Genomic DNA, 72089 nt, shown 5'->3' with positions numbered 1-72089 from the left:
ACCCAGCACGAGAAAAAGGCAGTAATTTTACTTTCGACCCGTAACCAACTTACAATTGCTCTTTTGTATTACTCAGAGGGAAGGTCACTTTTATCTTTGTAATTTCTGTTTCATTAATCGTCACTGTCCTCCAAAAGTTACTGTATTATCTATACTTCATATTGTTGACCAAGTTGCTTTATATTCAGAATATGAGTTTTGAAATAAAATTTTCATTAAGACATAACATTCATGTTACTAATAAAGTCGACAGAACAATACATTCTCGTTATTCTAGTAATGTTTTGTGTATATATGATCTCACTATGCACGTGTCGAATGAGATTTAATTCTAACTATCAAAGTATGCATTGTGTATTTTGGTTTTGTTACACGGTCTTTAAATTTGGCCTCAGTGACACAGTATACTTGAATTTTTTAACTTTTCGTGTGTGTTCATACGTTTATTGTTGTTTTTGAGGGGAGGGGGAAGGTTTCCTACTAGCTCTCTGTCACAAAGTGGTGATTTTAGTAAAGTTTATTGGCCGCGGTCAGCGACTTTAGGTTGACCGGTCACACTTGTTTACTAGTTATGGAAATTAGAGATAGTTACTCGCATATAATTTCAGTTAAGTTGTAAATTAGCATAATGTGTTAGGACAGATGGCTGACTAGTTTGTAAATCTGCATATACTATGAAGTACACCTGGTGGCAATTAGGATAATCCAATCGTGTATGGCAATAGAGTTGTTTTGGTACTTGTAAAAAAGGGATAAATATTTGACAGTTCCGGGAGCTGAGCTCCAAAATTCCTGTATGAGGAAGTTCTGAACTCTGTTACTGCTTGGAAACTCAATGTTTTACCGGGACTGTGAATACTGCATTGTGTGGAACAATGCTTTGCATTCGTCAACAATTGACAGTCTTATCCACGAGTTGTGTGTGCTGTGCATGCGCCAACAGTGTGTCCCAAGTCAAGTCTGCGTTTCGATACAAGACAAAAGAGACATTGCATCGAACATTGTGAGTAATTTTATTTTGCCACAACCAGCCATCAGTCATTTTGAGTTTTTTTGTACAAGCGATTTCGCTGTACAAGTGTTGTATTGTTATTTAGAGAAAAAATAGAGAAAGTTAAACATGTGACATGTGTGTGTGTGTGTGTGTGTGTGTGTGTGTGTGTGTTTGTGAGTTCGTTCTTATTTCTCCAGTAAGTGTGTCCCTCCCCCCATTCTGTACTTTAGAAAAACTCGGCTTTCGTGACACCCTGTTATACGAGAATGTCACGAATCCGAGTTCTGATATCTTCAGTCTGCTATAACACGATGGAGACGACATTATCTTTCTTGCCTTCTCCAGCCGTTTGCTCCCTCTAGACAACTTTACTCCTCCTTAGATACCCGTATGCTGATAATACTGTATGTCACTAAGACGTTTGGTCAGTGGACCTTCTTACAAAACTCCTTCAATCAATCTTGAACAATCTTCCCTACAGTCTTTGTCATCTGCATTCCAAGTCATCTTTCCGCTGTGCTTCAAACTCCCCTCTTTCATTTACAGAGCGTATTGTGTTCCACAAATAATTTTCTGTGTTGTTGCCATTCTCACCCTATGCCCTTAATACAGTTTGTAATTTGTCCTTTGTTAGCGCCTGAAGCTCTCCGAAAAACAGACGCATGTAAAAACTCTTTTAATTATATTATTTTTTCGTGGGGTGGGGGTGGGGGTCCTTTATCTTTGCAAATTCTTTGAGAATAGCTGTCATCCACAAAATATTAATAAGCCTTGTTTTACATCAAACTATGTGTTGATAAAATTCTAATTTCAACGAAAGTTTATAATAAGTGGTCACAAATCAAGCATCTCAGAGTATTCAATTGTTTGTCAACGCTACAGGAAAACCTATAAGTTGATGCCACGCATCTATAATGACATGACAAAAGGCATGCTTCGGTAACCATGGAGAGCTCAGAATGGATGGCATAATGCGAATTGTGAAACAGGAACTTGCATTTCTATGTCCATACCGAGAATCAAACAATTAGCGAGGTTCAAACAGAGACGAACAGAAAACGTCCCTTTGTCGATCATGATATTCACAATTCATCTTTGTTTTGTTATCTAGTTGCTAAGGTAACAGCATCATTAGACGTATAGGTGGGGTTGTACAGATGATAAGGCCACTGTACACCATGCATTGGTAAAACTCAAAACCTATCATTATCTCAGTGTCTTTGCACATACGAACATTTACTTCTACTTCTTGGTATAATTTTATCCTAGCTCTCCATGCCAACGAGGAAAATAGTGATCCGTTTCCACAACTGAAAAATCAACCGAAATACACATAAAACGTGTCATTTTATTTGTTGTGAAATAAAACAAAAATATATTGGTCAAATACAAGGAGTCTTCCTATTTGTCGGATTAAGCATTTGTAATAGCCATGAACCAATGCCAAGCTATGTCTTGTATGGATATAGATATAGATTTGAACGAACTACAAGTACTTCATATTGACGTAACTTAGTTCACCTGAATGTGATACGTATTCCATGGTATTTTAAGTCTCCGATTCATCCCTTCTTCCGATATCATCTCTGCAGCTAAAATCTACTCAACCTAGTACGATCTTCAACATCAACAACTTTCACCTAAAGGTCAGTTTCTTTCAATAATCACTTCTTTTTAAAAAATTTATTTTTGACATATATACAGACCTATTATATGTATAATCCCAAAGTTTGGTTATCTAGAACATTTCCTGTTTGAAACACTTTCTCTTTATTCGATATGCTGAATTCAAAAAAAAATTATATTTAAAATTTTAAATACTATAATTCAAAAATTATTTCAAAAATCATAATTGAATTCTTAAAAAATTATAAAATACTTTTGTTTGTTTTAATTAAGCGATAGTAAAATAAAAAGTGACTGTCTCAAATTCTGCCAAGCTGCGACCAATTTAGTCACAGCGAACGAAGAATATCGAACACAGAACACTTTGTTCTACGAAGGTATCTGTAGTACTAGACAAACTAATCACTCACTATAGGTAGAACTCAAACCTGGCATAGTTAACCAGTATTCACTATAGGTAGAACTCAAGCCCTGCATAGAAGCCATGTCTACAAACCATTGTATTAGAAGAGTTAATCTATGTTTTATGCAAGAAATTTTCACCGGGGTAAAAACAAAAGTATAAACCCAGCCTCTCTGCCAATTTCAGATCCAATGGTATTAAAATGCATCATATATATATAATAATAGATTAAATGAAATCAACGTATTAAACTCAATATAATGAAAGCTGCATTGTTATGTGTGTACAACTCTTTGGCATATCTATTTGCTAAGTATGGAGAATTTTCGTGTTGATTTTATTTGATAATAACTCGTCCCTATTACAAGTAGACTTTGTAGGGTAGAATGGACTTGGTCGTTTGGCCTCAAAATATTATACATATATGGATTCTACCATTATATATATATTGCTGTATTATATGCAGTACTTACATACATACCGTACACACACACACACACATACATACATACATACATACATACATACATACATACATACATACATACATACATACATACATACATACATACATACATGCATGCATGCATGCATGCATGCATGCATACATACATACATACATACATACATACATACATACATACATACATACATACATACATACATGCATACATATATACATACATACATACATACATACATGCATGCCTGCCTGCCTGCCTGCCTGCCTGCCTGCCTGCCTGCATGCATACATACATACATACATACATACATACATACATACATACATACATACATACATACATACATACATACATACATACATACATGTATGCATACACTTTAGTAGTTACTAACATGAGATATTATATCATTTGTCAATAGGAGGCGATATGGCATTGGCAAAAATTACCAAACGAAATGACCAGATACAGATACCAGTCACACCGGGTTGTGAAACAGGAAGTAAATCAAGTATGAGTTCCATGGCTAAAGTCGACACTGCTCTTAAGGAACTTCTACTCTCCGATGAGAAAGGATGCCGGGCCTTATTTGGTGGAAGTCCACTCACACGTGCCGGTAAGATCAAACAAATGGTTCGTATGTTAATATTAACAATGATACCCATTGTCGCACTTATTGGTCTGGCTATTAATGACTTAACAACGACACTTCGAGAAAACGAAGATGCTCTTCAGATTCGTAGAACGATTGAATTCAGTCAAGACATTGGTAACTTACTTCATCGACTTCAGAATGAACGTGACATGACGACGCTTCACATCAGTACACTTGGACCAATAACTAAAACGTTCTTGAGTGAAACATACCCAGATACTGACCAGGCCATTGGGAATATGAATTCGTGGCCTGTTGTCGCCACCAATACTATGGAACAATATTCATCCAAGTTGTCTTTTCAACGGTATTTAGACGATCGGCGTGTTTATTTAGATGGGTCAAATTCTACAATTTACAACGAAATCGACTTTTATACAGACACTATCAAAGTATTTATCGAATGGTTGTACACAAGTATATCAGACTCATCGGGTCGAGATGGGATTTGGCGCCAACTTGTTGCCTATCAACTGATAACCGTAGCGAAGGAAGACATTGGTTAGTATCAAAACTCGTTACTTATATGGAAAGCAAGCTATCAGCAAATTGCGATTGACACAAATACTATTGCTATTGGATGTGGTAGATTACACCACAGGGGCGTGTAATATTTCATAGATTGTTGTTTTCTAGGTCTACAGACTAAATATAACAGCCTTTTGACTATATATTCCTACCTGTAAGGTGAAAATATTTCTACTAGTATAGCGATTGAAACATTTGTAGCAGCAGGATTCGTACGATATTTTCCTAAGAAAACGGCAATCTAAGCAATAATACGTACCCCTGTGGATTACACAATGTGTGATAGGTTACACAAGTGGGGAATACTTGGTTATGCACTCCACCTTGTTTCAAGATAGTTGAGTAAGCTTGAAGTGTGTCCACCTGAGAAAAATATTCTGTCAGAGACGCCAGCCTTTCATGGGTGTACACCCTTACATCAGCGTCTAGTCAAAGCTTATATCAACATGCCTCAACAACGGTTTATAATTTGTGTCCATCGTACTTCGTTTGACGACAGCTTGATTTCCATTGTAGTAATCTAAACGTTTTACAAAGATGATTTACCCTCCAAAAACATTAGGAGCATGACATGGGGCATAAATACATCGGTATCAAGAGAATTTGGCCAGTTCCGAACTCGGCCAGGCTATAAGTCATCAGGAGATCTCAAACAGTAAGTTACGAAAGCATATCGTTATGCAGTCAGTACAGAGTTGATTTTCAGCCGGAAGAGAAGGCTAGAATAGCCAGAGAAAGAAAGAAAACAACAGAACTTGTGCTCGTTACCTTAGACAAAACTACACACAAATCGTGTTATGTGTACACATCATGCACACGTCTTTCTCTTTTCAGGGGTAGAAAGGACACTCGGTGGAGTTTTCTACGCAACGGGTGGTTTTCGTAGGTATGCTGATTACCTTTGGTACATGAGTAAGTGGGCTAAAGGCAATGGTAACTTTGATGCCTCCATCAAATATGAACCCAATATACAAACCATGTATGATGCAGCCATTAATGAGATTGACCTCTCAGTCACCCGGAACGTACAAGATATGAGATACCAAATACGATTGAATTCACCGAACAATGTCAAGTCCTGGCGAATTGGTACCGAGTGGTTTAATAACATGACAGTATACATGGATGTCATGTTAAACATACAAGATGAACTCTCTGAGAAAATAACTAATGAATTGGAGTCCCAAACGAATGACGATCTATCTCAGGTCGGACTAAGTGTCGGTATATTAGTATTTGTACTATTTATGTGTCCGATTATCATAAACTCTGTTTATAACTTGACGGACAATATTCAGAAGTATGCCATCACACTAATTGATCAAACAGAAATGTTGCAAAAAGAGCGCAAGCGGAATGATTCACTGCTGTATCAAATGTTACCAGAGGCCGTTGCTGACTCTCTCAAGAAGACCAAAGATATCCTGGCAGAGTCTTTTGAAGATACTACGATCTTCTTCTCCGATGTTGTCGGCTTCTCGAAGATATGTGCAGAAAGTACCCCACTGCAGGTTGTTCGCATGCTCAATTCGCTGTACACGATGTTCGACTTACGAATTGAGTTGTACGATGTCTATAAAGTGGAGACAATCGGCGACTCCTACATGGTTGCGTCTGGTGAGTTTGTTTTCTGAATATTTACTCTTGTTTATTTAAGCGTGTCATCTATTGATAGACTGATGGCAATGGGCACCGTCTTGCCCAATAGGATATGTCCACATTGAAGATTAGAAGCCACGTTTTCTCAAATAAAGTTTTGAAAGTAGCTTTCTGATTGGCCAATAAGTTGAAAGATAGTGATAATTTCTAGTGGGGCGTACTTCATGGATTCTTCCTGGACGGACAAACAGTGAGTTCTATCAAGGTTTATATGACTAAAACCTTGATCACTAATATAAAGACAAGGGCCAGGTTTCTTTATTTTCTTTTTTTTTTACATTATTTTGAAATTTAGAGCGCTAAGAACTTTTATTGTGGGTTGGTGGTAGTACTAGTAGTAGTGGATGATGGGGTCATATAAGTACATGTAGTAGTAGTGGTGGTGGTGGTGGTGGTGGTGGTGATAATAGTAGTAGTTGTGATGATTGTGGTGGTGGTGGTGGTGGTTGTAGCGTTGGTGGTAGTAGTCGTGATGATGATGATGATGATGATGATGATGATGATGGTGATGATGGTGGTGGTGGTGGTGGTGGTGGTGGTGGTGGTGGTGGTGGTGGTGATGATGGTGGTGATGGTGATGGTGATGGTGATGGTGATGGTGATGGTGATGATGATGATGATGATGATGATGATGATGATGATGATGATGATGATGATGATGATGATATCTATAGTGGTAGCAATATCCATGACAGTATTTGAAATCTAACAGGTGTTTACTTTGTTACAGGGATTCCTAGACGCAATGGAAAACGTCATGCCGGTGAAATTGCTACAATGGCCCTTGATCTATTATACCACATCAGTAGGATGGAAATAGCACATCTTCCAGGAGCACGAATGAAATTACGTACTGGCATGCATACTGGTAAGACACATATTCACTCTTCCACTTGAAAACCCCTCATTAACATTACATAGTTCATCATTTTCCTATGTGTTCCTGAAAACCGATTTTGACACAATATTTGAACAAACTATCCTTCGTACGTGAGAGTACTTTTTGACTAGATGGGCGCAATACGACATTGTCTGGACCACTGTCAATATCATCGCTCGCCCACATTCTCCCCAATCTTACCACACTGTCCTTCACTCCTTGAGACCAACTCCCGTCCTCTCCTCACACCACAACTAACAATTGATTCACTGCATGGTTGTCAGCAGCGATTTGACTGATATGTTCTGATAGTATGGTATAACGGTGGTTTTGTGACACCGGTCACGTGACAGCGGTGGTAGCCAAAGTCACAGTATAATGCAAACTTTGCTAATACAATGAGTCAACAAGTAAAATGTGACCCTCCCCAAATTCCATTTTCTAAAATATGGTCCTCTCCCGAGAACCAATTTGTAAAATGTGCCCCCCCCCCCACCTTCATATAAATACTGAAGACTACCTAACACTACAGTAATGTAAGTAAAAACTATACTGCCATGTATTTTGGTGAAAGAGTTTTACAACCATTGTAATTTCCAGGTCCCGTCGTTGCTGGCGTCGTCGGCTCTAAATGTCCTCGCTACTGTTTGTTTGGTGATACAGTTAATATTGCATCGCGTATGGAATCGAACGGAGGTGGTATGTAACCTTTAGTTTTTGCTTTCATTAAACATCAATTGTATGTGTATGTAAGATCTCAAATGGATGATGTCAACATGTAATCACTTGATAAATCAGTCAGTTAATCAATCAATCAATCAATCAATCAATCAATCAATCAATAAATCAATCAATCAATCAATCAACCAATCAACCAATCAATCGATCTACCGATCGACCATTCATTCATTCATTCATTCATTCAACCATACCCAAAGAGGATTTTCTTCTCAACCGAAATTCAGTGTGTAAAATGTGTTAGCCTTTAGAGAGATTTTCATAGAAGTATTTAGAATTTTTAAAGCCTAGAAAATATACTCTTGCCTCTTTGTAAGAATTACACTTATTATTTTATATATATACAAATGAAGTTCACTACTCTCTACGGGAAAAGTGGTAACATTGACGTTGCACTGAGAGAAGTCCCATCAAACAGCAAGGAAATGTAGTCGCCATTGCGAACGTATTGATATCAAATCAAGCATTATACGTATATTCTGAAGTTCTCAAAATTACCGGTCAATGATTTGTGTCTTACTATCCTATTTAAATTTGGGTTTCTGATTTAATATTTGTAGAAAATCGTGTCCATTTGACCCAGTCCAGTTTATATGCCTTGAACTATCTAGGAGGATACGCCTTGGAGAAAAGAGGTGACATCACTATTAAGGTATGTATTATAATAATGACATTTTCTCAGATGTATTATCTGATACAGCTGATTTCTGGTGTTGTTTTGTGTTGTTTTGTTTTGTTTTGTTTTGTTTTGTTTCGTTTAGTTTCGTTTCGTTGCGTTTCGTTTCGTTTCGTTTCGTTTCGTTTTGGTTTGGTTTGTTTTTGGCTTGTTTTGCTGATATCAGCTTCTCACCGAAATTGAAATATCTATTGTTGTAGAAATATTTATGTAACTTTAAACTTATCACTTTCTGGAAGTATTAGCACGATGGTTTAGCGGTCACTTTGGTAACAGTGACTTAGCGGTCGCGGTGCCCACGAAACATTGCAGCTTACTAGTATTTCTACTCTTGTACAGGGCAAAGGTAAAATGACGACATATTGGTTGCTAGGAAAAGATGGGTTGGAATATGAAGCTCCAGGAGCCATGCGCAGTGACCCGGCACTTGACCCTGATGATCAACCCTTTGCTATTCGGCAGACAGACAGGACTACACCAAATGGGACCCAAACCCGTCATTCATCCATGGACGTCAACGGAAAAGATGACGCCACAGACAAATCTTGCCACGCACCTCAACGTAAGTCACGTGACAGCTACCCGCGAATCAATAAAATAACACCAACTTTGTGAAGAAACCCCAAATTTTGCCAAAATGCAGCGTGTTTCTCTATTCGGATGATAATTCCAGTATCAAATATAGTTACTTCAATACCTGAAATGAAAGGAAACCCTTGGCTATTCATGTAATACGGTGACATCACAGCTATGTAATACGATGACATCACAGCTATGTAATATACGATGACATCACAGCTATGTAATACAGTGACATCACAACTATGTAATACGGTGACATCACAGCTATGTAATACGATGACATCATAGCTATGTAATATACGATGACATCACATCCATACATATAATAGGATGACACCACAGGCCCGACATTTATTCTTGGTGACGTAAATATCTTACTTATTAAAGATCTTATAGGTCGCATTACTTTTTTGGAATGCCAGGGTATTTTTGACCAAACTCTTTCTTGTATGTTACCAGGACAACCGGAGTATTAACGATCTAGCACGAATACAGCAACAACTACTCTAGAAGATAAAGTTATAAGTTCGTCATTTCGAAGCTCCATGTGACGCCCCGGATGTGACGTCATTTTCGATGATAACTAGACCTGTATATGTACTACTACTACTACTACTACTACTACTACTACTACTACTACTACTACTACTACTACTACTACTATGCAGGTCTTCTGATGCATGATGGGAAATTGAAACCGAGTTGTAACCTTTATAAGATATGGAAAGGGAAAGTTCAAATTTGTCGTGGTTGATAGGTTTTGAAGGCGTTGATAAAATCGTATTTTAGGTAAAAAATGTGTTTAGATAACATTACACAGTACATAGAAATGTTCTCCGTGTGTACGTTTTTGTAACACATAGCCTGTTGACGTGGCAAAAAGTGTCGTTTTTGTGCACGAGATTTAGATATTGTTTAAGAATATTCCTCAGGGATATTATCATGATTATGATACATTTGTGGACTATTTTAAAGGGTAACGATCGTCAGTTGCGCATGTGTAAATGTAATATTTTTTCAGGAGGTAAAATTTATTGAAAATTAATAGTGAAATGTTACCGATAATGGGACTTATATTATTCTTAGTGACGTCAGAATTATTTTGTTTTGAGTGAATATTTTACTAGTAAGGAGTAATTTCTTTTATCATTATCATCTATGATATAAAACTATTTCGTCATTGTACAGATATGATATATGGATAACTATAGGGCAAAATATCGATTGGGTATTTTTTATTTTACCCATACGACATTTTGTGTTGCTTCAAATACTATTATGTGTACAACTCTGTATCACATGGATTTGATGTTCCGTCATGCATTGCAACAACATAGCGTGTGATATGTTGTTCGAGATTTTGTCCTGCAACGTCGTAATAAACTACATACCCCTTTGCGGCTCCTTCAGACCTCTTTGCGGCACCTTCCGAAACGTACCCGGAAGAAATATGTGCTCGAGTCCTGAAGCATGATTACAACAAAATTGTGTTATTTATTTTCTAGTATTCTTAGCTCTTATTTTTGTTCAACTTGTATTTTGCTATGAATGGAAAATAAAGTTGATGTGTGTATATGTAATTTAAATCAACTCTGATGTGTGTATCAGAAACAAGATATTTTGTTTATGTCATTCAGAGCAAGTTGCGGAGGGATATTTATCGCAGCCAATTTTGAGAGTTCATTTACACACGATATCGATCGCTTGCGGAGATTGGGTTTAATATGGCCTCAAATAGATACTGTCGGCTTACTAAAATCATGGACGTTGAATTGTGTCCAAAGCAAATTTAGGCCCATGCCTGCCCAATTAGGGAACTCAAACGCCCAACACACAGAACCACTTACTTTACCCACACCAGCTTTACTGGTTGAATTTTGTATTTTGGTGAGATTTCTTTACAAAGGCATAGACAAGGTTTGTCACAAAGTATGCAAAAAGATACATGGGGGACAGCTTGTTCTCACGTCCTGCAAGCTGAGAGCCAGTGTGCGATCGATTTGATCTCACGCTCTGTATCAATGCGCGAGTTAAATTTTGTTTTGTAAACTTACTTACTTTACTCATCTCAGCTCATTGGGGTGTGGGATTATATTAAGGTACTGGAGAGGTCTAGGCCGGGGGTTCGAACTTTTGAACAATAAGTCAGAACGAATGTACGTGAAGGTCTTGATAATTGCGCTCAAAAGATGTGAATCACGTCAATCGCGGAACGTTCCATACATTTAAGCGAAAAACTGGCATGCAGTGTGCCCATTTCTTTTGTTTTATCATGCAAATAGTCATAATTGTGTTCGTATCGAAATACTCATTCCTCCATTTTGACCCCTACCATTCCTGATGACATGACGTCACACGCACGCACACACACACACACACACACACACACACACACACACTCACTCACACACAATGATCAACGCACAACGACGTCATAGATATTAGGTTTTCACATTGTCTTTCTTTAATTCATCGACTGTTAAAGAAATTTGACAATGCAATACTTGTTCTCGGCCTTCATTTACACGCTTATAGTATAAGATTTTAAAAGGCTATAGATTTTATACATTTCAAAAAAACTTTCGAATCAGGACAGCTGGTCATTTTCAGACCAAAAGGTCATTCACATGATATTTACAAACTAAAAATTTTCGGAGGGCAACTATTTAAAATCGTTCATCACTGGGATCCTAGCAATAGTTACAAAAATGAAATACAGCTGTAAAAAAAGACTATTCCAAATCGACCTCAGTAAAGTTACAATCAATTCTTCGATTTTTGTATAAACATGATTTGATACTTCGTTTTGTATCTATGATTATTTGAAGACTTCTCGGGATTAAAAATTAAAATCAACAGACAAATATGATTAACTTAACCATGACAACCACACCAAATATCCATACAGCAATGTGTGTCATTTCTAGGCGTGTTAGTGGCTGGCTTTTAGATAAAACAGCTCACCATTTTTTTTAATTTTGAGACTCAAACGATACATTTTATAAAGTAAAAAACAAAGTGGAGCCTGTCGACTACCGGTATACTCTCAAACCAAGGCAACAGCCGCCACATTGAGATTTTTATAGCAAGGAATAAAACTTCGAACATATATATAGAATATACAGAATTGAATGTGAAGCTGTTGTACGCATGACTGTGATTTTGGAACCAGAGTTTGGACCATGCAACTGTACACATCCTAAACTCATTACTCAAATAGGTTTACATTTATGTGGTGAACTGCTTGTAAAGCACCTTTAATTATTTGTACACGTCTCGTTATCTGCTGATTATTGGCTTCAAAGATACAAGGTATTAGTTTCGGAAGATTAGACATTATATGAACAGTGGTCTATAGTATAGATAGATATAAAACATGGCAGTCTCTACTATAGACACATATAACTACAAGATAATGTACACTATAGAACATATACTACATGGTTATCATACATTACAGACACTATATATAGTGTCCTATACCCTGCAACATGTACAACAAAAGTATATCTACATTTCTACAACTATGCTACACTATTTACTGCATATACACATAGAGGAATGTACACTATAGGTCTAACTACAAAGAAAATAAAATAAAATGGCACCTATCGACTTCCGGTGTAAACTCAAACCGAGGCAACGTCCGCCATTTTGATTTTTACAGATGTGAGCTTGCAGAATTCAACATTAAGATAGGAAGGAGAGAGGTGGGTTGGTCGTTAAGGCTCACGGTCGATTTCTTGTAAGTGTCCCTCAATTTTAAACTGGTCTTTCCCCAGACATGTCTTTATTTAATAATATACATAATGTTCTACTAGTATTTAAATAATGAGATTTCTTTATACAATGGCTTACTGCCTAAAATTTACAATGTAATAAAATATACACACAAAATTAAGTTAATTACACATTGCTACAGATCAAACGCTGATAGTAAAAAGTATAGGGAAAGACTTGATGATAGCCAGTTCATTTTGGGGACACTGTCTTGTTACTGGAGATCACGCCCCATCTCAGATAGCACACACTATTTTCAGTATCTTCTAAGTCAATGCTTTGCATAAATAATAATCATAAGTATTAAGTCTTTGGAATTTTACTTCAGGTTTACGTCAGTGGCATTATCTTTCACTTTATGTTGTCCCGGCCAAGCTCTCGGTGACGTCATAGACCACGTCATCTATAAAATGAAATAAAGGAGAACTTGACGGTTAAAACAATTTTCATTTGTATAGGTTGGTCGTACCACAGTCCCTCTCTATCAGTTAGAAAGGATGGTGATAATACCATGCAGACCAGACTAGTTCAGTGTTCGGTGTATGAAACGATGGACCAGCCACAAGGAGGCCTACATAAACCAAGTACTATTTCTTTATTCACCAAGTAAACATCATTTGCAATTCTAATCATTTGTCATTAGGGAAAATAATTTGCATATTTGATATACATAACATATAATATGGTGTAGAGTTGAATTGATTCAACTTGCACTGAATGTTATCAACACTAGAGCTCCTTAGCATTTTGATTGTATTGCTCCACACATGAACCTTGACTACGACTACCAGTATTGGTGCTTGTAATAGTCATTACAGATACAGAAGGTACTTAGGTCTCCCAAATAAACACATCAATATATGGACACGGGTATAAAAAAGATTGGAACATGTCTAATTAGGGTAAACATCAATCAAACGCATCATCAGAGTTATCAATAAATTTCTGTCATTTATCAAACATATCGTTCTGTACTCAAAATAATCAAGCCTAGCCTGTATGATTTGAGCTATCTCTAATTTGGGAAAACATTTATTTATACTAGATCAATTTCTGAAATTATTATAAATAAGTCATTTTTGGAGGGAAATCTTACCTGCACACATAGGACAACATTCGCCAGGGACTTCCACTGTTTTCTTGCAAGATAATTCATGACATGTCTCCCGCTGGCACTCAGCAAAACCATCCTGTAGAGAGTAGCAATACATTGATTATTGTTTGTGTTTTCAATGAAGTTATTCAAGGCAGAATGGTCCTAACCTGTCCACATCATACCGCAATCAAATGCGTTAGCGCCCTCAGCGCTTGAAATGGTGAGAATAGCAAACAAAAGAAAGACACTTTGCAGTATTCAGTTGCCGATAACAGAGACTAGATTTACCTCGCATTTACAAGTCAAACATTTCATAGTTTCTTCAGCAGCGCCTTCCACTTCCGGTTTCCACACTTCACCATGTTCATACCAAAAACCATTAATATAGCAATCCTCTGTAATAATCAAAATACAAATGTAACATTAAGAGGACATTCAAAAGAAATTTTTTAAAAAATATTGAAAAAACAAACAAAAAACCAGGATATTCGAACAATGGAAGAATTCATCATGGCTCTCATGTACAATCAGAAGTAAAATTGTTTAATTTAGTAGTGTTATTAGTTATACGTCTGTACGTACAAGGAAGTTCTGTGGGTATTCACATTTTAATGATCTGTGACGTCAGTAAAATTACATTTTGATGACCTTTGACATCGGTAAAATTATTACATTTTAACGATCTCTGACATTGGTAAAAATATACATTTTGACGATCTCTGACATCCGTAGAATTGTCACATTTGACGATCTCTGACATTGACAAAAATTGTTACATTTTGACAATCTCTGACATCGGCAAATTGTCAAATTTTGACGACCTCTGACAACGCGAAATAAGGAAATAAAAACATGAACATTTGTGGAGTTGAATTTAACCTCGACTTACCATCACTTTTGTCGTCTGCCTGTATATCTGATATTATTGTCTCTGTAACAACTTCCTCGACTGTTTCTGAAAAGTAAATGTACTAAACGTAAATAACAATGTTACCATGTTATGAAGATATCAATGTTGATATACAACAACACTCTGTTGCGACCCAGTGTCGTAAAACTTACTGTTTTACGGTAAAATTTGAGAATGATAACATCCGTGGTAATATAATGACATGGGTACTGTATTTTTTAGTTTGAAGCGTCATTTCCTAAATGGAACATGTAACACACTAATATTTACAATTCCATACTAGATAAAACTCTGAAATTGTCTTTTTAAGTCGTATCGATCCAGGAGCTCTTGCATGGCTGGATTATTTCTGTCGTGGATCGGTCTGTTTGTTCACTATAGGCCATTCCAGACTCCAAACAGGAAATTGAGAATAGGGCGCCCTCACGCAAATTGGGGTATCATGACCTCATAGTACTCAATATGAACATCTCATGCCAATAACTTACCTGGACAAGTTTGACAGCAATCCATCTCGTTCAGACGAACAGGATGAGGACAATTTATCTCTGGACATTTTATCTTAGTACAATTAACTTGGTTGCCAGGCTGCAAATAAAACCAAATGACATTCCATTGTTATAATCTTGCCAATTTTTAAGGAAATGTTAAAATGTCTAATTATAGCAAATTCTGTGTGTCACGAAATCACATGGTTATGTGCGTGAAAAGGGAGACAAGTCCAACGCCAATGCAATGGCATGGAGGTGAATATTGAACAAATGCACAAGTTCCTTCGATTTCAGCTTCAATGATCCGTAATGGGTATTGTCGGCAAGTCTTTTAAACATTGACGGTTTCAAAGATCGGACAAATTTTCTCCTTTTATTCATACGAGTTTTATCATGACATATATTACACAATATAATGTACTATGTAAAACACTTACCATGCATTCACAAAGTGCACATGGAACATATCCAAAGGGTGGTATATAGGGATGCCACTTGACGCCCAGACTGTGGTACTTTTTATCACCATCAAAGAAACAATCTGTTAGACATTGGAGGAGAACGTTAGTTAGTTTGTATGTATGCAGTTGTGGTATACGTTTAAAATATGTCATATCGAAGTGCCCTGAGTTAGTCTTGGTTGGTTGAAGTTCATTTGCATAATTATTTTCTATACTATACGTATACACGTATATACATATATCCCGGCCATATATATATGCTTTGTTGCCATTATTGATTTTAAAAAAAACTAACAAATCTATTAATATAGCATAGTATAGTTTAGTATACAAATATACGAGTGGATGGGGATAAATACAATGGACTAATAATCACAGCTGATTCCAGTTTACTCTCAAATCACATTATCAACATGTATGATTGTACGGTATGACACATGATTATGGTTTAGAATGTACTTTTAAACAAGTGTGTGCGATATCGAAATATACATTCTAGCATACACAGTGGAGAAGATCTAATACCTATGTTTCTATAGCAACACATTGCAAGACCGAAGTCCGTAAACAGAAGAGTTTTGTTGAATAATGTTCGTTCTCAACGTACCTTCAGATTTATCAAGTACAGTCTTGCCATTTCCGATCTCTCGGTCGTTTCCGGATGGACACACTGGGCAGCATTTATCACTGTCCTCTACTGGCGATGAGCAATTCAGTGGCGGACACATCACAGGATCACAGATTGTAGCTCGCCTCTGAAACATGAACACAGATATAACACTATTAACCAATTGTCGTATCTCGAGATACCCTACGTCACTTTCCTGTATTCCTGTCGCTTTTTTCTCGAAGTCATGGAAGTGGAAAGTTCGAAAACTGATATTTTACCAAGTGCGAGCAATGCAGATGTTTCAAGACAGGGACAACTCTCTGCCAAAAAAAGTACAGCATCATCGTAAGCCACGACCTCTTTTACGACACCGTTCAAGACGATGTATCACAGTAAAAAAAGCTCTGTTTTGCGAGAATGAAGTATACAGGGGAAGACCGTCAAAAGTACAGATGACTTACCGTGCATCTACAGGTGGTGCATTTTTCGTCGAATTCTGGTGACCAACTGGAGCCATCGGCGTGGTATTCATTTTCGAAGTAACACGATCGAGGATCAGCTTCGACATTAAAACCTATGCTATGAATCTTGTTGAGTTCCTTTAAACCAAGTGCCGTGTTATGTCCACAAACGTTTGGTAAAGTTACCTAGAGAGATATAAAAATACGGAAGCATGTTTAATGATGGGTGCAATTTGAGAGAGAGAGAGAGAGAGAGAGAGAGAGAGAGAGAGAGAGAGAGAGAGAGAGAGAGAGAGAGAGAGAGAGAGAGAGAGAGAGAGAGAGACAGACAGACAGACAGACAGACAGACAGACAGACAGACAGACAGACAGACAGACAGACAGACAGACAGACAGACAGAGACAGAGACAGAGACAGAGACAGAGACAGAGACAGACAGAGAGAGAGAGACAGACAGACAGAGAGACAGACAGACAGACAAACAAACAAACAGACAGACAGACAGAGAGTATATCAATAAGTAAATATTTCACTGTTTCTCTTCAATAAACAATAAATTCAAACACGATGACGACTTGGCGTTTACTTGATACACGATAATTTTGTCTTCACTTCAGAGTTAATGTTTTTATGATGTAATTAACTGACCTGTCCACGTATTTCACCGTCTGGATGAGTCTTCGTACTAACTTGTATATACGCCTTCCCTTCATTCAGATAATCTAATAATTCAACACTGAGATCAGCAAGCGTTCCTTTGGCCTGTCAAATAAAAACAGAAAAAAACATTATAATTCAAGTTACTATGGTAACTAAAAATATATATAAAACTGAAATACCATCATAAATATTATATTTTTGAGATTTCTGTATCGGTACTGAGAGGGCGCACTGACTTGCAAAACACAAGATACTACACTTACCATGTTACCATTGAATGTGTTGAGGACAGTTTTTTCTCCGTCAAAGCCATCGTCAGTAATGACAATTTCTGCTATTCCACTCAATTGCACGCCTTTGGTATCGCCTGCTCTATCTAAACCTTCGGCTATAATCTCATAATGCAGTGAACAATCTCTGTCGATCGACATCCACGCATGCCCAGCAGTACTTGTAGGAAGTCTGGGGACGAAGTTTGCACCAGCCATTGGAATCGGCATACCTGTGTAACGAGAGAGCAATAATTAACATCAACTACGATATCACGATTCACTGTCGTAAAATCCATGAAACAACCAGACCACTTTGCGTCAATACAGAACTGTGTTTCCAAGGGTGAACTTTCAGTTTTTACTATTAGTCTTTCTTTTTTTTTTAATCTCACTTTCGTATCAAATTTTCTCTATCCTTGTCTGCATTTGTGCATTTCTCTTTATCTGCAAATGCACGACTCTCGTTTAAAAGGTTAATAAGTAAGGGTCTTACAAAACAAGTTGACACGGACTGTAAAACCTACCTTGGTGTCTGGCAAGATGCCCATTATACAGAAGACTGGTTATTTGGCCACGGAGTTCTGACGAAGGATATTCTTCAGTTGCTACATTAATAGTTAGCTTATTCATCAACAGATTATGGATATCAATAGCCGAGGGCTTGTCGTATACACCATGGGCCTGTAAGAGGAAAGTCAATAGTCAATGTCATAAATTAGGCTCTGATGAACAACTTACGAAATGCAACTTATAAAATAAAGATACGCACGAATGATTTCTTCTTTTTTTAGAACTTTAGTATATACGTTGCCATAACAACAACATTATATTGTACTTACCCATCCATTGTTGTAGAATCGTATGATGTCATCAAGGATCTTTCGTTTATTCATTTTCCTTGGATGTGGACCTTCTAGCGTTAAACCAATAACCGGTGTTCGAAGACCAATCACACGGACCTGTAATATAACGATAGAGTATTTACTTAAACAGTCTGACATGTTTTGAAACCAAAAAGGGTCCGGTTTTGGTCTTGTTTACCAAATAACTCGTAACGCTAATAAGTGTCATTCCAAGTTGTGAGTGTGTATGATATGTGGGCATGCGCAGTACCAGTAATGGTGAAGACTTGATGTGTCTGTATACTACTTATCTGCATATTCCAAACGATGACAAAAAACAGACGAAGTTTTATATACAAGTAATTACTTTGTTCTAAACAAATACCAGCTCACGTCAATTTTGAAAAAGATATCGTTATTTGCGAAATATTGATCCAGTTGGTTACAGTACGATGAACGAAAAGAGCATTCATATGTTTCTAGCCCTCATTACTATGTTTCAATTCCTGAGCTAGATAAAATAAGACAAATACGCCCCCCCCCCCCGTGTGCACAGTTGGATGATAGTAAATATACTATAACACTCACCGTGTATTCAATAACACCATTGTCTGAAAGTGTCACCATAACCGAACCAGTAGCACCCGTAGATGTTGATGATTTCCAAGCCTGACTTCCAGATAATACAGCATGTAGTTCTGAGAACATAAAACAGCGAAGAATTGTTGCAAATTTTAAACTGATAAAGATTTGAAAACTTATCAACTGAAGATCGACCGTGTATAGCAACAATAGTGTCGTTAGCACGATGGTGAATTAGTAATCATAGGTAAACAACTTGTTATCAAAACACAGGTAAATATTGTCATACAGACAGACAATAGTAAGTGACTGTTGACAGTCTGTGAAGTGGGGTCTTTGGTTATTATTTCACAGAGTATTCTGCAGACAAAAACCAAGTGTTTCACTGGAGATGATAACACTCTGTATGTTATTTGTGAATTACTTACGGTTACACGTCTTAAGGGGCGTGATGTCACCATTCATAAACATTTTACCATTGGGTAGATGTAACTTGACTTCAATAGAGACCTGACCACGTGACAACCAGCGTTGATGGTTCTTAGAAACACGTGACCATACTTCAATAAACGAGGCATCCTGAAAGGAATAAAATAACTGTGACGTTTATCACGATTGGTTGATTTTGACAGATTAACGATGTTACATTTATCACTATTGGTTGTATTCGACAGATACCAATGTTTCATTTCTTACGAGTTGTCCATTTAAATTTGACATGTACATATTTTCTCGATATCGACTTTTGAGAAAGCCATTTAAACTCATTTGGAGATAAGAAAACTTCATACCCGGTCCAGCAAATTACAAAAATAGTCTAGACATTACGACTGTTATTTTAAACTCAATTTCGTGACCTAAAAGTACGGTAGATTTCATGGTAATAGTCTAAACAAATACGTCGTATCAGTCCACCATCATTGGCAGGCAGGTCATGACCGATGTGTGAGGGCGCCCTGACATGGCTTCTCTTACAGACTTGCTAGCTAATTAATACTCGAAAGTAGCTAGATGCCGTACTTACCTTAGGCTGGATAGTAACAGTCTTTTCATTTAGAACGTTGGATTTCCTGACAAACTGTAACGTTACTCTGACTTCTGTGTCTCTGTCTGTCAAGATAAAATTTTAAAAAAATACATTGGTATGGACAAAGAATGTATGCAAGGACCAAGCTTTTAAGGCTGCACATTTAAAAAAAAAAGTTTTGTTAGATGACCTAAATTACTCGCAATATTGTACACCCTAAACAGTATTGAATCACCTGTGGGTAAACGTATTTTTGTAGCGCTTATATATGATATGGTTCAATAAAAAAAATCAAATTGATTTTTGTCCGGACCCAAAATTAGCGCCCTCAACGGCGATCTCGATTTGAACCAAGAAGTCGATGGTAGACACCAGTGTCATGTGACGCCAATAAGAACGCACAAAAGTAAAATATCACCAATAACCAATCATCAAAAATCAACTTATCTACATACACTTACCGACATTCTCATCAAACAACCCTTCTAGAATGACTGCAAAGTCGACACTTCTTCCCCTTTCATTAATTGACATCATGACAGCGCCCCCACTCCCAATGCTATTGGAATGCTTTCGTCCTTTTACCTTGGGGACTAACAAGCTACTGAAAGTTTCTTTTGAAGAAAAAAAAAGAGACATTTTGTTAGAGTGACAGTAACTTTGGAGTTTAACATCAAAATCAGATTTGGAAAATATCTAATATAAATCTAATAAGGAGTTGAAAGAGATTAAATGCTAACAAATAATAACTTACCCGTTGAGGTTGCTCGATGGGATACAATTCGACCTCGAACTTCTCCATCCTTATGAGCCCGAGTAACTATGGTGACAAGAATCATACCACTCTCAATGTATCGTATGTGTGCTCGTGGTAAATTCCTCCAGTGTCCACACACCTGATAATAAAAGCAAAGGGGATCAAAAGTCAAAAATGGGTTTAAAAATTACAAATCGTACTTCTTACGTGGTTTTCTTGTTTGTCTTCATTTGTTAGTTTATATTTGTATTGGAGTGGTACATTTTCATCAACTAATTTCTTGTTGTTGAAAGCATTGTCTGTTTGATAGATTTTAGTCTTTAAGTTCATTTCAAATCTACTTCAGAAAAATAGATTTGAAAGAATTTTTTTCTTCTAAAAATTACTTACCATGTTTTTTCGGCCAGGTACTCTGTGAATATCATGTTCGAACAGTGTATTATTTAACACGTCAGTGAAACGAATCTTATTCGCCCGCTTCAATCTGAAATAACAACGAAAAAATGAATGTATAATCAGAAAGTGACATTCCGTAGCAGTTAATTTTGATATGCAAATGAACGAAACCATCATATTTTATATTTGATGGTAGAGTCACAGGGGCACGTAGTATTGCTTAGATTGCCGCCAAGGATTGTTGTTTTCTTAGGAAAATATCGTACGAATCCTGCTGCTACAAATGTATTAATCTCTTTACTTGAAGAAATATTCTCCTTACAGGTAGGAATATATAGTCAAAAGGTTGTTATATTTAGTCTATAGACCTGAAAAACAACAATCTAAGAAATATTACACGCCCCTATGGGTAGAGTAAACTTACCCAGAGTAATAAACTGAAAACTGCACATCATTGCCCAACAGGAGAAAATGACCCCGAGCTGCGCCCTCAGTGTTGACTTTTGGTGTAAGTTGAGAACCTGTCATGACAGCCAAAAACTCTGCAAAAGAAATCAGCAAATGTTGGGAATTTGGGAAAAAAATCACAAGGATATGTCCTTTCATTGATGAAGATATGAAATATCTCACCCACCGATAACACAAATAAACTTCGGAAGTATGCGTGTAACTCAGTAGTACTGTTACAAAGAGTACGTGCAGACGACGTGAAAGTATGCATCAAAAGTGCTATGTTTATTATGACCCCCACGCCGGTCCGTCGTCGCAATATCTGGAAGTAATCTTAAGGCCAAAAGGTCAACATGAACTGAAATTGAGGGTTTGAACTGAATTTTAATAGTTATAGGATAGAAGTTAACTCTTACTTCTACAAAATAGGTACATTACAAGTATTAAAATCTACAACAACACCTATAAATATGTTACAGACCATCACGACAAATTTCAAAAAAATTTGATTTGATATTTGAAAAATTTTAAGGTTTTTCATTTCAACACCATCTTTAAAAAAGTGGATTAAATTATACGGGAACAAAACATAGTATTATGACTTATGGTTTCTGGTATTTATTTGTCTTCTTATTTAAAAATAATGTCGTCAGAAACACAGAAAGCCCGCCTTTCTGAAATTTTGGAAATCCGACTTCAGTTGCATTGTCAGGTGGTTGTCATTATTACTTGTTGAAATTACGAGAGGTCAAAAGGTCAAGACAGTTCTCGTGACTCTTATATACGTTAGTTAATTTATTTCAACATTTAATGTTTCACCGGATGTTCGAACCAGCAAATAATTTCCGGTTAACTTTATGCAAACGAATTAGACGGCACATGTTCATGTACATGTTGGCACATGTTAATACGTGAATGTACAATCTATTTTTTTTGTATATGGCAAGGATTCTAACAATTGCAATATGTCCTCCTGGAGGTTGTGCTATTTTGAGCGACAAATATTCGCATATATTTGACTTGTTTAAAACCTTGGTCCGCTAAAGAATAAAAAATAGTCAACTATTAAAATGTGAACACGTCGCAGAATTTCGCATCATACCCACACGTACCAGAGCGGAGATGAGAGAATAGTATCAACGACATCGAAACAAAAAATCCTGAGCTAAAAACATCAATGCCACGTTTGCTGGTAAATGTATGCAATTAGAAAAAAATCACAGACTATAAATTTCTCGGCTCCATTTTGGAGAATAGTAGTTCTAAATAAAAATGTTGTACCTACCTTTACCAACTTTACGTCCTTCAAACATTTCATCGTCACCAGAGATATATGGATTCTTTCCTTCTTTTGAATCTCCAACAGTTTCTGTTATATTAGCTTCTGAAATTGAAAAAAAGTTGAAAATGAATATGGAGGTCTGTTCAAGTCAGTACACACACACACACCACACACACCATCCAACCATACAACCATCCAACCATACAACCATACAACCATACATACATACATACATACATACAACCATACAACCATACATACATACATACATACATACATACATACATACATACATACATACATACATACATACACACACACACACACACACACACACACACATACATACATACATACATACATACATACATACATACATACATACATACATAAAACATACACATATAGACAATGTAACAAACCATTCGATTACTTGAGGGAAAGGGATGTGGTAAACTTCACACTACCCTATCATTTCTGCCAGTGCATTAGAAATACATTATATTAGAAATTGTAAATACATGCATTAGAAATATTAGACCACAGTTCTCCCTAATAAGACGTAAAGGGTATAGTTGTACCTTGCTCTGGACATCTTTTACAGCATTCTCCGTCTAGTGAAATTGGATTGTCGCAAGGCAACTCTTGTGCACAAGTATTCTTGATGTTATGACACAAAACTTTTCCTTCCAGTTGACCCTTCTTAGCAATCTGAATAAACAAGGAAAGAACATGAAACGTAAGGCGTGTATTGTATCTGTAAACTAGTTACTCTCATACATACATACATACATACATACATACATACATACATACATACATACATACATACATACATACACACACACACACACACACACATACATACATACATACATACATACATACATACATACATACATACATACATACATACATACATTGTATGAATCCAACAGCATGTTGATAATGATATAGATAAAGTTATCACACAAACATCCCTTACATAGTGTCTGTTCTGTATTTTGTTTAAAAACAAATGTAAATGTAACAAAATACATAGCAGACACTATATAAGGGATGTTTGTGTTTTATCTTTACTGTGGCTATCTCAACATGAAACCTTGTTAGCAATCTCATGACTCACACTGATCTCGATGTATCGTGTAATAGCACAGAGGGGCTCTGGCTTAGTTAGTTAATGTTTACGAAAACAAAAAACATAAAAAGATTGACAAACGTGAACGACAGGGTAATCAACATCGACAGTGTTTCTATGCAACAAGAATTACTGTTTTCCTATATATGAAATAGTCAATGTTATTTGTTTGTTTGTTTTTGTAAACATAACTAACTACACCCGAGCCCCCTATGGTAATAGTATTTGAAATCTCCTGTAACATGTTAACATTACACGTAGGCGTGATTACTCATCACAAGGCGTAACGCTGGTATGGCAGCGTCCTTTAGATCTTACAAGTGTTGAGTTGAGAATGATTTGTGAGATCATAAATATCAATACTGGTGAGGAGAGATTTGAAACGGTCTACTGTCTTTACTTTCTGAATGGTTATTGGTTGAAGGGTTACATTTTGGAATATCCGGGGAATAAATGGATGAGGTAGCTATTTTTTTCAATGTGGATGAAGGGAAAGTTGGAATATTCGCTAAAAACGTGGTGGTCATGTCTCACCATTTTCAATTCCACTAAATAGAAAGTGACTTCGTAATGTCAATGAGAACATACGACGAGAAGATGAAATGGTTTTAACAGATTGTATTTCGATAGTATAGAGCTTTATACTACAAGCGAATCACTCCTACTTTATATCCCCTTCGCAAACTTCCGAGGGCAAGTGTTAAGTGGAGGCATTACTCCCGAGTTGGGATGGGTCCATAACTTTGTTGAGATGCGTGTGTTTTTTATGGTATGTGAAAACCATTACAATACCAATGTATACGTATAGTAGGTGATAAGTTTGTCTCAAAGCTTGGCTGGATTTTATGTATGAGCTAATACAAATTGTAATAGTTGCATTTCACACCCAATTAATATAAAGTTGTTCAACTGTAGGGTACACCTGTATAGTGACTAACACTTCACACATGTCTGGTTCAAGTACTTAGTACACATCGATCATGTTGGCGGTGACTTTGCTAACTCACTTAATCGATATTTCTAAAACTAAATTTTTGAAAACGGTTCTCAGTATGTTTCTTTTTGTTCGAAAATTCTCGAAAGGTGACTAAGATTTTGTCCACTTCTAACCCTTTGCTAGCAAAAAAACTAGATATGCGAAGACTGCAATACTCTGTGTAGGTCAGGTATCTGTTGTAACTGCGAGTACGGTGATGGTGGACAACCGGACGGTCTGGTCAACTAACCAGAACCGTACTTCGCTAACAACCACCTTAACAGGCCCACTGTTTTAGTTATTAAAACATAAACATGATAAATGGCAAAAACTACAATTTGTCAAGACACTACTCAGGAATTTATGAAAATTTAAGCGAATTTATTTCTTCGAAAAACTAGATGTAATCTATGAAAAATTTGGGCGAACCATGGAGGTAGGAAGGACTTCATGGGCGAACTGAGTTTATAGAAAGCTTTAGTTCTTGTCAAGTGTTTGTAGCCTCTCCTTTCGCGAGATCAAGTAGCAACACTGAACCAAAAGAGACACTGCAAAAATTCAGAAAATGTCGCTACTCTAATAGAATAAAATACATTATGCATTTCGGCCGATTTTAAATGCAACGCTAAACAAAGCTGTGTTTCGGAAGTTGGAGTAAACGGACTATTCGTTTGACGGTTTCAACATTCGACGTTATGGCGTACACTAGAAAATCGTTTTTTTCCGCCGGGTGAATTAATTCGAGACATTTACTAGACAGCTTTCACGGGTTTCACTGAAAAGTGGAGGGGTGTTATCAAATAGTGAAATCAACAACATTGTGGCATTGAACCCACATCGCTGTGTTTACAAGCACCCCTTTTGTACGGTGTACTTGCACTGTCGGTGAAACATCACAGAGAGTAATGACACCTTCACTGTGACATCTTCTTAAAATGTGTAAAATTTGGCGATTTTAAAGTGTTGATTGTATTGAAGTGTAGATGGCGCACAGATGTCAACAATAAGACTGTTTCACACTCTTCGGACCACTTTACGCCACGTCAATTGCTTCTTAATAGCATTGGCCATTATTTGATAGTGTCAAAACGATCGGAGCTATTAGCACATTAGAGTGAAAACAATTTAACTAACATCTTGACATTTCAACAAGTATCAGTACAACCTAAACAAATATTCAAACAGATCGACGGTGATATTTTAGTGAAGCCCGCCGGACTGTGAAATTATCCTATTTTGTGTGAAAATACACACGAGGAAAACATACTTCATTGGCTCTCTACTTCACAATTATGAACTTTACCGTTTTATTTTGAACGAAATATTGTTTACCGTGATGATAGCACCTGTGGTCGTCGGTTAGTATTAATATGCTATACACCAATGATGGTGCAATTTTCACATTCAGGACGATCGATCCAAGATGATTGGTCTAAGGAGTCAGGAATGTTTGGGACTGTGTAAACAGACAAACACATGCGACTGACTGACTGACTAACTAACTACTTCCACTTCTTTTAATTACAGACTGGTGGGTAATTAAGTTGATATCATAAGATTGTTTCTGATCGAAGAAAGTAAATGAAAGTCGCAACTGAGTTCAGAAACTGAGACTAAAACGTAGACTAAAAAAACTAACATTGTGTGAGCTAGCATATATAACTATTGTGGTTGAGCGGGACAACGTGACAAGTGAAGAGGATCGCCATTTGCCGACCACATTGTGCCCGTTTGTCAGATAAGAACGGGGGGACATTGTAGATCAAAAACGGAGATATGCAAGGGAGTGAATTCAGTCTGTGCGACTCGTCGTTAATGGCCCAATAATGACTAGTTATTATCCCAACACTTTTGTCCCGAATCTTGATTAATGTGATCCCTGAAGGGAAAGACCGCTAGACCTTGCGGTCGAGTTGTGTTGTACTTACCGCTTCACACGAACACTGCAAGCACACCATAACCCCAAAAGGGGGTCCCAGATCCGGAGTGAAATTATCACTAAACTCGTAGAAATTACCACCGAACCAACAACCTGAAAATAGATATCATATTTAGAAACATATATTGCGTGGATAAATGAAGAACTGTCGTAACGATAGACATGGAGCCAGGGAACACTAAAAGCCCGCGGAAAGGAATTCATTATTTACATGTAACGATAAGTGAAAGTGGTAACATGTGTCGGAAACTTACAAACTTCGAGATAACAAAAAGTTCGCAGTACATGAAACAACTACACATGATTCACCTCTTTCTGCTTTTACAAATAAATTGTCTATATGAATCGTTAATATTGATATATTTGGTAACTAATTCTCAAATATGAGTAATAAAAGACCAACAAATTCACACATGTGGTGGGAGGCCTTGTACTTTAACATACGCGTTTCTCGCAAAGAGTTAGGAATGTTATTTCGTCTCTAGATGAAACTATCGAAGCCTGTAAAATTGTGAGAATGTCATCGTCTGCGCTCTCTAAACAAATCGTATCGTTTGTCAAGTAATCGCAGACTAACTATAGTTGAATTGTAAACGAGTTGGCTTCAATAACAGTGGCCATGGAATTTGTAGCCTGCATTGATCAGGTACCTTTATAGACATGAAGTACTTTCAGATTAGATTCAATACACGGACTGTTGACTTAAAATGCTAAAACTTCACCAACCTTGAAGCCCTTTCGATAACTTCGGATCGTCGTCGGCTTTTATCGGTGGTCCTCCGCCGCTTATTACGACGTCCATACAAACGGAAAGGATGAACAAAATACGGAGCAATAACGTGGCTTCACTTGCCATCTTGAGAATCTTCTACTGGTTTCGTGGTGATGCTACTGCTACGATGTGACAGAACACACATATAGGTTTCTACTAGGGGATGGTACACACTTGAACGACGTATAGTCTCTCCTTCCTTCCTCAGATGTGCATAGCAGTGATCTAATGTGTCTTACTTTGTACAAATGGACTTGACACTTCAATTTAAACTCTTGAGAAGACTCTCATTTACATATATATTCAATTGTGAAATGCCCACCCATTTCGACAGCTTGGTTTTGACACATTTAATTATGTGTTGGTGCATTCATTAGCATAGCTAAGTACTCAATTGGCGCAAGAATGATCGATTCACAAACCACTTCAAGCCGGATACAAATAGACCACGGAGCATTCTGACATCCCAACTATAGGTAATACGGAATGTCGCGACCACAAGCTAGCAAAATACCCGTTCACTAGGAAAGCTCGGTGATTTGAAAACACGACTTTATAACTTATAAATGTAGCTACAAATTAAAGCTAATCGTTTCCCTTGTTCTTTGTGCAATACATTGTAATTCACAGTACGGTGCAGTGTTATGGCTATCCGTACAAGTCTCCGGTGATGGTTGCAATTCCTACCCCATAGTGTCATCTTGTTTTTCCATTGTTTTCGTAGATTTGCCCAAACAAAACGTATTGTTACCTTCTTTATGTAGGCGACAGATCCGAGTTTCCTGATAAGAAGTTAACTAACGTCATGGAATTGTAATTAGTTAACCACCACCTCACGTAAGTTGCTTTTTTTTGTTTGCAATTTACCGTCGAATAGAAAATAATTACACTGGAGTCCTTGGTATCTAGTTGTATGTGCTGTCGGATGTACCCGAGTTGTTGTGTCGGTAAGGAAGGCGTGAAAACAGATTTGGTGCACTCAAAAGGAGCTTTACAACGTGTTAAGTGAGCAATTAACGAATGCTAATACCGTAATAATTAGGAAATAGATCGTACCGTTTAGCGACGATAGTTGGCTACTGGTGAAGGCAGACTAACGAGTTCCTTGCTGCTCATTTCGACTGACTGCATTCCTGTACCGCCAATCCCAGTTGCGTGCCAACTTTACTTTGCATTAGATTCTATATTTACATGAGAAGTGGTCCGTTGTATGAAGTAAATCGGTAAATTAAATTCAACGGTGGTGTTGTCATTGTTATGTCTGGCCCCTGACTTGAGACTATGTTAAGACGTTGGTGTGTAACTGCATGTTAAGAACCCCTTTACTGGAAAGAGTTTACAGTTCAAACTACTTGGGTCTTTATTCACCAGTATCGAAGTGCTGCATGTGTTACCAATATCTCATGAAATGTCACTAACATTCAATTATTGCATCTCTCGTGGTATATCACCAATATTAAAGTACACACACACACACACACACACACATATAAATAAATATATATATATATATACTCAGTATATGTAAAATGTCAATGCTGGAGTAAACAGTGTTCAATACGTATATGTATGTAGAGAGGTGTGTAAATAACACAGTATCAAGCAAGATGCACAGGAGCCATTACACAGTGTCACGCTGTTGCGATCGTCTTATATATATATATATAGAGAGAGAGAGAGATAGATAGATAGATAGATATATATATAGATATATGGATAGATAGATAGATTGATAGATAGATAGATAGATAGATAGATAGATAGATAGATAGATAGATAGATAGATAGATAGATAGATAGATAGATAGATAGATAGATAGATAGATAGATAGATTATTTATGTGTCCGTGTATATGGAATAGCTACAATTCCTGGTATCGTAAATCACTATCATGTATGTGGTTTTTTTTTAAATTTATATTATTTCTGAGTGTCACATCTTGTTACTTTAGTATGATATAGCAGTGACCATGTATGATATAGCAGTGACCATGTACGATATAGCAGTGACCATGTACGATATAGCAGTAACCATGTACGATATAGCAGTGACCATGTATATTGTAGGTAAAGCTATACAGCATGTTGACAAGTAGTTCTAACTTCGTTCTTTAACAAAGTGTCAATGTTACTTTATTGCTCATTTACGTGGTGTTAAAACCATCACAAAACCTATTCAGACGAAGGTGCAAAGTTTGTCTCAAAGTTTGGCGGGATTTTATGATTTTATGAGCCTGAGTTCCACAACCTGGAATAGCTACAATTCCTGGTATCGTAAATCGCTATCCGGTCCTATATATATGCTGTGTAAAACGTAATTTCTAGTAAAAAAATACTTTATTCTAAAATGATAAAATGATGTCATGAGATTAAACTTAAATCTCAAATTCCCCGTTCCTTTTGTGATGATGTTGTTGTTGTTGTGGTGGTGGTGGTGGTGGTGGTGGTGGTGGTGGTGGTGGTGGTGGTGGTGGTGGTGGTGGTGGTGGCTGTGATGGTGGTGGCGATGGTGGTTGTGGTGGCGGTGGTGGCGATGGTGGTGGTTGTGGTGGTGGTGGTGGTGGTGGTGATGGGGGAATTATAGATATAAAAATGTCACAATATTTTTACTTATATTACTGTATTTTTTTCTGTTATGTTTTATTGCATCTTTTCTGATGAACAGTAAGTAAATATTACATCTTGAATGTTCTTTGTCTGTCATTGGCACTGTGTTCATTTTAAATTATAATTATGTACATATTTTGACATTTTGTGTATTTTTTCGGGGCTTTTTACTGCTGTTAGTATACTGGATAAAAATAATAACAAATTGGTCAAAAGGAATATAAATTTGGGTATCGACAAAAAGAAAAACATAACCATGTTGTTCAGAGATTGACAAAGGGGTATTTATACTATTATAGGTAAAAATGGTGGAAGTCGAACTCTGAAAAATATTACACATTTATCCATATATTGTAGTATATTTTTCTTTGTCTACAACGTCTTATCTCGTGTCGTACATGTTATATGAAATCCTCTATGCATGTTTTATGGTTGTGAGTCGAACTTACTTTGTCTTTGGAATACCTAAACTTGGAGTTCTAGTCATAGTGATGCAAACATTCGTCTACACCGTCCATGTGTTGTTTTGTTCTCGTCTTGTTTTCTCAGTTTGGTGTGCTCAGGAGGACAAAGGCTTGTCTGGTTAGCAATTGACCAACAACTTACAAAAGATACTCGCTTCACTTTCATAGCCCTCAAAATTCTACACTTTTTGAGAAGGGGAATTTAGAATCAAACTCTATTTAATTTACCAAGCAAAATCAATCATAGCATAGACCATATACACGGAAGGTCTATGATTATATAGGTGGTCTCCCCAGCTGCGATCTTAGCTGAACATTTGCACGCATAGTTTGCATAAGCGTGAATGATGCTTCAATGGTTTTAACTGTATTTATGTACTTGGTTTTCAACACTATAAAACATGAAAAACGGACAGTGAAAGACCTTCATCTTCAAAAATTCCATTTTAATTCTGTACTGCCGTTGTTTAGAAATATGATTTCGAAAGGTAACCGAAATCCACGTTCTTTAGATTACCTTGACAAATTTGCGATGCGTTGGGTCGGTGAATACCAATACAGGTGACAGATTCCTTTCAAAACTAAGTTCAAATTTACACCACATATAATCCTCAGTGGCAATTTAGACCATTATCTCTTTGTGTATGTATATAGTTGTCAAAGGTTTGGATGAAAGACGACAATCCCCCAATTCTTCTCCCTTTGTTTTGCTAGGCTGTATCTTCTTTGCCGTATTTGCCGATCAATGCGTGGATTACACGTTGAACATTGACTCGAACAATAACCACTGTCGTTTACTGTGACCAACCTCACACTTGTTGTGGAGAGTCTATACACAGAACAACAAACGTAATGCGGTGCGACTATAGTATTTCAAAAGCCCCTCCTGCCTCCATGGATGAGAGCTGCAGACTAAACAAGAGATCGTTATTTTACGTTTTTGACCCGTTTTTTTTTAGTTAAAATACAACAAAAGTGTAACAATCTGGAATGTAGTTCGGACATTTTGTAAATCTAAGAAAAGACAGGACCAGTTTTAGTCGTGCCAAAAATGTCAATCGTGCAAGTATTTTCAGAATGTCTTAAATTTTTAAAATGTCGATCATGCAGACCAAAAATATAATCGTACGATAGGAATTTTGAAAAATACCTCAATCGAACGAAAGTGAGAAAATGTAGCATGAAACTCAAACATAAAAAAATAATAGACTTTAAACCATGGGTAATGCGTGTACTGAAGCAAACACGCCAAAATGTGTGTTGTGTAATCTCTAGAACTTAAGTGTAATTCGGCAGGTTTGGAGTTATGCTTCTCGTCATGGGAGCAATTTACACAAAATAAGTTCTTGTTGCTTATATTTGTGAAGAAATGTTATTACGAGTGCTCGTCTAGGTGGTTTCAATCTCAAACTCATGCAGTGTCCAGTTTCCCTGTATTGTGGTCGAACGTAGGAGTCTGTCGCTAACAATGCACAAGTTACTGTGAGCCCTTATTCTTTAACATTCCACCACAGGCAAGACGAGAGACGTAAGGTGTAACTTAGTAGCGACGCAGACAACCACATTCTTCTATCACAAAGAAGTGCGCCCTCAATGGGTGGAGCTCAAAGACTGGTGATAATTTCAGTTGTATAATTTTTAATCTAGAGGAAATTTAAATAAAGTTCAAGGTTCAATTAGAGGTTTTACGTACATATACTCAACTTTAAGGTATGTACTTAAAGGGGCACAAGCTGAGTTTATACGTTTTTGGGTGAGATTTATGCCGCATATTTAAAAGTCACTCACTTACTGAAGCAAACGCAACTATCACTTGCAATTAACTGAACTCAACCCTAGTAGTAGTATTAAGATATACCATATAAACGATACGATGACGTAATTTTTTATACGTATCAAAAAATATCGAGGAATCTATACTAGGCAACTGTTCTAACAATGTCAGAAGGTAATTGTAGTATCATAGAAGGCATGCGTCAACATTAATATTATACTATAACAGTTTAATCAAGGTTTTATGTAAGTATTTTCACTTTTAGTAAAAGTTTTATAACCTTAGTTTGTGTCATATTTAGTAAGCTTGTATGTATCATCGCTGTCATGTCTAATTTTCCTTGCATGACCGAAACTCGATGTTTGTTTGTTTTTATATTTAAATATTATCACTGCGACTTTTACATATTTACCTATTTCATTGTATTCTATTTGGATAAGAGGATAAATAAAATACTAGAAGCAGTAGCGAACGAGAAATCCCAACGTACATTACAGGAATTATAAAAAAAATAAAAGTAATGACAAAGTCGCCACTGGTGGCGCTCTTCATATTTTCATGGTGTCGTCATCTACGCTGCGAAGCCTCGGCCCTCTACGAAGTCTCAAATTTTCTTGGTTCAAGTCATTTTCAAAGGTATTTCACTTTACTTCTTGATTCATGCAAATATTACGGTTAGTTTGCACTATCTACAATGTGTATATAGCCGATATTTTTGTTCCTATTGAATTTTGCAAAATTTTAATTTGTGTTGTAGAAAGCCATGCCCATGTGCGATACTAACTAAGCAAATATCATCTATGACAGACGTGTACAGTTTATGATATGCCACATAGCTGTAGGCTTGTACTTGATTGGCGAATTTGTTTTGTTCAACTGATGTGTTGAAAACATGTCGCCGGCCATATGTAGTGTACATGACTCGATTCTGACAATGTCTGTAGTCGAACTTGCAGACGGAGTACGAGACAAGATTCTGACAAATGTCCGTAGTCCAAGTTGCACTGTTGCAGACGACAGCATGCGGGACTCATTGACAATGTCTGCAGTCCAACGTTCAGACGGAGTACGGAATTCGATTCTGACAATATTTATGTCCCTAGTCCAGCTTGCAGACGGAGTAGGGACTCAATTCTGACAATGGAAAAGGAAAGGGGCTGTATTGTATTGTCTTGTCTGCACAAGGTGTACAAAGTCAATGGTTAGACAGTGGGCTATGGTCAAATGCAGGTCATTGACGTTGAGCTCAGTCAATTGTGGATTGTGGTCCGATTCAATACGTACACATGAAGTGTTTGATACACTGATCATACATGATAGCTCTCTCGTCACACACGTAGTTTTTACATGTGTCGACTGTAAACGCTAAATTCATGAAATTTGGAATACAAAGCTGCTTGATAGTTTATGAGTATGGCTGAACTCAAGTTACACAGACGTAAACAAACCACCGCCTAGAATATTGTTAGAGGGCGCTATAACTTTTTGGGCTAATGACTAAACACAAGCTGTTATCACCACAAGTAGTATTTATTTATTCATTTCATCCCATTGAATCCAATTTTTTATTGCTCAGAGAAAAATACACATAACATCTTTCTATAGTATCACAATGCAATATCGAAGGTCAAAGGTCGATTTACACAACAATGAAAAAATTAATTATACCATTGTACAAATCATGAAATAATTTCTTCAGAATCACCTACAAGTGTAAGAATGGTGTAAATTCACTTAGAACAAAATTTGAAGTCCAAATGAGTTGCATTATTAGCCTTTCATTGCTTTAAATAATAAGTTTTATTTCTTTTGCATTTGGATAAGGACATAATAATTCAACAAATATAAATGAACAAATAAACCCAAATTAGATGAACAGGTGTTCAAGGTATAGTAAGTTTTTTCTTTCTATATTACTGGCACACACCTGATACACCAACAAATTTGCATTCATGATGAAGTGAAAGGTTGAAAGCTTTAGACACAGCTTTCTAAAAACAGTTTGTGTTGGAAATTGAAAAGTTCATACTATAATATACTAAATGTGCATGCTTTGAGTGTCAGCGTTGTCTTGACAACAGAGTTCATTACGCAGTGATCATGAATGTGTAATTCAATCACACTAGTTTTACATGGTATTTGAAATTGCTGAGTGGTACTTTGTTTCGTTTGAAGACTCAGTTCATTATGACAGACCATCCACTGAGTGTGTTATAATAGTGGAAGTAACGCCTTGATCTTTCCGTCTAACTTTTTCCATGTGTGTGTATTTAGTCAGATGGAATACTGGTATTAATCCTTTCTCCCAAGGGGTATTATTTGCAAACAAGTCAATTACTAGTTGGGAGAAAGAGGAGTAACTTTTGAAATGGTTTAATTTCAAATTTGAAAGGTCAATTTGAGATTTCAATTTTTTAACCTGATATAGTTGTACCACCTTTGTGTCAGGAAAGTCACAATCATTCAATTTCTGGGTCGACACCATGACTTTCACTCCATATGCATTAATATAGGTGTGAGAATAACTCGAACTCAACCCAGCTGGCTTCACTACCCTGAGACATCTCAGACCACAACATTCTTGTTCTATTTAGTAGACCCTCAAACATAAAATAAAATGCTATTACAGGTACCGAGAATTGTGATTATTTTCTGAGAAGTTTTGTATTCCTACTTATACATGCAATAACAATATTTCTGTTGCTACTTCTTCAAAGTACTGATCAATGCAGTGCTTCAGATCTGTTGTTCAGATGTATGGATAGTCTAGATGCTATATGTGGCTTCTCTCTCTCTCTTGCATCTCGCACTCATGTCTAGTCAAATGGAGCTAATGAAGTGAAAATCTGGCTTGACCACATGTTGACAAAAGTATTAACTGCACATCAGTGGTAATCCATCACACACTGACAGTTGATTGTAATTTGGTACTTCATTCACAATCCTGATATGCAGACTATAACGCCACATACATCCATTTGTTTAGATGTGAGTGATTGAGAAATTAAAGTCACAAATAGCATAGACTAATATATGAAGTACAGCACAAAGATTTCAAGAAAAGATAGCAATTTGTATTTTGAAGATCCTTACAATGCCAATGGTATAACTTACATTTCAATGAAGACAAGACTATTTCTGTTAACATACCTTCGTACTTTATGTTCACACGATAGTATATTACACAAAGTAGTTAGTGAAACCTTTTATATCTTAATTGCTAAATTCTGGGACAATAGCACAATGTCACACACTGATTGGCTACTTAGACAATAACACTGTCAGTGATTGGCTACTCAGAAAATAACACCATTGTTGATTGGCTACTCAGGAAACAACTTAGTCACTAACACAATCAATGATTGGATATACTTAAAAAGTAGCAGTCACTGAGTGGATACTTACAAAGTCACACAACCACGCATTGGTTACTCAGAAAATAACACAATCACTAACAAGTACTGATTGGCTACCGACGGAGTGCCACAATCACTGACTTTAAACTCAAAACAACACAATAAACCCAAAAAGGCAAGTTGTGTGACATAGGACTGTATTTGATAACACACCCTAGATATTTCAGTAAATTTGATTGGTAAATGCATAAGTAGGTACCATGTGTGTATTTTCTTCCTTGAGTCAAATAGGTCAAACCATAGACAGTGGTGTATCTTTTCTATGGTCAAACTAGGGAGGCCTGACAAGCCTTACATATACACAACAATGCTAGGGAGTTCATCAATACTGTGGTGTAATACTAATACCGTGTTTAGAGCCACTGAAAATATTAGCGCTTGACCCAAAAACTGTGCTGCTATGTAAATTAGGGAGTCCATCAATACTACGGTATGGTGTTACTATATACTCTCTGTTTAGGGCCACTTAGAATACTGGCGCTTGACTCTAAAACTGTGCTGCTTCATAAATTATGGTCATTTTATTAGGGAGTCCACAAATACTATGGTGTAATACTCTATGTTTAGGGCCACTAAAAATATTAGCGCTTGACCCAAAAACTGTGCTGCTGTGTAAATTATGGTCATTTTCTTAGTTTGTGTGATACTGAAAAAAATGTGCATTTAAAGTCTGAAACATTCTGGTGACGTTGATAAAACGGATGAAAAATGATTTACTTTGTAACAAAAATTGATAATGGACAAAACATTGTATTCTATGCTGTAACTTACAACAATCCAGCCCTAGACTCACATCAGGGTCAAAGGTCACATTTGGTCACTTGAGTTCTGGTCTCTGCTATATATATATTACCCTGTATTTTACATTAAGCAGCAGCGACACTTTCCATTGGGGTCTATAAAACTATAATATATGATGGTTATACTTTACAGTTTTCAAAAACCACTGTACGTTATCGGACACAGCTTCTACATCAACGTTTCCAAATCATCCGACGTCGTCATAGCAACACTCTGAACTATTGTAAAAGCCACAACATTCCTGAAAGGTTTCCATAGTAACCATCACCATCACCATCACAACCACCATTGAGGAAAATGGTGAAGTCAGCGCACACGTACAACACTCTTCACCGTGAGTCTGGGTTCTTTTTTAGTCTGCTGTGAATTTCTGGACTTTCCTTCTGTACATTGCTATCATTTGTTCCAAGAAGATGAATGTAAGGACTGTATGAGGACCCAATCTCAAGTAATATGGTGTGAAACCCTTCCATAAACTGAAGAACCCTTCATTTCGCACAACTCTAGACAATACATCCTGTGAAGTGAAAAAACAAATAAAATGAGATTATAGTGATGACTGTAGATAATGGAGTAAGTATAATCTCCAAATAGTATGTTGCTGTACACAGTCACTTCCTAGTCAAATCTCTAGACACTCTTAAAATAATGACAAAACACATGCCAAATGTCTGAGAGATCATGCAGTAGTCTCACAAAATTCATTCTCATGTAAAATGAAAGGCCCAAGTATAATTTGGTTTTACTTACAAAAGCTCCACGGTACTCTGGTTTCCCATCAATAATTTTCATGTTCTGTATTCTTGTCTTTGCAATATCTACTGGCATGGAAGCTGCTGTTGTTACCAATCCACTTATCATACTGGCCACAAAGTGACAAAATATATCATCCTTGAAATATGCTGTTGAAATGACAAATTGAAATCCGATCACAGTTTGAAATACGCAGTTGAAAAGGAAAATCAGATCACAGTTTGAAATACGCAGTTGAAAAGATATCAAATCACAGTTTGAAATACACTTGAAAAAATATCAAATCACAGTTTGAAATACGCTGTTGAAAAGATATCAAATCACAGTTTGATATACACTGTTGAAAAAATATCAAATCGCAGTTTGAAATAAACTGTTGAACAGAAATCAAATCACAGTTTGAAATAAACTGTTGAACAGAAATCAAATCACAGTTTGAAATACACTGTTGAAAAGATATCAAATCACAGTTTGAAATACACTGTTGAAAAGATATCAAATCACAGTTTGAAATACACATCAAATCACAATTTGAAATACGCTGTTGAAAAGATATCAAATCACAGTTTGAAATAAACTGTTGAACAGAAATCAGATCATGGTTTGATATACACTGTTGAAAAGAGAAATCAGATCACTTTGAATATGTTGTTGAAAAGAGAAATTTGATATTGCACTATCTGTAAATGGCCCATAGTACTGACATAGTAAGGGTACAGCCATGCTACAGATAGCTCTCTTACCAGTGATTATTAAAACATTTCAGGAAGTACAATAACATGTAATTCTTCACATGCAACAAATATCTAAGATCTGACAATGTTTTACTAATAAAACTTATGTTCCTACCTGTTCCTATTAATATTTGTTTAGCCTGTGAGTAGGATGCCAGCTGGGCAGCGTTTACAACCATGGCTCTAGCCACTGTAGGTGTAGCACCCTGTCAGAGAAAATTACAATATGAAACATTAATAAGAATATGAAAGATTAACAGTGGTATACATGTACTTCTTACTTTGAACGGTAGCGTTTAAAAAGTGAGATTTGAGTACAATGGAAATAAAACGGATATTTCAATATTTATTTATTAATCTTTGATATTAGTCAGGAAGACCACACTGGTGACTGAGTAACACCGGTATAATTGTAGATACTGGATTCAATATTAATGCAGGAGGAAAAAGGAATGCCATGGGAAAACCTGTGTTATTTGGTAGATTCAAACTGAACGACATTCTTCTTATGTTGCATCATGATGGGCAGAGGGTTAGAAAGTGGCCAGCTTTGAATCTGCAGGTTGTTGGTTAGAGCCCTGTCACTGTTCTTGGGCAAGATTTGAACCACGATTGTGCCTCAGTCAACCCAGCTGTATAATTGGGGACCTGGTAGGATACAGGTTGCAATGTGAATGCATTAATCCTTTGTGCTTATAAAGGCTGCAATGGATTGTATGCTCCCCAGGGAGTTGAGGAAGTATAAAGGGCAGTTGTGCCGACATTGATCTGTGCCAGGGTTAATAATTGTGAGTGCCTTGAACTCTCAGGAGGAAAGGTGCGTCATAAATTCACATCATTCACATCGTCATTACTTAGTGTGGCGAGGGTAATCAAAACCAGAGTAGGACTTGACCACAGTTGTAAGAGGCAAGTGGTTTAACCACTCAGCCACTGACAACCAACCCAATGTGGTAAAAAGTATATGTGGCATATAAACCATCATTGAGTAAAGATGGAGGGCAATACAAACTTTCAGGCACCTACGACCCCTTTATTAAACTCACATGACCATAAGGTCACATGCTCTGAAAAGTGGGTCCTTCTTAACCATTTGTTGACAAAGACTGAAGTGTGCAGTTGAAAATTTGACATACCAACGTTCAAGTCTGTATTTGGAATAAAAGTTTAATTCGATATTACACCTATTTTGTGTTTTGTTTAGTAAGTTTAATCTCCATTATAACAATGTGTTAACTCACCCTCCATAATGTCAGCAATCCTTCTTCTGATACAATTCTATAAAGTGCATCAAATACATTCTTATAGCCTCTCCTTTGATCTACAGGAAGTCTAATGGGGAGAAAAAAAACATGGTGAGTGGCCAGAGTTATCAACGTAACCAATCCTGAATGGTGTAATGATAACAAGGTGAGTGGTCAGCGGGGTCAACCTACACAGTCTTGAATGGTGTTCAATCTCGATTTCCCTAAACTTCCACACAATATTCCTACGTACCTGCCCTTCTCAACCCCTTAATTTTCCATCCAATATTCCCATCAACCACCTGATTTCCCTAACACATCCACACAATATTCCTACGTACCTGCCATCTGCCGTCATTCTGATTAAGGATATCTCAGCTGGAGTACCCACCACAGCAGCTATACCACCAGCACTCATACCTGATACAAAATAAAGAATAATTCAGTCACCATGGCAACAACATGGAAGCGTATACATAAGTTACCTGTCTCATCTATCAAACAATACGTTTTTTGGAATAACAAAGTCTTCGAAAACAGTGACTTTTGACTTGTTTTGCTGGTACCAATCAATCAATCAATCAATCAACTGAACCAAAAATCAAAACAATCAATGACTGAATCAATTAATTAATTATTAATTAATTCAGTCAGTCAGTCAGTCAACCAATCAGCCATTCAATTGATCAATCAATCAATCTGTCTGTCTGTCAGTCAGTCAGTCAGTCAGTCAATCAATCAACCAATCAATCAATAAACCATTCAATTGATCAATCTGTCAGTCAGTCAATTAATCAATCAATAAATCAATCAACAAATAGTCAATCAATCTAGCACATTTTATATGAAGTTGTGGTAAAATGAGTCAAGAATTTGAATGTTTTACAAGAACCATATAATAATAGGTTACACTAATTTATATGTATGGTAACCGAGCTCACACTAATAACATATACTAAAGGAAAATAATACACAACTCACCCAGGACTGCTTTCTTGAAGAAGTTTGGAGGAGTTCCATCAGGACTGAAATACAATGAAGACATTTGTTTGTTTTCAAAATATTTTATGAATATGGTAATTGTTAAATTTGACACATGGGGGGGGGGGGGGGAGACGACGGAACAGCTTCTAATTGCATCAAATTGCCAAAATTCCTTTGTAACCATGACTGATGAGTCATTCAACTTTATAGTTATGAAGCACACAACCACATCTTTCCTCACCCCCTCATTGCAGTTTTTTCCTTCCCCCTCCCCTATCCCTTTCCAAGTTTAACCCCTTCACTACTCTCCCCCTATTCATATGCAACCCCTTTCCTTTTCCACAACCATATTATTGTACACCTTCTTCCTTTCACCCCCCCCCCCCACCCAACCTTTCTCTGCACAGTACAGGCCTGTCCCTCCTCCCACCCCTTTTCAGTGTAGAGATAATCTATTATCCATGGTACAAGTAACTATATGTACATATATAGAAGTACACCAAAATAGAGATGACTACCTTGATGACTTGTTAGTGACCTTGTTGTCTAGGTTATTGGTAACACACATATTTGACCTCATTTCAAACACATGCTGATAAAAATATTATTATCAAATATGTCAACATTTTAAGTCAGTTAATAGTTTATGGACTTGGTATACATATACTTTACTCACATTGACTAAACAGTCAAATTACATGCAGCATTCACACAATATTTCAATTCTTATATTGTACATTGGACCTAGCTTTACATGTGATACGAATTTTACATTGGTAAAGTATGTAATGATCATTATCAACTGTATTCACAAAATCCCTAACCCTAATGCTACTTGTTATGTCTTGATTTTGTTTTTGTTTTTTTGTTTTTGTTATAAAACAGGTAAGGGTACACAACATATATATCTAGCCCGGTGTACTTTACCCTTGCCATGAGATTACTCTGACATCTGTAACCCTAATGTTACTTTGTTTGGGTTAAAAAACAGTCTAGGGTACACACAACATGTATATTGGGGTCACTGTTCTTCAGTCTTTCCACTGCAAGAGTCAAGGACACGATGTCACTTGTCCTGGTACATTTTAACAGTCCAGTTAAAAGATTGATGGTATTGGTGAAGACATATGCAGGATTGAGCATGTGATAACTGTTTAGCATTTGTCAACATGACATTGGTTTCAATGCTAACAGATTACAATATTGACAAGGTTATAGAACTAATGAATCCATTACTTCTAACATAGTGATGATGCCACAGTGTTCCCCTTTATAAAGTAACAGTGGAACTGTGGTACTAAACACCTCTTGTAAGTTTTGCAATCCCCTTTCACCCCACACCCCACATCCCAAACAAGTTAAGTGGCTTTGTAATTTCTGTGTTTCTGTGTTTCCCCTAAATAAGTTCACAAGGGTGCTAACCTTCTTGCAATTTCTACAGTAAGCTTCCCCTAAATAAGTTCACAAGGGTGCTAACCTTCTTGCAATTTCTACAGTAAGCTCTCCTTAAACAAGGAAACAGGAGGCGCTGAGCCTAAGGGAAGCTTCACCTTCTTGTAACTTTGCATAAAATGTCCTATTACAGTATTATTTATTGTTTCAAATTACATATTGGGTCATTCATTGGAGTAACATATGTCTGCATTTTAAACATGACATATTTCTTAATCTGAAACACATACCTTTTAAACATATCGAAAAGCATTGTATAAACTCCCAGTCTGGTTGTGGTGTATGTTGCTTGACGTAGTAAACCTGCTGACAACCTACAAGAATACAAATAATAATGGTAGTTTTTATAAAGTGTTTTCCAATACTGTGCTTAAAGCGCTTTACAATTATTACTCCTGGCACAGACATATAACAGCACAACAGGTCAACTCCCTGGGGAGCATACAATCCATTGCAGCCTCTATAAGCACATAGGATTAAAGCATTCACATTACAACCTCGATCCTACCGGGTCCCCATTTATACAGCTGGGTTGACTGGGGCACACAGTCATGGTTCAAATCTTGCCTAAGGATTTTAGCCATTCACTAGTAAATTGCAACAGTGAGACTCAAACCTGCAACCTGCAGATTCCAAGCCGACCACTCTAACCATTCAACCATCATGACTCCACAACCAGCAATGTACAGATTCCAAGCCAACCACTCTAACCATTCAACCACCATGACACCATAAACATGAATCTCAATCAACAAACAAACAAACAAACAAACAAACAAACAATCAATATATAATAGAGTTAATACATATTTATATGTTGTAAGATAGAAATGTGCTGTCCACATTCTCTCTGCATAAGTGTACATTTCTTGTAAGATGACAGCATTCTACCAATGTACTTACCCAGTGTATACAGCAAAGACGCCTTCATTTTTCACAATACTTCTCAATGCATGTAAACTGGTCTTGTGTTCTCGTTTTCCACCACCTTCTCCTATAAACCAAAATTTCATCACAAGGTTAACCTCCTTCCTTTGTAATATTTTTGTTTTGACACCCTCATCCCCCAACCTGTGTATAACCCCCCCCCCCCCCCTCCTTTCTCCATCTATTGAACACCTTCATATCATAGTCCTAGTGTGCTGTGATAGTGTAAAATCTTGCATGGCCCAAAGGCCCTAAATATCATAAAAGACCTCACACTAATCCATGTACATACATGTACCTTTTTTAAGTGGCCATACGGATGAGGATTGGGTAATTATTTTTACTTTTTAATTTATAAAACAATTTCATCATGGCTTCCTACTTGAAAACTCAATGTGAAACAATATTGACTAAGTCTGTGTTTGTAACTCAATACAGTGCAAAAGCTAAAACATGAGTAAAAAAGTTTGTTATTGTACGTACAATAACAAAGAATTTACACATCTATTAATCTTTTGCAATTTATCGAGTTACAGACAAGGTTTTGGTATATGTTGTTTCACATTGATTTTTCAAGTAGGAAGCCATGATAAAATTGTTTTATAAATTAAAATCCAAAATAAATAGCCAGTCCTCATCCATATGTCCACTTTATTAAATAACACTCACTCACTCAATCAATCAAGATGAAAGAGAAATCAGGGAAAGTAATGGCAATTTTGAATGTTTTGACTCATATTTCGAACACAGCAGAACCAGTGATGTAGACACGTGTTGGGATGACATAGACGCGTGCGCTGTCGTGTCGTGACGTAGAAGTATACATTCCATATTTTTTGTTCAACTTGGCTCGTGCATGGTGCAAGTTATTCTGTTGACTGTTTCATACGTACCACTCAACTGCATACGATTCTTGACCAAATCCAAGGGCTGTACAAAACATGTTGCAAAACACCTGGAAATGAAAAGAAGAATTACATGGTAAGAAACTCTGATAAAATCTCTGGTGGGGGGCCTAAAAAAATAATTGTTTTGGTTCCGGTTACCCGAACACACCTCGCTTTTCACTGCCGATCCTCAACTTTTTTTAAGTATTCGAGAAAAAAATAATAAAATCGCAAAAATTTTGAAGTCTCACGAGAAATAGTGGATGTGGAAACTGACATCAACTTAAAAAGACCAAATAAAACAGTTCTTCCAATCTTTAATGGCTGTACATCTGATAGGAAGAAATAAACAACGCAGACCATCCATTTGGAAAACAATGGAAAACCTGAACTAGACACTCACACAGAAAAATAAATACAATAAAATAAAAAATCTACCTATTCTAAAATTGAGTGTAGTCGGAACCACACAATTTTTTTTATCAGGCCTGAACCATAGATAGTGACGAAGAAGGTAAGGTATATTAATCCCAAATTATTGTATGTAAAGTCTACATGGGTTCACCCATTGACAGTGGTGAACCCAGGTAGACATTTACATACAACAATTTGGGATTACCTTACCTTTGAGGATTGGGACTCCCTTGTAATAAGTCTGAGGAACTTAGTGAAACTTGATGGGAACCCTGGTATGAAGTCTGGGGAATTCAGGGGATAGATTTCAGCTAGGCTGTATCATATATTCCATTTACTCAGGTAAATTCTACCTATATTATATCAAGAATATTACAGAACACTTTAGGACTACCTTACAGTCTATCTATCTATCTATCTATCTATCTATCTATCTATCTATCTATCTAATAAATTTATATAGCGCCAAATATCCAAAGAAAACAATGTTCAGTGGCGCTTAGAGTTAGAAAGGAGTTGAAAAAGCTCTCTGAAATATTGAGTTTTCAAGCGTCTTTTGAAAATGTTTACATTAGGAGAGGTTTTAATGTCCAGGGGTAGAGAGTTCCAAAGTTCAGGAGCTGCTAAAGAGAAGGAGTGTGTTCCCCTGGTACTATGAAATCTGGAACCTCTGGTAAATTTTTATTACCTGTATGTACAAGATGTGACACTTTGGAATTACCTTATTGTCTAGAAATGGGACCCCTTAGTAAGAAGTCTGGGATCTCAGGTAGATTTCCTACAACACATGTGATATATCACACTTGACAAAAGACTGGCTTACCTAGTAGTAATAGTTTAGAGTGAATTCAATGGCTGTCTCAATACAGGTCATTCAGTCATTGTTGGTGGAGTCACTGTTTGTATCTTTGACATTTACTTACTTCAACACTCTCAGTAAGGGGTTTTAATGGTATGATACATTCTATAAATGTCACTATACACCACTACACAATGTCATACATGCCTATTTTTTTAAATATAATTTCTACACTTGATAGATTTATCCATGTTAACTGTTTCACTACAATTTTCTATTGATTTCCATTGGTTTACAGACTACCATCCTTATAAATTGGGTTGCCTAGATACAATGTTTAGTAGTCTATGTGTCCTGTACTACAGCTAATTTGGTTGTCTAGATGCAATGTTTAGTAGTCTATGTGTCCTGTACTACAGCTAATTTGGTTGCCTAGATACAATGTTTAGTAGTCTATGTGTCCTGTACTACTGCTAATTTGGTTGTCTAGATGCAATGTTTAGTAGTCTATGTGTCCTGTACTACAGCTAATTTGGTTGCCTAGATACAATGTTTAGTAGTCTATGTGTCCTGTACTACTGCTAATTTGGTAGTCTAGATACAATGTTTAGTAGTCTATGTGTCCTGTACTACTGCTAATTTGGTAGCCTAGATACAATGTTTAGTAGTCTATGTGTCCTGTACTACAGCTAATTTGGTTGTCTAGATACAATGTTTAGTAGTCTATGTGCCCTGGACTACTGCTAATTTGGTAGTTTAGATACAATGTTTAGTAGTCTATGTGCCCTGGACTACAACTAATTTGGTAGTCTAGATACAATGTTTAGTAGTCTATGTGTCCTGGACTACTGCTAATTTGGTTGCCTAGATACAATGTTTAGTAGTCTATGTGTCCTGTACTACAGCTAATTTGGTAGTCTAGATACATGTATAATGTTTAGTAGTCTATGTGTCCTGGACTACTGCTAATTTGGTAGTCTAGATACAATGTTTAGTAGTCTATGTGTCCTGTACTACTGCTAATTTGGTAGTCTAGATACTTAGTAGTCTATGTGTCCTGGACTACTGCTAATTTGGTAGTCTAGATACAATGTTTAGTAGTCTATGTGTCCTGGACTACTGCTAATTTGGTAGTCTAGATACAATGTTTAGTAGTCTATGTGTCCTGTACTACTGCTAATTTGGTAGTCTAGATACTTAGTAGTCTATGTGTCCTGGACTACTGCTAATTTGGTAGTCTAGATACAATGTTTAGTAGTCTATGTGTCCTGTACTACTACTAATTTGGTAGTTTAGATACAATGTTTAGTAGTCTGTGTGTCCTGGACTACTGCTAATTTGGTAGTCTAGATACAATGTTTAGTAGTCTATGTGTCCTGGACTACTACTAATTTGGTAGTTTAGATACAATGTTTAGTAGTCTGTGTGTCCTGGACTACTGCTAATTTGGTAGTCTAGATACAATGTTTAGTAGTCTATGTGTCCTGGACTACAGCTAATTTGGTAGTCTAGATACTTAGTAGTCTATGTGTCCTGGACTACTGCTAATTTGGTAGTCTAGATACAATGTTTAGTAGTCTATGTGTCCTGTACTACTGCTAATTTGGTAGTCTAGATACAGTGTTTAGTAGTCTATGTGTCCTGTACTACTGCTAATTTGGTAGTCTAGATACTTAGTAGTCTATGTGTCCTGGACTACTGCTAATTTGGTAGTCAATATACAATGTTTAGTAGTCTATGTGTCCTGGACTACAGCTAATTTGGTAGTCTATGTGTCCTGGACTACAGCTAATTTGGTTGTATAGATACAATGTTTAGTAGTCTATGTGTCCTGGACTACAGCTAACTTGGTAGTCTAGATACAATGTTTAGTAGTCTATGTGTCCTGGACTACTGCTAATTTGGTAGTCTAGATAAAATGTTTTGACATCTATGCACCCTCAGACCATTGCTAATTTTGAGCCCAGGCAATGAATTATCAATTCCACACTGTAAATACATGTAAGTATTAATATTAGTTATTTTTGTATGAAATCCTTACTTTGATATTTAAATTATTTTTATTGTAATATAAATAAATCATTTTTACTGCTGAATAAAATCTAAATACCCACAATTGACAGATGATACAGTAATATGTCATAATCGGAAATCCAATGTTTTGAATAAAATGCAGACAACTTGTTGCACTTAATAATGTAATTCTGTATAAATAGTACACTGTTATGTAACATTCAAAGTCTGATGTAAATTACTAATTTCCAGACAGTGTCATTGAACGGTGCCAGTATTTTTTATTCTTGCCTGTACACACCTTACATACTACACATATAACAAATACAAATAACCATAGAAATTGGAGGAATAGAATGTCTACAAATAAACAAATATATACCAACAACAATAAATCTATGAACATGCAACAAGAAGTGATTTTTACTTCTCACAAGATGTTTTTTGTTACAAAATAAGTACAAACACTGATACTATGATAGTGCACAAGTGTATATAAAATGATACATTTTATCTCACTGTGACTGTGAACACAAATCAACATGGTTGGGGGTGGGGTGGGGTGGGGTGGGGTGGAGGTGATCTAAATCTAGATATACTTTGTATTCAATTTATGTGTATACATCTAAAATAAATGAGTACAAACACAGCTGTAAATGTCCAACCAGGACTGCAGGGCTTAAAATTAATGGCAGTTCCACGTCTACTGTACAGATTATTAATTCTTGTCATGGGGCTACCATAATACATGTATGCAGCTGGTAGCCCACTCAGGCTACCACAGATTATGTGATGATTTAAAGGATGGAAGATTTACAGATATAAAAGTATTTTAATAACACACATATTTCCAATAGGGGAACTCTGTTTTCAGTTCAGGAATATGGGACTACTGATCATCATCCTCGGGCTACCACTTTCTGAAATTGGTAGCCCACTAAGACTACCATGGAAAAAGGTTAATTTCATGTCACACACTTTTAGAAACATGTTATCATGTGTTTTATCTTTGCATATACAAAGAATGGCCAATATTGTACATTGAAATAGGCATGTGGGTTCTAAACTATAATTCTGTTTTCTCACCAACAACCTGACAACTGTGGAGAAGATCCACTGTCTACGGTGGCACCCTTAGTTTTGACAATCTAGGACAAATACAAACTAAAACTAATGAAACCAGGACAGTGACTTTAGTACTAGGAGCTAGTATGTTACATACGTGGATGACAGCAGTGCGTTTGTAATACAGATGTAATCATCTTGTGATCGAGATGTTGTAAACTAGTTGGAAGTCCCTCAAAATGTACACTGGAGTAAACAAATAACACTTCATATGTCTTTCATAGACTGAACCATTATACATAGTAAATGTAGTTTTAGTCCAATACACATTAATACAATCATCTCCACTGTATAGTCAAATGGATTTCTCTAGCACAGAATTTCATTCTTACCACCAACAGCGATATTTTATTCTATTGGGTCATTGATATAAACATGATGAAACTTTGGAAAAACTGTAAGAGTACCAAATGACATGGGGGGGGGGGGGGGGGGGGGTGACATGGTAGGAGTCAAGAACTGTACAGCAATATGCACAAATGCATGCCAATTATCAATATATTATCAGTCCAATATCATAGATAACAAGCAGGGTACAAAACCTCCACATATTGCACAGCAGAAGATATTCTTCCAGTGCAATGACCTTTCACCATGTCAAGGCACCCCTAAAACTGGGTCAAAGGATGGGCCGGGTCACACTAATACAACAATACAATACTACAGTCTGACTCTGCTCCATACAACGTTGTTTGTGCCTCATAACAATTACATGTAAGAAACAACAATGGTTCTGATAATAATTCACTGTAGTTCTTGTTCTATTCCCTAGACTTACTAAAGTCTCTCGGCTTTTATCGTTCTTCATTTGAATAAGAGTTTGTAAAAACACAACTCTGTTCTTGTTTTGTATAGTTCAGAATATGAGACTTGAAACAAAATCTCCCAAAGAACTGGAGCCAGTGTAGACATTCCATTTTCCTGTAAAATTTCCTATGTAGTAGTTATTACAATCTTTCTACCAGCATGACTGCCTTTTAGTTGTAATTATCAATTTTGAGAGTATGTAGTTGACGAGTTCTATCATAGGGGCCCATTAGACTACAGGATCCACTTTGGGCTGGAGTATATCAACGGCAGATCTGGCTTATAACCTTTACTATACCTTGGTGACATTTAGTCTAGTCTCTATGCATGCTATGATCATCTGATCATCTCCATCATGTAGTCAAAGGGATTTCTCTAGCACAGAATTATGTTCTTACCACCAACCACGTTAGTTTATGCTATTGGAGTGTTGATATAAACATAATTTCATTTGTTAAGTCCACATAGGACACCTTGATAAATAATAACATAACATAACATAACATAGCATAAGATAACATAACATAACATAAGATGACATAACATAACATAACATAACATAAGATGACATAACATAACATAAGATGACATAACATAACATGACATAAGATGACATAACATAACATAGCATAAGATGACATAACATAAGATGACATAACATAACATAACATAAGATGACATAACATAACATAACATGACATAAGATGACATAACATAACATAACATAAGATGACATAACATAACATAACATGACATGACATAACATAACATAACATAACATAAGATGACATAACATAACACAACATAAGATAACATAACATAACATAACACAACACAACATAACATAACATTACATTACATAACAATTACTAATGCCACAGTCCTTGAATCTGCTCATTTTGGTTTGCAAGTTGGCTAGTGACTGATATCAAAGTACACGTACCAGCAATTTTGTGTCTATACATTCAACGATCACATCTAATTTAATATGATTTCACAGATATTTTCTTACACCATTATAAGTACCTAGAAAATCTCTAATTCTCAACCCTAGAACATTTTGACATGAGTCATTTAGACCTAATTACCATGGTAACTGTCAAGTTGAACTTTGCCAAAGTGATCTATTCACCTTTCTGATCAATGTACTACATGTATGTTTACTGATGTCATTAAAATCAAACATCATCACCCAATTCAACCATCCTGACTTCATTAGAAATGCTGGTAATCAAAAACAACCCCATAAACATAATACTTCCATTAGGAAATACCTAAATCGATGATAGGTGGAAATACTTGGTTTATATTCCACATTTAAAGCTGCACTAACTGCAACTTGAACATTTTTTTTAAACTGTTTGTTCTTACTCCTATAGTGTTGTTTGTTGTTTATTTGTTGTGTTTTTATTTTTTTACTAATTTCGTTAACTTGTAATTTATTTACATATCAATTAGGTAGATAAGAAGTTGTGGATTTGTACCAGTTTGTCTTGTTTTCTTTGTTGAAATTGAAAACTTCTCGTAATATGTTGTTATTTGTATTCATTAAATAGACAAATATATCTAATGGGAATCTTCCAAGTTCCCCATAAATCCCCATTTTAGTGGTTTTCTTTGATACTCCTAGTAGAATCGGCAGAAGTTAGTATGTATAGTTTTAATATATACTGTCCTTATATTGTACACCCTGAACGGTATTGAATCACCTGTGGGTAAACATACTTGTGTGGCAGTACACATGGTATGGTGCAATATCTTATATCCTATAAAATTCATTTTTGGGTCCGCAATCAAAAATCAGCACCCTAATGAAATTATCACTGATTAAGGAAGGAATGCATGGCATCTATGAATAGAAAGTATTTTGAAAGGACTTAATTTAAATACAAACAATTTTAAAAAGAGTGAAAATTTAGTATTTCAGAGTAACTGAAGAACCTGTGTACCAGTCATGTACACTGACTTGAGCACAAACAAGTCTAAACCAATATTAATATTGTTTGTCAACAAATTATTAATTTGTGAGATGCTGACAGGGTTTGATTACCATGCCATTAGCATATATAATAATATTAGTTGAAACATACAAATTGAAAATTAGTCCTGTTTGCAGACGAAGTCACTCAGGACACAATTCTGAGTGTCCCTTTCCTTCTCCAAGAACGGGAAATGTCAAAATTGAGTGTTGACTTACTCCGTCTGCAACCACAGACAACCCACAAATAGGACTAGTTGAAAATGGGAACAAAAGATATGGGGTGGGGGGGATATGTCCAGTCACATCACGATCTATTCACGTGCAGGGATCTCATTCATAAGCAGAGGAATTATTGTATTGTATTGTATTTATAGAATAGTAGCCACTTCAGAGAGATAATACTGCCCAGTATAAACTGGAAGACAGCCAAGTGTTGGCATTTAATAAGAAGAATGCAACACGGGGTCAGAGTAACCTTCTGCGGATGTCAACGAGGGTGAATTACTGGTCTCTGACCTCCAAGAAATGAAATTGATGCATCAACTGATGTAACAAATGAACAAACGTGACATTGGACATATGAATGCCAAATCTTTCGGGTCTGATTTACATTGAAAAGGTTAACCCCGACTTGGCTTTCAAATAGCGATGTAGTAGTCCCGACAACGTTCATTGCAGTCAGTCAGACCGGTATTATTGTTCATACCTCTGAGATATAATGATTGCACGTACGCACCAGCGGGAGTAAAACTTAAAAATCTAAACCAAAGAAACCTCTTGCCGGTCAGCTGGTAATGATAACCGACCGATCACATTATTACATCGCCCTCACGAAAACATTTTTTTCACTTTGGTTAATGACGTTGTTCTTGAATCATTGATGGTATTCACTTACCCAGCACTTCCCCCGAATAAGAACTTGATGGCATTTGGAATTGGAGGAGGTTGTCTCGGTGTGCTTGAGTTGGACGCCATTTTGAGAGCTAGAGCTGTCTGCAGATATTATAGTACCGGTCCGCTGTTGAGGGCGCTTTGTACTACTGTGTTGATCAAGGCCATGTCGCCACATTCTTACAGTGCAAAATGTACTTCAAACTTGAACTTCTGCGCTAGTTGTAACGTGAACGTTTTTAGAAGTTTTGTTAGATGTAATGAATTACTCTTAATATTTTACTCCCTGAAAAATGTTGAATCACCAGTGGGTAAATGTATTGGTGCAGCGGATCGCACAATATGGTGCAATATGTTCAATCAAAATTGATTTTTGAGTCGGCACCCAGTGAATCACGATTTCTAACATGAACAACAGGGTAATTACCAATTAATATCAACAATCTTGCCATGCAACAAGAATTACAATATTCTGATTAAAATCTGATGTGGTAAAAGGGGGCTATTGCCATCCCTTTATGTTGTTTTGTTCCAGGTTATCGCTGCGATCCCACATCAATTTTTCCTTGCATCAGCAGAAAAAAAACATAATGTGGCTTGCGATGATGATAGGAGTAAACTCATACAAAACTCAATTTTAAAAAATGTTGTATTTTGTTATCGGCTGTTTGAGAGCATAACCTCAGCACATAAGCGACAAAACACGAAAATCACAATTGCTATTCACACAATGATGGATGATGGATGACATACATACCAGCATTACGATGGCCCATATAAGCGTATGGCAGAAGAAAGTACGTCTAGTTGGATAGAAATTTATACTCGATTATTAAATTTAATAAAATAATAATTATTGTTGATACTTCGTATTAAACATAAATGATAAATTCGATTTAAATCAAGGCATTTGTCATTTGTCAGCCTCTCGCCTTAGCCGCCGATGGAGGCCCTGCCGGTCCCGTAGAAGATTGTGACGTCACTTGATGTCGTGGATGACCCGGTTTTTCGTACTAAGACTAGTGTTTTTATTTCTCCACTAATTTACAGTACCTGTGATCAAAGATAGAAGAAATGGTCACAGAAGAACTGTAACTGACTATAGTTTAGACTGGCGTTGAGATACATTGATACATTTTCGTGGAATTTTAGAGCGTCAAAGGCTAGTTAGCTGCGGGAACGCTTTTTTTTGTTAAAGTCGCGCGTTGTGGTCTAAAATGCCATGAAAATGTATTTCTAGTAATGTATCTCAGTCGTAATTATGATATTTCTTGTGATAAAATTTAAACAACTCAGGACCCCCCCCCCTTTTAAAAAATAATTCAACCAAAATTGAACATTGCTTCAAACCGCACAATCAATTTCAAATGAGTATGTAGTAGTTGTAGTGCTAATGTAAAGTCAGTATGTAGTGAGTAAAGAATAGTTCTTTTGTTGACACTTTACTTTATTTTATTGACATGCATTTACTATAGCAAAAATTCTTCCATTTCTCAGTTTGACATTTTTTAAATAAATATTTGTATTTAGGGGTACAAAACATCCATTAAAAGCAAAGTCGATTTTTGTAGGATAAGAACTAAAATGGCTCAAAACCCTCACCCCATCCGCAAAGTAAAAGAATTTGGATTTTTAACTTTTATTGAACTATCAGATCTCGCCCCTAACTTTTGTTGAAAACCACAGAGAAAAAAAAGAATGGCACCCGATACTATAAGCGAACGAAGTTCGCAGTAAGGGCTTGCCCGAACATGGATATTCCATCCTCGATAGCGATGTTCGGTCGTGTGTCGTATTTTATCGGAAGAACATCCGAGGTCTAGCAGATAGACTACCGAAAGAGGTTCTCAATGGATGATATAGCCTACCCGTAAAAAGTAAGAGGTTACGTACTAAACACTCGATTTGATACAGAAATAAAACCCCGAAGCCTCACGAAGAAAAGTTTCCCTGAAGCACGTCATATTGAAAAACACCGTATCGACATTCCATAAATCAATTTGAAAGAGAATAGACGACAGTCGCTATGATACAAAATCAAGGTATTATACGCTATTATACAAACTTGTACATAAAGTATCGTGATCGTGTCCCGGGGATCGTGTCTAGTCTAGTCAGCAGCAGTGCTATTTGCGGAAGATTAGCATAACAAAGAAAGTTATGAATAACTAATCACGTGATTTACTTTTGTCGGAAATAAACGATAGATTCTGCTGGTAGGCCTATAGGGTTTCTGGAACTTCGACCAAGTTACAGCATTGTATACTATAAATATCACTTCCCTTGACTATTTGTTCCATGTTTTCTCATCACAGAATCAGACGAAGAATAATTTATATCATTACCCTCCGGCACACAATTCAACTTGAATATTTGTTTTCCTTCAGATTTGCTCGTCATAAGACGAACAACAAAAGTGTTATCTTCAAATTTCAATAATAAATACACGAATATGTATTGGTAATTTATTAAGCAAATACATATGTAGAAAATTAACATGATTTATGGAATTTATTCAGATTATTATAGAGTTATGATAATTACCATATAAGACAAATTATGTAATCAAAATATATCGTTGGGGAAAAGCTTTCGGGGGGGGGGGGTCGTGTTCCGTCAGCCAATAAAACACGAGAACCAGACGACGGCTAGATTCTATATATAGTCGTTCTCGACTTTCGACGCTGGACCCAGGAAAACTATACCTAGTCTGTAAATGGAAGGAATCAAAGTTGCTTTGATATTTACATGTATATTACCCATCCATCGCAACATTAATCTTTACACGTGTGTTTATTGTGAGCGGTTACGTGTCATGTCAGTTCAAGGAAAAAATCCTACGTGCCCGCGGCCGGCTATTGACACGACCTTCGAATTCGCGAACAGATCGAGATAGATTACGACATTGACATTGTCAGGGTCACGAACTTAAACTTTGGTACCCGAACATTGATTAGGTTATAACCTCGTATGATGTAATCATTTGCTAAAAATCCTATCACTATCTTACAGGTGTACACACTGGTTTTATCGACGGATGTCGCAATTTCCGGTACGAAACCAGGAATCTACTACTCACGGCGGATATGATAAGGGTGGGTATACCCTATCGTGACGTCACATGATGTCGTGGATGACCCGGTTTTTCATGCTTGATACTGTGACGATCATACGTACTTGATGGGCCGAAGGTAAACAGGTGACAATTTAATTGTCGGAACAATATTATTCAGATCAGGCACTCAAGCACCTGACAGACGTCGGTGAGCTCTCGAAAACAAACACATTATACAATATAACATAACAACAACAATATAAATTTATCTCAACGGTCAACTGCAGTCGAAACAGTGGTATTGTGCGACACAATTCATTCAACCAATATTTAACACCCTTTACACAATTACGAAATTATTTCTCCTCACTCCCCGCCCTTTGATTCGTCACACCCCCATTATCTCTTCCCGCGATGACATCATGCAAATATAATAATAAAAACAAAACATAAAACATCAACATGTACAGTATCTAATGTATCTCGTCCAATAAAATAGGTCAGCCTTCACTGTCTACGCAATTTGTAAGGAACGAAAGGGTGATGCGTCAAGGAGAACACAATTGGGAAAAGGGTCGGGGCTAATTCAAGGAATATAGTGGAGTGCTTCCTATATTTAGTCAGATATCCCAACAAAGGTTGTTTTCCTCGCAAGCGGATAGTGTTACGTAGTTTACGCGTGTAAATGACGTCACTAAGATAAACTATTCTCTAGAGGGGTTTAAGGCTACAGATTGAGGGACGGTGAACTTTGGACCCTTTTTAGTCACAGAAAAAAGAGATGAAAACATCATAATTATGCCCTAAAAGCAATTATAGATTTGAAAATACCACTCATGAGATAATTAACTGAGAAACCGTTTGATTATAGTCGTTTTTAAACGAATGGAAGATGTTTGGTTTATGCCTCGGTCACGTGATGTCCTGCCTTGACCTGCTACGCCATATTGGTTTTGTTTTCTTCGTACGGGCCTTGAACGGTCATTTATTTGTCAGTATTTTACCGAGTGACCACACATCAAACTCACAGTTCACAAAAGTGGCGGCAACAAGGAGTCGGTTCAGCTAAATATTCTCCGGTATAATTCATAGCAACAAGGGACCATCTTTTCTTTGTGTAAGTACATATGTTTTTTTCCTTGCTGTTTCATTATTTTCGCAGTGCCGCACATTACCAGTAATAATAATTTCGAAATTGCGAGACTAATTCTGTGTTAGGTGTATTTCTCGTGTTGAAAGTAACCCATTTTCGACAACATAACAACCCTCCTTGTAATACTGTTGAGAAAAATTGTGTTTATTAAGAGTATCGGTTGAAATTTTCGGTGAGTATGCTCGTAACATTCGTGTCCACGACGCCGGGAATTGAGAACAGCTGGGTTTCCGTGCATATTTTGTGAAATTACGTGTGGCCGTCTGAAACCCGAAAAAATAGATAATTCAGACTTCTGAGATAAAATTTATGATACATTTAACTGAAGACAGTCATTTGAATGAGTGTGAAGTCTTGGAATACTGTAATATGTGTCATGAAATCGTGGTATGTCGAAGGCAGTAAATGTTCATTCATTTGAATATTGTTCTCTTTGTCCTCTGTAGTCGATCAATTCACTCGCACGCACACACACCCAAGTGAGTTCGGTCGCTCACTCTCTGATTCACGCACAGGAACACTGCGTGGGCAGAAATTGTTTCATGGATTTCCCGTTTACCTTTGAGATAAATGATACCCGCCTTTACTCCATATTTTTATATAGGAGATTTTTTGAGTATCTAGACGACCGACCGTAATATTTTAAATAAAATGGCCTCGCTGATGGCCATGGCCGCCATGCGAAGTACAGTGAAACAGTTGTTTTCAAGGTCAATAGTATATTTCGGGTGATATAAAGGTCATTTATTAGACTGTACGGCATCACTTAGTCACGTCAGATAGATACATCACCAGTTAGTCATTGTTTAGCCGTTCACGAAGAATGAATTTCATTCTTTGTATCTTCCATTTTGTAAGGGCTTCTCAACTCTAGAACAGGAAGTGGTTCCATTCCAGTCTTTGCCTGTCGTAGTATTCATAAATTAATATCTTTTTTGTAAACAACTCACAAGGCCTCACAAAGAGTCAGAACAGCGCCAAATTCCTTTATCTAACACGTACAAAGCGAGGTCATTATTTTTCACGAAAGTTAAGATAATATTGTTGTTTATGAAATAACAAACATTTCATCAGAATGAGCAAATTGGGAACATGCAGAACTAAGGTGAGATATATTTTAGGAATAAATTAGTTGGTTACATTCACAATAGTGATAGGATCCAGAAAAAAAATTAAGAACACGAGTATGAAATCTTTTTAATATTCTCTGCATTGATTGATACATATCAATTTAGATATGCAAATGAGATCATTTTTTGTCAGTAATTCTATAGAATGGAGTAGCTTTGTATTATGTCAATCAATTTATGTGACAGCATTTGTGCCAAATATTATGTAAAATAGTCAGAAAAAAAGTAATCAATATTCCAGTTAGAATGTGTACAAAAGACACAAGCATGAACAGTTGGTAGAGTTGTGTCTATTGTGTTGAGAGAAGACAGGTAGAGACAGACCCACTTCTTTAATAATTATCAGGGTAGCTATATGGATGCATATGTTACAAAGAAACACTGATTAACAATGCAAACACCCAGTTGAAATTTAGATGACCTATTTGAATTATCATATTTTTGTATGTTACTGAAAAATGTTGGTATGGTAAAATGATCCTGTGCTATACATCTGCTTTTTCCATTGTTGTGTTGTGTGTTTCATGTCATGTGTGTCTACATCCTGTCTGTCTTTGATAATGAGATAAGTTTTAGTATGTGTAAATTAATGAATAACTGTATGGACATGACAAAGGATTTGTGGTGTAACATTAGACACCTAGAATTGTCTGTCTAGAAACGTTGTACAGCAGACACAGACATAATACCAAAAAAGAAACATGTGGAAAAGAATGTGTTGTGTGGCGGACAGTTCAGAGAGAGGCAAAGAATGTTTCCTGTTTACACTCTGAGTTGTGTTTTATTAGAGTGAGTAATGATGTCACACTATTGTGGAGTAGGACAACAACATTTGTGTATAGGTTCACAGAGATACTAGTAGGTTCAATAACCTGTATTGAGTTAATATTGTACCATAGTCCATATATACCTACATCTACAGTACAGTCCAACCAGGGGAAGTTGTAAACAAGTGTATTGTAATGGTAATAATGGCCAGAGAATAAATTTTAAACGGGGCTGTTTTGTTTGTTATCCCGGTACTGAAATTGTCCATTTTGTTTCCATTATTTTTATTATGCTTCTACATATTTTACTATGTAAACCAACAGAGGTAGTCTAAGGATATATATTTGGTATGATCTGATTTATGTAAATTTGTAATCTTTGGCAAAATAGAGAGGCAACATTTGAATTTATAACCAGGATTATTCCATATTCAATGCCACCATTATCTTTGTATTCACGCTCTCCTGGAAAGTAGACAGATCTAGTGTGTGTTTTAAAATGGATATTGGCCTAGTCTATTTGCACAGCTCAAGGAGTCCAATATGTTGGCGGTACGCTGTTTTGATTTTTTTCGGGGGGGGGGGGGGGGGGGGGGAGGGTAATCAACGTATGATAGTATGTCTATGAATCTATATGATGCATGCACAAAAGCGATCATGTTTGTTGATAAGTTTACAAGGTCAAATACATGCATTTATCAATTTATCATAAAACTTAATGACAAGGACTAACAACATGCCTTCTATAAGTTACCAGGTACAAGGACAAAACATGTCTTTTCCTCTAAATTCGTTACAAGGGCAAACAACTTATCTTTCTCCGAATGAAGGTAAAAGGGCAAAGACATCTATTAAAGAAATTGAGTTGTCGTAAATAGAAACCGGAACACTGGCGCAGTGACGTACATGCTTATACTGTTAAGAATCATAGTATTAAGATTTATCATGCCATTGGCATGTTGTTTCACTTGTTTACGTCTATACACTGACAACAGACTACTCAAGGATTGCCCTTAAGACTTCACCCCAATAAATTGTTATGTCGGTGAAAAAAAAACCTACTAAGTTATGTTTGGTTGTTGCAAGAACACTTTTTTTTCATAACTGTATCAGTTAATATGAAATCTGTACTGAAAAGATGGATGACATCGGGAAAATGTATTTCTCAAAGATGGGAATTTTCACACTGTGAACGATCTCGTTCCAATTTATGAATGAATTGTGTGTAGGTTTGTTTTGGCAAATTATCAAAAAGGGACTTTCCAGCTGTAGGCAGCAAGTGTTAGTGTAAGTGGGTATTTTAAATATATAATATATTGTTGTTGTTTGGGGTCTGGTAATTGGTTATGTTCCCAGGAACAACATATTGTGAAATCTTGGGAAAAATCCAGTATTTTTAGCAAGGTTTGACAACATTTGCAACAGAAGCAATGTAGTTAAATTTATGTAGACTCCATTTCATTTGCTTTCTGAATGGGAGGTCATATGAACATAAAAAGTCCTACATATTTTATGCAATTTCTTGCTTTTGAATACAGGACAGGGAAACCCTGATAAAAAATCACTGTAATACTAGTCTGGTAAATATTACCTATTTACATGCTTTACAAAGCAGCTTGGTATTCCAACATAGCAGACAGTTAACCTCAGACCATATGTACAAAGCTATACTGTCCTCAGAGATTATATGTAAAGTGTGGTCAAGGTCATATCATACATGGCCTCTTAAGGACATAAGGACGCAACCCAACCCAACTGTACTCGGTTCATGGTCAAATGAAGAACCACATATTTCCCCAGCTTGTAGAAATCTGGAATTTGCTGTTGTATCAGAATAGATATTTATATTACTGGGTGATTCCATGGGTGAAAAATCAGTTCTTTAGAGGTAGTTAACTGCAAGTCGAGATGTCTTTGTCTAATAATAGATCTGTCATCATATTCATATGTATGTCCTTGTTAGGAAGGCTTCAAGTAAAGTGGTGTCCTTTTTGAAAGGCTGTATGTTAAAAACAGCAGTTCAGTAATCTTTGACTTGATCATTTTACTGGTATGTTATCTTACATATATTAATTCTGGTTTCTTTTCTCATTATTTCACAGATTTCGGTCGAGAAGAAGTAAGAGATTCGATTCAACCAAAAAATAATTGACAAACTGTCAAACCCGTCGTGTTTGATCAGCATTCCTGATGCAACCATGGGCCAGAAAGTTTCAGGTGGTATAAAGACAATTGCTAGAGACCAAGTATACAAGCCTTTGAATAAAGACTATATACTTAGCATGGATTTCCATAAACCCAGTCGACTTGATATTCTCCTAGACATGCCAGCAGTTGGCAAGGACATACAAGTGAAACATTCATGGAATGAAAATGATAGATCATTGAACATTTTTGTCAAAGACGACGACCCGTACACCTTCCATCGCCATCCAGTAGCACAAAGTACAGACTCCATCCGTGGCAAACAGGGATATACTAGAGGACTTCATGTGTGGGAAATTCATTGGAACACGCGTCAACGGGGCACTCATGCCGTTGTCGGTGTCGGTACGAAGGCTGCCCCTTTACATTGTGTAGGCTATCAGTCGTTGATCGGAAGCAATGCCGAGTCCTGGGGATGGGATCTCGGTAGGAACAAACTATACCATGATGTTAAGACCAATCCAGGAATTACGTATCCTGCCCTTTTAAACTCTGATGAAAACTTTGTAGTTCCCGATAAATTTCTTGTAGTGCTTGACATGGACGAAGGTACACTAAGCTTTGTAGTAGATGGGCAGTATCTCGGAGTAGCTTTCAAAGGACTTAAGGGAAAGAAAGTATACCCTGTTGTAAGTGCCGTCTGGGGACATTGTGAAATAAGCATGAAATACATTGGTGGACTTGATCGTAAGTATCATCATAAATCCATTCTTTTGTAATGTGTGTGTATTCTACCAGCTGACTCCATGCCTATGGGCATGCCTTCTACTTATTATCATCTATACTCCCTATGGTATGAAATCTGATGTTTGACGTTCATCCTGTTTATTACAAAGCATGTTTTTTTATACCAGATAAATATTTGTTTTATCAAAAAAGGGAATCCACTGTCTCCAGTGTTAGAAAATATTTTCATGGGAAATAACATAAACAACGTACTTGTGTTGTAGTCAAGTCATAACAAGAGATGCATTGTATTGTAAGTCACGATGTTGGAATAATGAGGTCACAGTGTAGTCACATTCATTGTCTAGTATAGACGTGTGATCTATGAATACAGGGATACTTTCCATTATTCGATATGTTGTTCAAAGCGTTGTCCTAGCGTATTACTACATTTGTATGTGTTTATTGATATATGTGGCACATTTTCTATGTAGGAAACCCTAAGCATGCTACAGTTAAATATCTTTCCAAAAAGAATCTACCCTATATTCATAAATCTGCTATTGTTTCCCAAATGTTGGTAATCTCCCACGAGAATAATTGCTCAATATCCTTCACAACCATAGCTAGGTTGAAAATCCTGTTTTTTTAAGGTGATTGGCCGTGTTGTAAATGTTGTTGGTGTCATTGGAGGAATGGAAGGACATGTTTTGTTTGCTGTAGGTTATGAATAGGGAGATATCAATATCCCCCAAGGTCAGAACCCACCTTAGAGTTGAAACGGCCATATGCTTTGTTCTTTTTTACCCTTTCCGTGTGCCAGAAACCGAGTGAAGCCATTGTTTATATTATTGTGTTGGATTTTATGACTCAAAATTTGGGAACATTTATATAACAATGTGAACTCGTTATGAGCAAAATAATCCAAATTTATTCTAGGGAGTCAACCTATTCATAACCCTAACCTTAGCCTAATCCTGGACTCCCTAGCTTGATACAAATGTGTATCAATTGTTTGATTCCGTTGTTGTACACTCATTTCTTAATTAAAATTTTGAAGGCATGATTTCTTAATTTAAAAATTTATCCTCTCTTTACTGGGGTGGGGGTATATTTGTAACTACAAGTTGAGCAAAGCAGGACGAATGGTCAAAAAATGTCTTATAATATTAAACTGGTGTCTGAAAAAATTTTGAATCTCGTGGAGGGGAGAGGGGGCTTGCTAAATTAGGTGTAAATATCACGTTATATTTCTGGGGAATTCAGTAACACTACACACTTAGTGATATTATATTTAGAGAGCAACCTGCCGATGAAGATATCACGCCTGTGGATATCATTAAAATATTTCAGTATCCATTTTACCCAGTCCTTAACTGTCTACAGAGTATTGGCAGAATTTAGTAAGCAAGACATATGTCTGTAGTAGACGCTCTCTTAAATTTATTCCTCTGAAATTTCATAGATATGCTTTCATCACCAGTCACGAGCAGTAAAGACACATTAGTCAGGAACAAGCTAACCATCTGTTTACAAGAAAAATGGTGGTACTCTCATAAATTAAAATATCACCAGGCATGTATGTGTGTTAGATACTCAAGGATGACCATTTAAATGTTATAGTGTTTGCGGCATCTGTTACAGGGTCACGTTTTAATCCAGGGTCATGGTATTAATGTTATCTAGTCACAGGAGCCATGAGGATTACCTACAGAATCATTCTGTTGTTGTGGGCCAACTTCCAGAAATCTATTTTTTGTCATACCTAAATTTTGTAATCCTAATCCTAAGTGGGCGTTGAAATATGACGACAACATTTCAGTGAATGCATAGAACTGCTTACAAAGCTTGAAACATGACACAGTTTAAGTCTTATTTATTGAGTAATTCTGTATTTATATATGTAATATGTGTATTAATGTACTGTTGTTCTCCTTTCTTGATTTCAACAGCTGAACCTTTACCTCTCATGGATCTGTGTCGACGTGCAATCCGTGTATCCGTCGGTAAAGAGAGACTTCACAAAGTGTATGACTTGCCTTTGCCAACAGTACTGAAAAACTACCTATTGTATCACTGAGAATATATGTCTGTATGTGTGTGAGTCTGCACAAAAAGTATGTATTATTTGAAAACAGAGAGGTCCCTCTGTAGAACTCTCTTGAAGCCACATTGATGAACTAAGACACACGATCATCGTCAAAACTCAGGACGTCTTCACCAATCAAGTAATGAACGACGTGCAAGAAATCTTCGCGTCAAGTTGATTAACCAACCAGAGGATGAGGATGCTCTTCCAACAAACAAGGCTGACCTTTGACCTGGGTTAATGTCTTCACAGGCAAAATCTGGGTTCTCTACAACTATGCTATGTTTTCTGTTGGGACTTCTTCACAAACTGGTTTCGATACTGCACATCTATATTGAATTGTCGGGAACATAATATAATTCACCCACAGATGTGTGCCCTGATCTCACAAAGGCAATGCGTATGCCAGATGTTAGCAATTGCATGGCCATATGTAGACAGTATTGTAATATCATAACAAAGACTATATCAAGAAATGCACAATTGACAATTGTTTATTCTATATAAATTGTCACATACTGTAATTTATTATCGAATCAAGACTGGAATTTCTCTTCTTCAACAAAGCCTCTACTTGCTTGGCACATGGATCATATCTCTCTCATTTCCTAACGAGTTAGTCAAGCCATACACCTTGGAGAAATGGATTCTTAATATGCTCACACACTTGAGTCAGGGGTGCTTAGTTGGCTGGACTTGTGTTGAGTCACATGGAACACCAATCCTTCCAGACTGTGGTAGCAGATAATTGACACATTTTAAGATTTTGAATATATATTTTATTACGAACGTACTGTTACAGTGAATGAAATAATATGTGACAATTATGGCAGTCATTTTTGCAAATTAGATCGTGACGACTGATCTGATTTGCATACTGGACTGAAAACAAGAAGTGTGTCCCCAAATTAATATGTAAATGTGTGCGTGTAATTACTTGTTTCATAGTGTGGCTAGCTTGTTCGTTTTTGTCTACTTTGAACTGGTGCAATACTGTATTTTGTATATAATGGACAACTGGTATGCTGAACAATTTTACACAGGTGAGATGGTCTTTCAGCCTTTCGTTTGCCTGAATTTTTTGTAAGTGAATTTTGACAGATTTGGCTGCCACTCATCTGTTAATTCAACTTTATTTGACTGTTATTTTTTATGCCAATTCACAGTCAAGCCATGTTTTGTATTCCTGAATTTTTCTTTGTAACGATGAGGTAACGACTCTTATTTATACAAATAAACTCGTTTTCAGCCTTTAATGGCATCTGCAGGGTTGAAACATTTCGACATGCAAACTTATGAAGTAGACTATTTAGAAACAAGAATCTTTTATCTAAATTATTGTAGCAATAGTACGTTTTACAAGTCAGTAGATAGCAAAAAAATTGAATAGGATACGCTTAAATGTACGATACCAGAGAATTTTAATACATAGGTGCTTGCTGAGTTGGGTTAAACGAAGCCATTTCCAGCCATTAAAGCTCACATGCAGGTAAAAGGGGCCAAAACTCATTCTTGCTTCATAGAAGAAAAATAGACATTTTCAGTCAAATAATCCAACAAGCTAGGAATAATTGAAAATTTTAAAAAGATTTTACCAAAAACTGAAATTAATTTTTCAAACAAAGATACTAATTTTAAAATTCTGTTAGCTTTTGAAATGATATTATCAGGCAAGGAAGGCTGGAATGAAACCAGAACAAGTGTTGTATTATAATTTTTCTGTCCACTTTCTTCTGTTCAACTCAAATTTTATCTTGAATGCCTTCATGCATCACCTGTGAGGTCGATATAGCGTACACATATTCCTTGTCTTCAACTTTCTCTGGTTCAATATTTATAATACTCGACAAGAGGATACAGACTTGTTCTTTTTACAGAATGGTTGTTGTTGCAACCAGTCCTTTATTTATATAAATCTGACTTTTTTTAGCTATATGAATCAATGATATCATTGCCCGATAACTGAATGAGAAATGTTTTAGTTTGTAACCATTTTGAATAGATATTTTGTTTTATATACGTCATATACTTGTATCATGATCTGATAATCTGTCGGTCTGCAAAAAACAAATGTATTCTCAATCACGTGTTTGTAGTTTCTGTGAAATTAAACAATCGTACAGACAATTATGAATCTTGTTGAATTATCGGGCTGTAATCTTGGAAAAATGCAATTTTTTGAAGGATTCCTATTTAATTTTGTAGAATTCATGTTATAGAGTCGATGTCAAATCTATTGTGTGTGTACAGTATAGTGTTTTTAGTGTTTAGTTATACTTAATGTCTTATAGATTATTTAAATAAAGATTGATGGGCGTAACAGAATTTCTGTAGCTGTATGATGTGGTTTTTATTCCACCCTCTCGACCACAAACTTAGCCCCCCCCCCAAAAAAAAGGAGAGAAAAAAAAAGAATTGTTTCTGGTCAGCATACGCATCACTTAAATAACCTCCCGTTGTTGGTTTTGTTCCTGTTTGTCCAGCCCATGCAGTCTGAAGCTCCGAGGGGAAACACAAAAATAACCCTCCCTACTTCAGTGACGACCACATGCACACACTTGCTCTAAAGTACTAAATGAAAAGAACACCAACTGCCATAAATAGTAGACTGAGTGGCAGGTTTGTTGAGAATTAAAAAAAACGAAACGTGTCATCGCACCATTTTAGACAACCTCTCCTGACCAGAAACAATTCATTTTTCTTCTTTTTTTTGGCCTTAAACTTATTTTTTCCAACTTGCTGTTTTTATGTACAAACAAATATCCCCTTAGTAGAGAAAGAGGAATATTTAGTATGTAATCACCTATTTGAATCAAAAACAAGATATTTAGTTTGTCTTAATTTATTTATTAATGCAACAGAATTTTTGTGGTGGTAGTTAAGCTTACAAAAGTGGTGAGATGCATTTATTATACTGGCTGATAAAACCTACAAACTGCTTTGGCAAGAATGTAGAACAGTGGATAGGACCACACAAAGGATACATATTTGTGTCAAAGCTAGGGAGTTATGGGACCCCCTAGCATAAATGTGATTTGTATTCTTTTGTGTGTATAGGCTTCTATTCATTGGAGTCCAGGAATTAACAACTGTGAAGACTAATTAGACCCCCATTGAGTACCAGAAAACTTGAAGTATTGGTTTATAAGCCAGGTTTTAGAGTATTTCCATGTAGGGGGTTTTTATCTTCATTATCCAAGGCCAATGTAACAACTTGACTGGTTAATTAGGAACACATTGTGTGTGTCAATGACTGCCATGTGTACACAACACTCAGTCTATAAGTTGTTTCATATCTTCAGTGTGTGTTTGCAACAACTTCAAAGGCCTACATAAGACATGATACAATGCACAAGTCAGTTTCAACAAAAGAATATGGAATATAAATGGTCGTTCTACGTCACAACAATGCGCATCAATGTCACGACAACGTGTGTCTACGTCATTGGTTCTGTATTTGAAATACGAGTCAAAATTGCCATTACTTTCCTTGATTTTTTTTTATATTAATGGAGATATAATTATATTATTCTTCAATAATTTTCTTCATTCGGCCGGAAAATACTAATGACCTATTAAAAGGTTGTCACTACTTGTCTAGCAACTCATAGTGACAAGGCCCCTTAGGTTACTTGACTGAACAAAGAAAAACGTTAGCGGAATAATATCTAATTGTTTATTGAACTAGGGTTGTCCTGTCAGATGTTTGATCACAAGGAACCTAGGCACAGTGTTTAGCAAAGCAATCAAAAAAATGTAAACATGTTTACTCAAAAATATGTGAATGAAAACACAAGTATCTGTCTAGCTACCATCTTCTATAACTGTATGTCGGCCATATGGATGAGGATTGGATATTTTTGGATTTTTAATTTATAAATAAATTTATCATGGCTTCCTACCTCATAAATCAATGTGAAACAACATATGCCAAGTCCCTGTTTGCAACTCAATAAATTGGAAAAGATTAATAAATGTGTAAAATGTTTGTTATTGTATGTACAATAACAGTTTTTTACACATATTTTTTTTTTAGCTTTTTTGTAATGTATTGAGTTACAAACAATGACTTATGTTGTTTTTACATTGATTTCTCAAGTAGGAAGCCATGAGAAATTATTCAAAAATTAATTTAGAAGATACAAATATAACTAAATATAAATACACAACACTCATCCATATGGCTTCTTTAATTGTCTATAAGGTGCAAAAAAAAAATTTGTGTGGTTCCAATTACATTCAATTTTAGAATAGGTGGGGTAGGTAGATTTTTTATTTTATTTAAAAAAAAAATTTTTTTCATATGTGAGTGTCTAGCTCAGTTATATTTTGCATTGTTTTCCATATGGTCTCTGTGTTATTGGTTTCTTCTCATCAGATGTACAGCCATTACAGATTGGAAGAACAGTTTTATATTGTCTTTTTAAGTTGATTTCAGTTTCCGCATCCACTATTTCTTGTGAGACTTTACGATTTTCGCAGTTTTATTATTTTTTTCTTGAATACGTAAAAAAAAGTTTAGGGTCGGCATGAAAAACTAGGTGGGGTCGGGTAACCAGAACCAAACAAATGTTTTTTTAGGCCTGATATGGGTCTGTATGTTAAACATGGCCATCATTTTAACACCGTACACCTTTTACAGCACCATCCAACACAATATGCTTTGGATTGCGAGAATTAAACAAACCAAGTGAACTTACACATACATAAAAAAATCTTGTCTTGAGATCAATAAAGTGATGGAGGCTGACATTTCAAGATTAACCTTTGAATGAGATAAAGCTTAAAATTACCAAAAATGTAGGAAATCTATGTGAGCTGTAGATAGAATCACTTCCACACTAGAATAAAACCACCAAGATGATGGGGGATGAATGAAATTGTTTATTCATTCTTTTTGATTCCAAGGTGAAATAGGATTTGTTAAGTTCAGAGAAGCGTTAATCCCAAAATGACAGCTATCAATCACTTCATTGGACATAGTGTATTCTATCTCAACAAGTTGTTTTTTATCTTATTCCACTCCTAGCAGCATTTACATATATTTTGTAAAATATTGACATACACATGCATCCACAATTTTACTCAAAATATGCATAAATAAATGTAAATACAAGTAATTGTCCATTGTCCATTACCTATACCTAGTGTAGGTAGGTTGGTATGCTATGTTATACAGAAATTGAAAATGGACTTTGGTATTGCTAAATAGTGATTTACTGACTAGAATGTTGAGTAAATATGTATGTACATGTGTGTATGTGTCTGTTTGTTTGTTTGTTTGTTTGTTTGTTTGTTTGTTTGTGGCAAGATTCCTGAATTTGGGTTGAGGACCAAATGTACAGTCAATATTCATTTGTTAGTCAGTGATTATACCCCCCCCCCCTCCCCACACCCTCATCCCCAACAACAATCAACCAACCAATCTATATGTAGGCCATATAAAATAAATTGAATGTTTCTAATTACATAAAATTCAAATATAGGTTATGACAGGATTTAACTTGTTTTTGTTTTTTATATAAGGGGCCATGACATCTCTTTTTTTGTAGTAGTTTAGTAGAATATTAATATTTTCAAGCCGTTTTCGAGAGATTTTCTCAAATGACTTGATGTTCAGGGTCAGAGGAAAACTCGGATTCACACGATTTATTCTGCATGACCTTTAAGACTACTGTCAATAAACACAATAATTCTCTTTTTTTCACGACCAGAAAATTCCTCACATAGACATTCTGACTCTCTGCCTCGTCTGTAAGTAGTTCAGGAGGGTGGAAAGAAGATAAATGTATGAACGCCGTGCCCATTCTTTCATTTTAGTGGGTAAAAGGAAAATCGATGTCCTTAATTTCTCTCAAACACGTCGTTATTACGTTTCATTATTGTTCACTGGATAACGCCGACACCAATTAGTTTACAGTGGAAGTCTTTGTGTGTTGTCTGACACTGGGTGTAGATGTTATACAAAAGTCGGCACAGCCTTCGAGCGTAAGATCTTTATGACTTTGTCCTTCAAACTTATACTCGCTGATATATGCATCTACTAACAAAATACCTGTCAAGGCCGCTCATTGTAAAGATGAGCGGAGGAAATATATCCCGAGAAATTGAAATTTCGGTCATGACACATTTTTTTCTTAAGGTTTTTAAACTTTGAAGTGCCAAATAATGCAATTAGAACATGTATAGCAATCAGTGTTCGGTCAAAATACCACAGGTATGGGAAATATCAATAGTTGCCCTTCACAGCGAGGACATATTGTGACGTCACCAACTGCCGCGCATCGCATTCTGTACACGTACAGTCATTTCGTAAATCCTCGTTCATTTTCGGCCTGTTATAAACGAACAAAACCACCGAGAACACTACCACAAACTTTTATTCCCGCTGTGGATTATCGCTCCCGGTGTGATATTAACGGTCTATGACCTGCACCCGGGGCGTTAGTCTTGCTGCTAGACTTTCGGTCTTTCTTCCGATACGATATCGCGATAACTTAAGGTCGCTTGTCGTATTGTATTGGAAGAATGCCCGAGGTCTAGCAGCTAGACAGCCGGGGCGTTTGCTCCGGGGTCTGTCATTGCTTATAATTAGCTGAGAAAGCTAAAATAATTCTATATCTAATACAAGAATTAAGTTCACCGGCAAACGAAATATTCATATATTGTATACATTATCAAACTATATCAAAGAACAGGAATTATTAGGGACCTAGGATAGGTTCTTCGCTAAAAGCTTTGGTAAATTATAGCCATTTGCCACAGACCCAGGGTCACAGAGAAGAAAATGAATCGGATGTATATTTATATTTAAGAGAGTATTCAAACACGTCGGTCATATTTTTTATTGTCTAGTCACAGAGCTAAAAGAGGACACACTAGTATGCTAGAAATAAGTAGTACCTGACAGACTAGGAATAAATCGGACGTTAGGAAGGTGTTGCTTGACAATAGCGAAGGTTACTGAGAAATGGACGTGACATCATGGACATCCATATCACGGTTTATGTTATGTATGTATGTATGTATGTATGTATGTATGTATGTATGTATGTATGTATGTATGTATGTGTGTGTGTGTGTGTGTGTATGTATGTATGTATGTATGTATGTATGTATGTGTGTGTGTGTGTGTGTATGTATGTATGTATGTATGTATGTATGTATGTATGCATGTATGTATGCATGTATGTATGTATGTATGTATGTATGTGTCGGGGAGGGTACTAATATAACCACGTTTCAGGAAAAAATATTCCCAAATATCTATGGCCCAGTTTTCACGTCGAGGCACCGCAATTGGATAAATCAGAGCTCAACTTTTATAATAAACTTTTATGAACTCTATGTTGGGCTCTGACCATTATTATTTTCTATAGTGGCCTGAGGTTGGGGATGAAAAGGCCTAGTTCATTTTCGAGTTCGTGTAACTTGAAGGTAACTGTAGTTATTGCATTGTTTTCATCCATTTTGTTCTCAGTGGTTGTGTGTTGTTCCGTCACATATATAGAGAGAACCGTGGTTTGTTGTGTTTTAGTTATTTTTATGAAAAGTGGAAGAATCTATAGAAGTGGGCTCGCACACAATTACTCGATAAACGGTACAAGCAACACACCACAAAACAACGGGTGTGGTCACAATGCCATCATGAATCTGTGCATCATTAGCGAAAGGAAATCGTTATTATTAAAGAAGCCAACTCTTCATGTTATGATCAGAAATTTAGATCTTCAAATCTAGTAAAGGTTATAGTCATTACCATGGTTACGTAACTGTGACAGGCCTACATAATGGCAAACGTTTCCAAGGAAACCCTGTCACTGAGTTTCCATGTGAATATAAAAAAAGGGGGAAACACTGGTTTATTTTATAGTTTGAGGTGAATAGAAATTTGTAACCGTGGGTTGATAATGTGAGGAGCGAACTAGTATATGAATTCCATATCGTGTTGGTCTGATATATAAAAATAAAAGTATACTACCTAAAGGATAGAGTTATTATTATTCATCTTTTCCTAGAGTAACCCATTTGATTGACGGGGGGGGGGGATTTGGACCCGAAATCGCCATTTCCTGTCACCATGACAGCATTTATTTCACTAGTTGCTTGGAATCAATTTGTTTGCCTATTACAAGCAAAACGTTAACTTTCTTTATTTAGTCAGCAATTTTTTCTCACTTTTGACTTTCGACACTTTTTTAAATTCCTCCAGCCCCCCCCCCCATTAAATTGATTTCTCCAGCCCCTAAGTTGATGCGATGTACTCACAGCGAGTAGATTGACTGTTATATAAATAACAGTGTATCATTTACTGTCGACAAACTTGAGACGGTAGTTTTATCTAAAAATACTTACATGTAACCTTAGACCACCAGAAGTGTTGCATGACGAGTATTCATCTCTAATAGCAAGTCAACGTTTATTTATAACTTGAAGTCACGTGGGTAGGCCTAAAATCACTCCACGGAGCGTTGGTAGGTTTACGCATGTGAAGTTTCAAAAACAATAAAATAGATCATCGAATCATTTAGGGAATATGAAAGAGAGTAAACTCCAGTTTCCGAAAAAATAATTATTAGAAACCACACCGACGCTTCGGTCTCACACAAGAGACCTTCTTCAGGGATCTAAAATTGAAAAAAAATACAATGGAACATTGATAAATTATTTAAAAAATAATTTAGTAACCATGGTAACTGATATCTATAGCATATCATCTAGATATTTTATTGTTTAAACTTGTTGTGATAATAATATTATACTAGTATGTGTTTTATTGCCATATATATATTTATTTATTTGAGATGTCTACAGGATTACCCCATTTACAGACACTCTGGAAA

The 72089-nt window shown here is 36.4% G+C and overlaps 4 protein-coding genes across 4 annotated transcripts; 2 read left to right on the top strand and 2 right to left on the bottom strand.

Annotated features, from left to right (window-relative positions):
• Positions 1-3916: 3916 nt before the first annotated feature.
• On the top strand, positions 3917-9681 carry LOC144451204 (uncharacterized). Its single transcript, XM_078142004.1, has 7 exons — positions 3917-4643; positions 5505-6287; positions 7060-7197; positions 7810-7908; positions 8508-8599; positions 8963-9185; positions 9665-9681. Exons 1-7 carry the CDS (start codon positions 3917-3919, stop codon positions 9679-9681), a joined length of 2079 nt encoding a protein of 692 aa, XP_077998130.1.
• A 3573-nt stretch (positions 9682-13254) lies between these two features.
• LOC144451203 (chordin-like) lies at positions 13255-28192 on the bottom strand. Its single transcript, XM_078142003.1, has 23 exons — positions 28063-28192; positions 27326-27429; positions 23865-23994; positions 23287-23385; positions 21976-22093; positions 21546-21639; positions 21153-21294; positions 20856-21012; positions 20396-20477; positions 19800-19950; positions 19378-19487; positions 18787-18906; positions 18472-18628; positions 17939-18177; positions 17664-17777; positions 17015-17200; positions 16551-16698; positions 15920-16023; positions 15480-15579; positions 14977-15021; positions 14370-14476; positions 14082-14175; positions 13255-13388 (listed from the first exon to the last, which is right to left on the bottom strand). Exons 1-23 carry the CDS (start codon positions 28190-28192, stop codon positions 13342-13344), a joined length of 2778 nt encoding a protein of 925 aa, XP_077998129.1. The 3' UTR covers positions 13255-13341.
• Positions 28193-34632: 6440 nt separating this feature from the next.
• LOC144451127 (mitochondrial 2-oxoglutarate/malate carrier protein-like) lies at positions 34633-52270 on the bottom strand. Its single transcript, XM_078141899.1, has 10 exons — positions 52186-52270; positions 44158-44219; positions 43241-43331; positions 42568-42651; positions 40883-40926; positions 40243-40321; positions 39899-39989; positions 38773-38863; positions 37921-38072; positions 34633-37687 (listed from the first exon to the last, which is right to left on the bottom strand). The coding sequence occupies exons 1-10, from the start codon at positions 52263-52265 to the stop codon at positions 37523-37525; spliced, it is 939 nt and encodes a 312-aa protein (XP_077998025.1). The 5' UTR covers positions 52266-52270; the 3' UTR covers positions 34633-37522.
• Positions 52271-56098: 3828 nt separating this feature from the next.
• On the top strand, positions 56099-65571 carry LOC144451546 (SPRY domain-containing SOCS box protein 1-like). The gene is made up of 3 exons (XM_078142421.1): positions 56099-56353; positions 60389-61178; positions 63110-65571. Exons 2-3 carry the CDS (start codon positions 60485-60487, stop codon positions 63235-63237), a joined length of 822 nt encoding a protein of 273 aa, XP_077998547.1. The 5' UTR covers positions 56099-56353; positions 60389-60484; the 3' UTR covers positions 63238-65571.
• The last annotated feature ends 6518 nt before the right edge of the window (positions 65572-72089 follow it).

This window comes from Glandiceps talaboti, chromosome 21, assembly GCF_964340395.1.
Source record: "Glandiceps talaboti chromosome 21, keGlaTala1.1, whole genome shotgun sequence".
NCBI lineage: Eukaryota > Metazoa > Hemichordata > Enteropneusta > Spengelidae > Glandiceps > Glandiceps talaboti.
Note: the sequence above shows the minus strand (reverse complement) of the source record. Positions and strands in the feature narration are given on the sequence as shown.

What these genes read in the sequence shown, in the direction of transcription:
- LOC144451203 (XM_078142003.1), bottom strand. Translation starts at nt 28,192, where the DNA reads ATGGCAAGTGAAGCCACGTTATTGCTCCGTATTTTGTTCATCCTTTCC. An exon ending in GCATCTTGCCAGACACCAAG is followed by an intron (nt 18,178 to 18,471) that starts GTAGGTTTTACA and finishes CTCGTTACACAG; the next exon opens with GTATGCCGATTCCAATGGCT. An exon ending in TTGCTGTCAAACTTGTCCAG is followed by an intron (nt 15,022 to 15,479) that starts GTAAGTTATTGG and finishes CAGTCGAGGAAG; the next exon opens with TTGTTACAGAGACAATAATA.
- LOC144451127 (XM_078141899.1), bottom strand. Translation starts at nt 52,265, where the DNA reads ATGGCGTCCAACTCAAGCACACCGAGACAACCTCCTCCAATTCCAAAT. An exon ending in TTATTCGGGGGAAGTGCTGG is followed by an intron (nt 44,220 to 52,185) that starts GTAAGTGAATAC and finishes TTTCATTTCCAG; the next exon opens with GTGTTTTGCAACATGTTTTG. An exon ending in CTTTTCGATATGTTTAAAAG is followed by an intron (nt 40,927 to 42,567) that starts GTATGTGTTTCA and finishes ATTGTATTTCAG; the next exon opens with TCCTGATGGAACTCCTCCAA.
- LOC144451204 (XM_078142004.1), top strand. Translation starts at nt 3,917, where the DNA reads ATGGCATTGGCAAAAATTACCAAACGAAATGACCAGATACAGATACCA. An exon ending in CTCCTACATGGTTGCGTCTG is followed by an intron (nt 6,288 to 7,059) that starts GTGAGTTTGTTT and finishes ACTTTGTTACAG; the next exon opens with GGATTCCTAGACGCAATGGA. An exon ending in TATGGAATCGAACGGAGGTG is followed by an intron (nt 7,909 to 8,507) that starts GTATGTAACCTT and finishes TAATATTTGTAG; the next exon opens with AAAATCGTGTCCATTTGACC.
- LOC144451546 (XM_078142421.1), top strand. Translation starts at nt 60,485, where the DNA reads ATGGGCCAGAAAGTTTCAGGTGGTATAAAGACAATTGCTAGAGACCAA. An exon ending in ATACATTGGTGGACTTGATC is followed by an intron (nt 61,179 to 63,109) that starts GTAAGTATCATC and finishes TGATTTCAACAG; the next exon opens with CTGAACCTTTACCTCTCATG.